This window comes from Chiloscyllium plagiosum, unplaced genomic scaffold (genome assembly GCF_037043375.1).
Source record: "Chiloscyllium plagiosum isolate Xiang-an unplaced genomic scaffold, Cpla_swu_hap1 HiC_scaffold_20, whole genome shotgun sequence".
In the NCBI taxonomy this organism is placed as follows: Eukaryota; Metazoa; Chordata; class Chondrichthyes; order Orectolobiformes; family Hemiscylliidae; genus Chiloscyllium; species Chiloscyllium plagiosum.
In genome coordinates this window covers 65034383-65106471 of record NW_028270158.1, presented here as the reverse complement: position 1 = coordinate 65106471, position 72089 = coordinate 65034383, and the positions used below count along the sequence as shown (strand labels likewise).

Below are 72089 nucleotides of genomic sequence, written 5' to 3'. Positions count from 1 at the left end.
TAACCAGTGAAGATGTGGAACTCGAAAAGAAAAAAGTGACCTTCCACCCTTGATTGTAACAATCATCTGACAGCTCATTATTGAGCCTTGGTTACAAGTAGATTGTATTTCAATTTTTCTCATCAGTGCAATGATGAGAATAAATCACAATGGACTGAACTTTGTTGGCCCTTGAACATCATGGGCAGTAACGAGTCAAAAAGGGAACAAACGTGGAGAGTGGATAAACGAGATTCTTAATTTTTGACAAGTATGAGACTCTGATTTTTCACCCAAGGCTTGAATGGCAAGTTGAGAATCTCAGTAGAGAGTGAGCAGAGGCATAATTGCATGGATTTACATGTCATTAGTTCCTAACTGGGAATTTGTGTTGCAGACGTTTCGTCCCCTGTCTAGGTGACATCCTGAGTGCTTGAGATACTCCTGTGAAGCGTTTCTGTGATCTTTCCTCCGGCATTTGTAGTGGTTTGAATCTGCCGCTTCCGGTTGTCAGTTCCAGCTGTCCGTTGCAGTGGTCGGTATATTGGGTCCAGATCGATGTGCTTATTGATTGAATCTGTGGATGACTGCCATGCGGTAAGATTCCGCAAATTCAACCCAAACTCTGGGTCAGATATGTGGATGACACCTTTGTAATCATTAAAAATACAGAAATAGAGAACACACACTGGATCATCAACGCCACACTGACAGGAATCCGATTCACGAGAGAGGAAGAAAAGGACAACCAACTCCCATCCCTAGACGTGATGGTACAGAGAACACCTAACGGAGAATTCACCACAAAGGTATACAGGAAAGCCACACACAGAGACCAAGTCCTAAACTACGAAAGCACTGAGGATGTCACCTAGACAGGGGACGAAACGTCTGCAACACAAATTCCTAGCTCAGCGAACAGAACCCGAGCACCCGAGCTACAAATCTTCTCACAAACATTAGTTCCTAACCTCACCTGATTTATAGCAATTTTCTAATCACCCACACAATAGAGAGAAACTAGATGGTGACAATTTCCAAAGGGAAAGTCTTAGTGGGTACCCATTAAACAGGGTATGCTGCTTAATCCCAACTTCTAATCTCTGCATAACTGGAGCAGGTAAACAGGGAGGTGCTGGATGCTGAACAGTTGGGAGAGCAGCAGCAGTCTCTGAGGAAGAAAATGAGGACATTGAGCAGGAGGAACACCACCTTCTGCATGAGAAAGTGCAGCAATGTCAGTCACAACAGGACGTCACTGACATCCAGTTCTCATTAGATCTGAGCTGGATTCAGTGGTCATTTGTTGTAAGTTTGTCATTGCGTGACAATCAAGCTGCCCCTATTTGTTCCCAGTTTGCTTTTTGGCCATAAGACACGAGATATAGGAGCAGAAGCAAGCCATTCAGCCTATCAAGTCCCAATGAGATTATGGCAGATCTGGTAATCCTCAATTCCACTTTCCTGCCTTCTCCCCATAACCCTTGATTTCCTTGTGATTAAAAATCTGTCTATCTCAACCTTGAATATTTTTAATGACTCAGCCTCAACAGCCATCTTCAGTAAAGAATTGCACAGCCTCAGGGAAAAGCAATTCCTCTTTCTTTTGCTTTTATTGCTGTTCTAGACTTTCAACCATGTCATGGCTCCATATTGAACAATGACAAAATATTATGTTGAGCATTGGAAAAGCCTAGCATTCCTTAGATGGTGTTCGAACCTGTAATGGCACTAAAACTTGGTCACTAGAAAGGTCACTAGATTAGATTCCCTATAGTGTGGAAACAGGGCCTTCAGCCCAACAAGTCCACACCGACCCTCCAAAGAGTAACCCACCCAGTCTCATTTTCCCTCTGGCTAATGCACCTAACGCTATAGGCAGTTTAGCAAGGCCAATTCACCTGACCTGCACACCTTTGGACTGTGGGAGGAAACTGGAGCACCCGGAGGAAACCCACGCAGACACAGAGAGAATGTGCAAACTCCACACAGACAGTCACCCACGGCTGCAAAGGAACCTGGGACCCTGGTGCTGTGAGGCAGCAGTGCTAACCACTGAGCCACCATGCCACCCATGTTAAGTCTGCTTTCTTTCCGCAAATACTGCCAGACCTGCTGAGTTTTTCCAGCAATTTCTGATTTTTAAATTTAAAAATGGGTATCTTGTGCAGTTTGATTCTTGAAACTGCAGTTACAATGATAGTTGGTCAGACAGGAGATGGTCTAAAATAGCAACATGGTTACGAATGTGCTCTCGTATTGCCAATGAAATCTCACTGTCACACCATCAGAAGCTCTTCTTTTCTGCCACCCTTGCACTCTGTATACTGTGAATAATAGTACCTGGCTGGCAGCTATTGACCTGTTGGATAGCTGGACTTTAAGTATGGTATGGTGGCTGGTGAGCACATGAAAGTGAGAGTGCGGTGCTGCAGAGTTATGGTGCCTACACAATAAGGTGAGCATTATTAAACAGTGTGAAAGAACTCACTGGATCTCATGGAGGGAAACCATCCATGAAATTCCCTGAAACTTGCATTTGGATGGTTGTCAGTAAAATTCTGCTCAATACATATGCTTCATTTGATGCAGTCTGTGCAGTCTCGATACTGCTTCCCTTGAAATTGTACTTCTACTTTCCCAGATCATATACGTCCCAATATTCACCAGAATGTGCAAACATTAAACCTCTAGGCTAGTCATACTGAATGTTCGTATCATCTATCATACACTTAACAATATAAATTTGATTTTGCAATCATATTGTCCTTTTTAGATTCAATATATATTAAAGTATACATTTATGTGAATTTTGTTCTTTCCTATGTCTAAAATATCACACATCCACCAGTAGATTAAACATTCTATTTAAACAGTACCTGTCAATATTATTTATAAGTATGAATGGTTTTCCCATTGTGTTGATCACAGAGAACTGGAGGGTGAATTGAGAAAGGTGTTGGATGGGTTAACAAGGGGAGAATACCTCATCTAGGCAGGACAATATTGGCAATAACTCGGGTGATTGTTTTCAATTATTAGGCAAAAATCTGCCAAAAGTGTTGTGTGAGCTGCTGAATTGCTTTCAGAATGCATATTGCATTAAGCATCTTGTAACTATTCACAAGAAGCAAACACCCTTACATATTCAAAGAAGGCCAAAAAATGTTAACATGAAAAGCTTCTAATAAAATCGGAGCCTACTTAATGTATTCTTATTAAATGTGCTTCAATTGTTCTCAATATTTTTCCCATCATAAAATGTCAAACTAACAAACCTATAATTCCCATGATCATTGCTTCTGTCATTTGCAAGCTTTGAATAGGATAAAGTTGCTTCCAAGTCTTCTGATCACAACCCCTATTCATTGAGCTTTGTTACATTCTTGGCACAATTCACTCACTTTTACCCTCACTGCCGTATGTGCACTTAATTGGATTCATTCCATCTGGTCCTGTTGTCTTATGAATATTCAAAAACACCAGTTCCATACTGATCATTTCATTGCTAACCTTTAATTTCTTGGAGAACGTGAATACATCTCCTGCTGTTCCAATTACAGGAATCAGACAATTTCTTTAATGAAAACTGTTATCAAATCATCATTTCATCTTTCTGTCGTACTGTTTGTCTCCCCATTATTATACTTCGCTGGTCTCAAAGTGATCATTTATTTCTACCTTCCTTTGTAACTGCTATCTCCCGTATCTCTTCCCCCACAAACTCTGCAGTTTATTTTTTAATTTTTATTCATTGTTCACTAACATGTGCCTTCACAAATGTAGTTGTATATTACTTATTTAGTTGTTATATGTTAAAAGTATTTTCCATCATTTGTAAATGAACCCAGAAACCTATTCCAGCTCCCGTACTTCTTTCAATGCTCCCCAGTGAACAAAGAACAAAGAACAAAGAAAATTACAGTACAAGAACAGGTCCTTCAGCCCTCCAAGCCTGTGCTGATCCAAATCCTCTATCTAAACCTGTTGCCTTTTTTCCAAGGATCTGTATCCCTGCCCATTCATGTGTCTGTCTAGATACATCTTAAATGACGCTATCATACCCACCCCTACCACCTCCGTTGGCAATGCATTCCGGGCACCCTCTGCGCAAAGAACTGTCTAAACATTAAACCTTTCCCCTCTGTCCTTGAACTTATAACCACTAGTAATTGACTCCCCCACTCTGGGAAAAAGCGTCTTGTCCACCCTGCCTATACCTCTTATGGTTTTGTAGACCTCAATCAGGTCTCCCCTCAACCTCCATCTTTCAAATGAAAATAATCCAAATCTACTCAACCTCACGTTTTAACTAGTGCCCTCCATACCAGGCTACATCCTGGTGAACCTCCTCTGCACCGTCTCCAAAAGCATTCACATCCTTTTGATAATGTGGCAACCAGAACTGTACACAATATTCCAAATGTAGATGATCCAAAGTCCTATACAACTGTGACCTGACCTGCGAACCCTGTACTCAAAACCCTGCCCAATAAAGGAAAACATGCTGTATGAATTTTTGACCACTCTATCCCTCTGCGTTGCCATCTTCAGGGTACAATGGACCGGAACACCCAGATCTCTCTGTACATCAATTTTCCCCAGGACTTTTCCATTTACTGTATAGTTCACTCTTGAATTGGATCTTCCAAAATGCATCAACTCCCATTTGCCCGATTGAACTCCATCGACCATTTCTCTGCCCAAGTCTCCGATCTATCTATATTCTGCTGCATTCTCTGATAGTTCCCTTCACTATCTGCTACTCCACCAATCTTTGTGTCATCTGCAAACTTGCAAAGCCCAACCACCTATACCTTCCTCCAGATCATTTATGTATATCACAAACAACAGTCCCAATATGGATCACTGTAGAACACCACTGATCACAGGTTTCCATTTTAAGAAACTTCCTTCCACTACTACTCTATGTCGTCTGCTGCCTAGCTAGTTCTCTATCCATCTAGCTAGAACACCCTGGACCCCATGTGACTTCTCCTTCTCCATCAACCTACCGTGGGGAACCTTATCAATCACCTTACTAAAGTCAATGTATATGACATCTACAGCCCTTCCCTCATCAATAAACTTTGTCACTTCCACAAAGAGTTCTATTAGGTTGGTAAGACATGATTTTCCCTGCACAATACCATGCTGCCTATCACTGGTAAGTCCATTTTCTTCCAAATGTAAATAGGTCCTACGCCTCAGTATCTTCTCCAGCAGCTTCCTTACTACTGACGTCAGGCTCACCGGTCTATAATTATCTAGATTACCCTTTCCACCCTTCTTAAACAGGAGGACAACACTAACAATTGTCCAGTCCTCCTGAACCTCACCCGTGTTCAAGGATGCTGCAAAGATATTTGTTAAGGCCCCATCTATTTCCTCTCTTGCTTCTCAAGTAACTTGGGATAGATCCCATCTGGACCTGGGGATTTAACCCCTTAATGCCTTTTAGAATAACCAACACTTCCTCCCTCCTTATGCCAACTTGACCTGGAGTAATCAAACATCTATCCCTCACCTCAATATCCATCATGTCCCTCTCCTCGGTGAAGACCGATGCAAAATACTCATAAAGAATCTTGCCCATTTTCTCTGACTCTGCACATAATTTCCCTCCTGATTGGATGGAATCTCTCTGGTTGAGTGGAACCTTGGGATATTTTTTCTTTGAAAGATTGCCATTCTCCTACAATTCAAATAATAATTAAAATCTCTAATACTTGTTCTTGATTATCATTATTTAAAATCCCATTTCATATCCTTGCTCTGAATATGTGTTTTTGTTATGATCTCAGCTGATGATAATACTGGACAAGTCAGATCGATCCCAAGCTAAAGTCTGATTTAGTAGTTTGCATGTTTCAGTTTTGTTGTTGGTTTTCATGGTAGTAAGCCATTGTTCCTGTTTATGTGAGGCTGCTAATCTTCTCTAACACATGAACAAAAATGTATTACACAAAAGAATAAAATATATTGCCATATATTATATAGTTTAGAAAGATCTTAACATAAGTAGCAAAATGAAGTTGCAAACTGTTTCCCAGCGATATCCTTTACACATATTCCATCTCAGAAAAAATATTATTATTTTAGTGCCTTTACTTCTTACTTAGTTGAATCTTTCCAATTCTTCTTCTGGGACTGCTGATAGTTTAATGACATTTTCGTGTTTTTGTGGCTTGAACATCCTTTCAGTTCTGACAACTTGAAAACTTTAATATGATCCCTCCCAGCTTAGAGATTTCACAAACTAAAGCTTATCTGCTCCAGTAACCACACCCTGAACGGAAATCTGGTTTCTTTTGCTAGTGTGAAGCTGAAACCTGATGCTGAAGTGAACTCAGCAAGATATTGGTCCTGGTTTGTTCTCTCTGCACATCATTAACATTTCACTGTAAATATTTCAGCAGTTAGCAGTGCTGGTATCTTGCTGGGGACTTGACCGTTTTGAAATGATGTATATAGGTCACTGTTCCAAATGACTTTCTTAAGAAAAAAACACCTCCATAGAGAGAGCTGTCTCTATTTGAAATATTCAAATTCCCAAATAATAATGATATACACACTTACTACAATTTTGTTTCTCTTGATATCATAGATTTACATATTTCATTACAGCAATGGTCAAAAGTAAATAATTGGCTGCAAAGCACTTTGACACATCCTGAGATTGTGGAAGTTGCTATATAAATGCATTTCATTCAATCCTATTATCAAAAATTTAAATGGCTCTACTTAAGCAAAGGCAAGCAATACTTTTGACAACTTTCACAGTTAGACTCTGCACAATCATTGTAATCATCCTTAATTCCTCTTCAAATTTCTAAGGATTTTAAATCCAGTAACTGATAAAATGCCATCCAGATGCAATATCTCTCGAGTTCGATAGGAATTTTAAAAATTCATTTATGGGATGGGGGAATCATTGGCTGGTCAACATTTATTGCCTGCCCCTCGGTATCTTTGAGAAGTTGGTGATGAGCTGCCTTCATGAACCACTGCATACTTTTTGATCAAACTTACCTCAATCGCTATTGAGTTTCAGAATTCAAAAATTATTATATAGTTGCAAACTTAACAATTGAAACCGATTCCTGAAAATTGAGGTGGACACATTCCTTGATGTACACTGGTAAAAAATTGGTGCAGGGAAATGGCTGGAATTATTCCAAACTATTCAGGAGAGCCACAGAGAAAATTGAGGGAATTAAACGTAAAAGAGAAAACATAAACCTCACAATGAACAGAAATTTGGAAATTATTTTCATTTCAAGTGAATATCAACAAACTGGTTGTAGTTAATCAATCATTTCAATTCTGAGAATGAGCAGTATTTATCTTTCAGCTTTCCCTCTCTGTTGTAACAGGCCCTTAAACAACATACCCTACTTAACACAGTAATTACACTGCAGAATGCTGTTATACGCTGAATCAGCAACATTTTACAGGAATAACACAAGCGTCAGGAACACCTGTGAATTTTAACAAGAATCTTAAAAATTTTTTAAAAGTGCATAATTAAGTCAACCCATAAAGACCATGTTAGGAAAGACTGACCCTGATTAAAAATGCAAATTGGTATTGCAACAATATTTTTAAAAAATGAAAATTTAATAAACCACCATCTCCTCTTTAACATAACCTTCTCAGTGAGAATGTCTCACTGCTTAAGGTCTCAATTTACATATTGCAAAATTTTATACCACATTAACTTTGTAAAATCAGAGCTGAATACATCAGCCACAATAAACTATGTATGTGATCCTGAAACTGATCCTTAAGCACATCATTAACTTCAGATTCTAAACTGCTGATCTGATATAATTTCTGCTATCAATTGTGTCTCTGTTGGTGGTACTACTATTTTTGAACCATGAGGTTCAAACCCATTATGGTGCAGGACTAAGAAGGTGCTGCATGATTGGTGGTGTGATCTATCAGGTAATTTCGGATATTTACAGCACAGAAGCTATTTGGCCAATTGTGTCAACAAAAATTTGACTTTTAAAAGATATTAAATGAAGTCTACCATCTCAGATCTATTTTTTTGATTCTTCATTCACAGGATGTGGGCATAGCTGTCTAGAAAAGCATCTCTAGCCCAGATGGCAGTTAAGACTCAGCCACATTGCTGTGGGTCTGGAGTCACATGCACTCCAGACCAGGTAAGGATGGCAGTTTCCTTCCCTACAGGAACTTTGTGAACCAAATGGGTTTTGCCTGACAATCAACAACAGTTTCTTGATCATCATTAGATTCATAATTCCAGATTTTTAGAACATAGAACAATAGAGCACAGTACAGGCCTTTCGGCCCACGATGTTGTGACGAGCATTTATCTTAATCTTAAATCAACCTAGCCTACACACCCTTCAATTTAGTGCCATCCATGTGCTTGTCCAGGTGTCGCTTAAATGTTCCTAATGTCTCTGACTATACTACCACCAATGGCAGTGCATTCCACGTACTCACCACTCTCTGACATCTCCCCCATACTTTCCTCCAATCAACTTAAAATTATGACCCCTCGTGATAGCCATTTCTGTCCTGGGGGAAGGTCTCTGGCTATCTACTTTATCTATGCCTCTCATTACCTTGTATACCTCTATCAAGTCACCTCTCTTCCTTCTTCTCTCCAGTGTGAAAAGCCCTAGCTCCCTGAACCTCTCTTCATAAGACAAGCCCTGAAATACAGGCAGCATCTTGGTAAATCTCCTCTGCACCATCTCAAAAGTATCTACATCCTTCCTATAATGCGGTGACCAGAACTGGATACAATATTTCAAGTGTGGTCTAACCAGGGTTTTATAGGGCTGCAGCATAACTTCACAGCTCTTAAACTCGATCCCGGTGTTAATGAAAGCCAACACACCCAACGCCTTCTTAATAACCCTATCAACTTGGGTGGCAACTTTGAGGGATCTATGTATGAGGACCCTACGATCCCGCTGTTCCTCCACACTGCCAAGAATCCTGCCTTTAACACTGTATTCTGCATTCAAATTCAACCATCCAAAATGATTCACTTCGCATTTGTCCAGGTTGTACTCCATCTGCCACTTCTCTACCCAGCTCTGCATCCTGTTAATGTCATGTTGTAGCCTGTAATCCAGATGTTGTAAATCAGAAACAAAAACAGAAATTGCTGGAAAAGCGTAGGTTCTGAGGTTCTGAGGAAGGGTCTGGATTCGAAACATTAACTCTGATTTCTCTCTACAGATGCTTTCAGACTTGCTGGGTTTTCCAGCAGATTCTATTTTTGCTTCTGATTTACAAAATTCACAGCTCTTTCAGTTTTTAAGAAGTATAAAGGTAGATTATGTTAATATTGCTGCCAGGAAAGTGTCTGTGGTCACAGATGTTAAATAACAATAATCAAGAGGAAGTTGCATTTATATAGCATGTATTTACAAGGTCATTTGGAGGTGGGGTTTGGAGATGCAGGACTTTGAAACAAGAGAAGAGGTTGTTCATATACTTGTCTCGATTTCCCTTAAATGCATTTACACTACTCACTTCACCCACTCCCCGTGCTACTGACCTCCACATACTCACTAGCTTTTCGCTCAGTGATTCTTAACCGTTTTTTGGATCCAGCTCTTCTCAGGTTCCAGGGTCCCCCTTCCAAACAGGGATACAACAGGAACAGATAGACAGAAAATCATTTATTATTGAACACGAAGAAAACTTGAACATTCCAACATTCTGGACAAAAGTTTTTTTAAAAAGACTGTATGAAACTAAACAGCTATCAGGCCTAATGCAATCCTTGAGCTTGGTGCTTTTCTGCAAGGTTCATGCCCCGGGCTCCAAGTTAGACAATGACAGTCGGAGGTCACCTCTTGTTGTGATATCAATTCTGTTCTTGTGTTTGTCAAGGAAACCACCTTGAGGAATCCACTTTCAACTAAATATGTAGAGAGAAAGGCAATAAAACAAGTTGGGCTTTTTCGCACAGTGTTGTAAATTTATTTGATCCAAAAATCTTTTTAAAACTGACTGAACTGCTGATGTGCAGTTAGATCACTTGAAGATCAATCAACCTCTCCGGACTTTCTGCCTCAACTTGGGTGGGTTGTACTTCAAATGGATTCAAAATCCAATCCGGGATATCAAGTTTTAACAGGTCATTGAATCTTTCTTGCATATCCTTGAGTATCTGCTTTAGATGTTTCACATCGACGCTAAGATCATCGTCCTTCAATGCCTCTGCGATTGTCTTCAGGTTTGAAAATTGTAAAAATTCTCGACTTACCATATTGTACTAATAGACTTCAAGTTTCTTAAGGAAAGAAACAATGGCTTACTTACAATCTAAGAGGTTGCTGTTTTTGGCCTGTAAGGTCTTGTTTAACAAATTAAGTTTCTGAAAGATATCTGCCAGATAAAATATATCAATGAGTCTTTCTCCATACTCTTTGTCAGACATGAAGGAAATTATGGTGTCCCAGAGTGTAAGAGAACGTTGAAGACAGTTTCCCTTGGAAAGCCACCTTACCTCGGTATGCAGCAGCAGTGTCCGGCCGTCTTCATCACTTTCTTCACAAAGCTGCCGGAAAAGATGATCCTGAAGGGCACGGAATTTGCTGAAGTTTACAGCCTTTCTGACAACTAAAAGTGAAAGATTGAGACATCTTTCTAAGTTTTCAGCTACTGGGTGCTCCCTGTGAATGAGGCAATGAATAGTAAAGACAGAAGGTATTACTTTTTTTAGGTGGGTGATGAATCCTCTGTATCCACCAACCATAGAAGCTGCACCATCAGTTGCACAAGCAATATTCTCCAATAGAACATTGTCCTCTCTTAAGTAACTTTTGACTTCAAAAATGCAGTACCTTAGTATCCATTTTAACCCTCCTGCAAACAACATCATTAGTTCGTTTCTATTCCAGAATCTCACATAAATCATGAGAAGAGCTTGTAAAGTAGTTTCATCTAATTTGTAAAGAGACCTTTTTGGATTGTAATGAACTGACCAATCCGACCAATCCTTCTTCAATGTCCTGTGCCACCTCATCGACGTTTCTGGCAACATTAGAATTGCTCAAAGGAATTGTCTGAATTGCTTTTTTGGCACTCAAATTCATGACATCAGATATTATTATGGACACTGAAGACAGGATAAGTGACTCACCAATGTGAGCATTTCCAGTTTTAGCAATCAGTTTACTAATATTATATGATGCTACAAGACCCGTCTCTCATTTCTACGATGTTTGAATAAGCATTTGATTCAGCCTTGGTCTTCTCTCGAAATTATCTCAAAGGTCTTTGAAGAAATCTAAGGGTTTATCCTTCTTATCTGGACGTGAAGTATCCAAATGTTTTTTCAATTAGCTTGGCCTCATGCTTTCATTAGACAATGTAGTCATGCAATTCAAAGTATCCCACTGAATACGGCCAACACTTTTATTTCGCCAAGGAATTCATGAGTAGAATTATTTCTGAAAATAACAAAAATAATCATAAGGCACTTCTTACAAGGAAAATGATGAACACATGAACGAGGATAGAAAAGGCCTAGCAAACACACTGATCTTCGGACAATGAAGGATGGCAATAATGAATGTGAGAACCCTTGATTGTTAATGTTGACCCAATGCAATCTGATTCGCGACTGACTCTGAAGTGAGACTGTGAGGGAGGAGCTGAAGCAATTAATTTACCAGGTGCGCTGAATTCAAACGGGGTGTTGGAAAGATATTATAAATAGGAGGGAAACTATTGACTCCAATGTTGGTTGGGTATTTCATTGGTTCAGTTACCAGGGCTCCCCTTCTCACAGTTTTAAGTCTGTTGCCCCCTTCAAATGTGTCCGGGCCCCTAAGGGGACCATATGCCCCCAATTGAGAACCACGGTTCCTGTAATTTCTCTATTGGATTGCTCGGTGACGATCTGTTGATGGCCTTTAATTTATTCTCTTCCCCGCAAGAGGAAACATTCTCTTTGTGTCCACTCGATCATTTTAAGAATCACAAAAAAGTCTTGTGGCAGAGTGGGCCACATCCCTGCTTTGGGCCTGAACTCTGGGTTTGAGTGCTACTCCAGGACTTAACAGCCAAGAAAGGAATGTTCATAATCCTGCTAAAAAGGTAGAGTTTCAATCTGCAAATCTTTTCAACACCAACTACTGGCAAGCGGTAAGAACATGTAAAACGTATGTCACTATAGCAACAAGGACACATAGATTAATAGTCATAAAGTCATACAGCACAGAGACAGATCCTTCAGTCCAAATCGTCTATGCCGACCGAATTGCTGGGGAGCAGCTGACTGTATAGCCGATAAGGACTAGACTGATGACAACAGCATGGGGTCTGAGCCCTGCTTTATCTGGTATGGGTTTGGAAGTTGGTTCCTTGTCCTGCCAAAGGTGGAGATTCTGATGCTGTGGGTCAGATCTGCCCTCAGGTAGAGAACTCAAGGAGATCAGGTCACCCTTCAGCCTTCTTCCTTCAAGAGAGGAGAGACCCAGTCTGCTAAACCTTTCCTGATCTGTATATCCATATTTTCCTTGTTAAGCTTCTCTGTATCCTTTCTATTACCTCTTATAACATTTTATTAACAGGCAAAAGCACAGCACTTAGTTCTCTAAATGGGCTCTAACCAAGGCTCAGAAAGGAATCTTACCCACTATTTAATTCTGGAAAGGCCTGTACTGATTTGTTAAATACAAATGAAATTGAACTGCAGGTTATAGTCCAACAGGTTTATTTGGAAGCACTAGCTTTCGGAGCGCTGCTCCTTCATCAGGTGATGAAGGAGCAGCACTCCAAAAGCTAGTGCTTCCGAATAAACCTGTTGGACTTTAACCTGGTGTTATGTGGTTTTTAACTTTGTACACCCCAGTCGAAAGCGGCATGTCCAAATCAGAAATTGAACTGGACTGAGATGCTTAATGTTGGATCAAACCACTTTGATGTTGGTGACCTGCTGGATGTGGAAATCCTAAAGATATTTGAGAAATTCCTGTGGTAGACCCGTGGCAAAGTTGAAACTCACTGAGTAATAAATACAGCAGCAACACAAATATAACATTCACGATGGGAGAGAACACAGCACAGAATTGCTTTATGAACTGGAGGCAAGTTTAAAGCAGGATTCTCAGTGTCGGCAGCAGGACTATTGTTTCTCTTGGTATATATCAATGATTGGGTGTACAAGAAATAACTTTAAAATGTCACCAAAGACATATAAAATGAGAATAATATGAATTTTGAGGAGGTGGTGAAGACCTTCAAAAGAGCCTTGGTGGAAAAGGCTTCCTGATGAAGGGCTTTTACCCGAAACGTCAATTCTCCTGCTCCTCGATGCTGCCTGACCTGCTGTGCTTTTCCAGTACCACACTCTCGGCCCTAATCTCCAGCATCTGCAGTCTTCACATTTGCCTGGTGGAAAAGGCTGGACAAGTGGCAAATGAAATTTAATGCAGAGAAGTATGAAGTGATACTTTCTGAGAAGCAGTTTGAAAGAAAACAATTTCCAGGGAATAATGGGACCCCGTCACAAATTGTTGGAAGACAGCACAACAGATTAAGAAAGTGGTTAAAAAGACAAATAGGCTGTTATTACAGTAAAAAGGCTCTGCTATGCATTTCTGAAACACTAGAGTACTTGTGTTCAACTCTGGACACCACAACTTGGGAAGGTCGTAAGGGTTCAGAGAAATTGCAGAGAAGGTTTATATGAATGGTACCAGGAATGAAAGCCTTCAGTTCTGTGGATAAGTCAGGGAAACTGAGACTTTTCTCCTTATGGAAGAGAGGTTTGATCGATATGTTCACCCTCAGAGAATTATCCTCCAGAAGGCTGTAGATGGGTGGCATTGAGAGAAACCGCTCCCATTGGCAGAGCTTTGTGGTCTATTTAGACTTGAATGTAGTAGGGTAGTTGATTAGTAAGGAAAAAGTGAGGACTGCAGATGCTGGAGATCAGAGCTGAAAATGTGTTGCTGGAAAAGCGCAGCAGGTCAGGCAGCATCCAAGGAGCAGGCGAATCGACGTTTCGGGCATGAGCCCTTCTTCAGGAATCAAGGATAGTTGATTAGTAAGTTTGCATATGATACAAATATCAGTGTGGTGGCAAATAGTGAGGAGGATAGTCTTTAGACTACAAAGGGATATAGATGGGCTGGTCAGATGAGTTCATCAGTGGCAAATGGAATTCAATCTAGGTAAGTATGAGATAATGCACTTGAACAGGACAATAAAGCAAGGGAATATATAATGAATAGTAGGATTCTGGGAGGCACTGAGCATCAGAGGAGCCTTATTGTGCATGTACACCAGTCCCTTAAGGTGTCAGGACAGGTGGATACAGTGAGTAAGAAGCCATTATTAGTTGACGCATAGGTCTAAGTTGAAACTTTATTGCTGGAACAGCACAGCAGGTCAGGCAGCATCCAGGGAACAGGAGATTTGACGTTTCGGGCACAGGCTGCCTGACCTGTGGATGCTGCCTGACCTGCTGTGCTGTTCCAGCAATAAAGTTTCAACTTTGATCTCCAGCATCTGCAGACCTCACTTTCTCCGCATAGAGTCTAAGAGCAGGGAGCTTATGCTGGAACTGCATAAAACATTAGTTAGGCCACAGCCAGCATATTGTGTGCAGTTCTGGAATTCACGTTATTGCAGGGATGTCACAACACTGCAGAAGGTGCAGAGATTTCCCAGAATGTTGCCTGGGCTGGAGAGTTTCAGTTATGAAGAGAGTTTGGACAGACTGAGATTGTTTTCCTTAGAACAGAGGAGATTGAAAGCGCATATGATTGAAATGTATAAAATTATGAGGGTGGTTGATCCCCTCGATGGAGGGATCAATGACCAAGGGACATAGATTAAAGGGAAGGTGCAGGAGGTCTACAGGAGATAAGAGGAAAATCTTTTTCACCCAGAGGACGTTGCGAATCTGGAACTCACTGCCTGTGACAGTGGTCAAGGCAGAAACCCTCATACATTTAAGACGCATTCAGATGTGCAATTGTGAAGCCAAGGCATTCAGGGCAATGGGCCGAGTGCTGGAAAATGATTTTCTTTTTATTTCACTCATGGGTGTTGCTGGCTGGGCCAGCATTTATTGCTCGTCCCTAGTTGCCTTTGAGAAGATAGTGGTGAGCTGCCTGATCAAACCGCTGCAGTCCATGTGCTGTAGGTTGATCCACATAGCTGTTTGGGAGGGAGTTCAGGAATTTGACCCAGTGACACTGAAGGAAAGACAATATGTTTCCAAGTCAGGATGATGAGTGACTTGTCAGGGAACTTGCAGACAGTGGTGTTCCCATGTATCTACTGTCCTTGCCCTTCTAGATGGAAGTGGCTGTGGGTTTGGAAGGTTGAGTCTTAGGTTCTTTGGTGCATTTCTACTATGCACCTTGTAGATAGCACACACTGCTGCTACTGAGCAGCGATGTTGGAAGGAATGAATGCTTATGGAAGTGATGCCAAACAAGTAGATTGGGACTTATTGACTATTGTTGGAGTTATACCCATCCAGGCAAGTGGAAAATATTTCATCACACACCTGACATGTGCCTATTAGAATGGTTTTGGGAGTCAGGAGGGAATTACTTGCTGCAGTATCCCTAGTCTCTGGGTCCAGTTAAGTTTCTGATCAATGCTCACCCCCAGGATGTTGATAGTGGGGGATTCAGTGATGGTAACACCATTGAATGACAAGAGTGGAGGTTTGATTGTCCCTTATTGGTGATGGTCATTGCCTGACTGTGACATGAATGGTACTTGCCACTTGTCGGTCCAAGCCTGGATATTATCCAGATCTTATTGCATGTGAACTGGGTCAGTACCTGAGGAGTTGTGAATGGTGCTGAATATTTTGCAATCATCAGTCAACATCCCCACTCTGACGTTATGATTGAGTGAAGGTCATTGATGAAGCAGCTGAAGATGATTGGTCCTAGGACACTACCCTGAGGAACTTCTGCAGAGATGTCCTGGAGCGGGGATGACTGACCTCCAACGACAATAACTATCTTCCTATGTGCCAGGTATGACTCCAACCAGTGAAGCGTTTGTCCCCGATACCCATTGATTCCAGTTTTGCTAGGGCTCCTTGATGCCACTTTCAGTCAAGTGCAGCTTTGATGACAAGGAGTGTCGCTCTCACCTCACCTCTAGAACTCAGTTCCTTCGTCCATGTTTGAACCAAGGCTATAATGAGGTCAGGAGATGAGTGGCCCTGGTGGAACTCAAACTGGGTGTCACTGAGCAGGTTATTGCTGAGCAGATGCTGCTTGATAGCACTGTGTTGTTGACACCTTCAATCACTTTACTGGTGATTGATGGACTTGAGGCTATTTTTGTTGAAGAGAAGAAGGTTGAGAGGTGTCTTAATTGAGACATATAAAATAATCAGAGGGATAGCTCAGGTGGACAGTGAGAGCCTTTTTGGGCAGTAATTGGTTGGGTTGGATTTATCCTGTGTTTTGTGCAAAGGACATACTTGGGCAATTTTCCACATTGTCAGATAAATGTCAGGGTTGTGACTGTACTGTAACAGTTTGACAAGGGGAGCAGTGAGTTCTGGAGAGCAAGTCTACAGTATTCTTCCCAGAATGTTGTCAAAGCCCAAAGCCTTTGCAGTATCCAGTGCCTCCAATACAGAACATAGAACATTATAGCGCAGTGCAGGTCTTTTGGCCCTTGATGTTGCACCACCCTGTGAAACCAGTCTGAAGCCCATCTAACCTACACTATTCCATTCTTGTCAATATGACTATCTAATTACCATTTGAATGCCCTTAAAGTTGGCAAGTCTTCTACTGTTGCAGGCAGTGCATTCCATGCCTTACTACTGTCTGAGTAAGGAAACTATCTCTGACATCCGTCCTATTTCTATCACCCATTAATTTAAAACTATCACTGTCCAACCCTCATGCTATCCATCACCAACCAAGGAAAAAGGCTCTCACTGTCCACCTGAGCTATCCCTCTGATTATTTTATATGTCTCAATTAAGACACCTCTCAACCTTCTCCTCTCCAACAAAAATAGCCTCAAGTCCATCAACCTTTCCTCGTAAGACCTTCCCTCCATACCAGGCAATATCTAGTAAACCTGCTCTGAACCTTTTGCAAAGTTTCCACATTCTTTCTATAATGTCGTGACCAGAACTGTACGCAATGCTCCATGTGCAGCCACACCAGAGCTTTGTATAACTGCAACATAACCTCGGTTCTGAAACTCGATCCCTCTACTCATAAAAGCTAATACACAATATGCCTTCTTAACAGCCCTATCAACTTGGCTGGCAACTTTGAGGCATCTATGTACATGGACACTGAGATCTCTCTGCTCATCTACACTACCAAGAATCTTACCATTCTCCCAGTACTTTGCATTCCTGTTGCTCCTTCCAAAGTAAATCACCTCACACTTTTCTGAATTAAACTCCATTTGCCACCTCTCAGCCCAGCTCTGTAGCTTATTTATGTCCCTCTGTAACTTACACTATACACAACTGTACCGACGGCACTATACACAACTGTACCGACTTTAGTGTTGTCCGCAAATTTACTAACCCATCCTTCTACACCCTCATCCAGGTCATTTATAAAAATGATGAACAGCAGTAGATCCAATACAGATCCTTGCGGTACATCACTAGTAACTGAACTCCAAATGAATATTCCCCACTAACCACCACCCTCTGTCTCCTTTCAGCTAGTCAATTTCTGATCCAAACCCTAAATCACTCTCAATCCCATGCCTCCGTGTTTACTACAATAGCCTGCGATGGGGAACCTTATCAAACACTTTACTGAAATCCATATACACCACATCAATCGCTTTACCCTCATCCACCTGTTTGGTCACTTTCTCAAAGAGCTCAAAAAGGTTTGTGAGACACAGCCTACCCTTCACAAAACCATGCTGACTATCCTGAATCAATTTATTCCTGTTGAGATGATTATAAATCCTATCTTTTGTTACCTTTTCTAACACTTTACCCATAACCGATGTAAGCATCACTGGTCTATGATTACTAGGGTTGTCTCTACTCCCCTTCTTGAACAAGGGGAACAACATTTGCTGTCCTCCAGTCTTCTGGCACTATTCTGTAGACAATGACAACATAAAGATCAAAGCTAAAGATTTGGCAATCTCCTCCCTGGCTTCCCAGAGAATCCAAGGATAAATTCCATCCAGCCCAGAGGACTTATCTATTTTCACACTTTCCAGAATTTCTAACACTTCCTGCTTGTGAACCTCAATCCCGTCTTGTCTAGTAGCCTGTATCTCAGTATCCTCCTCGACAACATGGTCTTTTCCAGTGTGAATACTGACGAAAAATGTTTGTTTAGTGCTTCCCCTATCTCCTTTGACTCTATGCACAATTTCACCCTACTGTCTTTGATTGGCCCTAATCTTACTCTAGTCATTCTTTTATCCTTTATAGACCTATAGAAAGCCTTCGGGTTTTCCCTGTTCCTATCCGCCAACAACTTCTAATGTCCCCTCCCGGCTCTTCTTAGCCCTCTCTTTAGGTCTTTTCTGGCTACCTTGTAACTCTCAATCACCCCAACTGAGCCTTCACATCTCATCCTAACATAAGCCTTCCTCTTCCTCTTGACAAGAGATTCAACTTCCTTAGAAAACCATAGGTCCTGCGCTCGACAACATCCTCCCTGCCTGACAGGTACATACTTATCAAGGACACACAATAGCTGCTCCTTGAATAAGCTCCACATTTCTATTTTGTACATTCCCTCCAGTTTCCTTCCCCATCCTATGCATCCTAAATCTTGTCCAATTGCATCGTAATTGCCTTTCCCCCAGCTGTAGCTCTTTCCCTCAGGTGTATACCTATCTCTTTCTATCGCTAAAGTAAACATAACCAAATTATGGTCACTATCACCAAAGTGCTCGCCCACCACCAAATCTAACACCTGGCTGGGTTCTTTACCCAGTATCAAATCTAATGTGGCCTCATGCCTTGTTGGCCAGTCTACATACTGTGTCAGGAAACCCTCTTGAATACATTGGACAAAAACTGACCCATCTAAATTACTTGAACTATAGTATTCCCAGTCAATATTTAGGAAGTTGAAGTCCCCCATAATAACTACCCTGTCACTCTTGCTCCTATCGAAAATCATTTTTGCTATCCTTTCCTCTAAATCTCAGGAACTATTTGGAAGCCTAGAGAAAACTCCCAACAGGGTGACCGCTCCTTTCCTGTTTCTAATCTCAGCCTATACTACCTCAGTTGATGAATCCTCAAATGTCCTTTCTGCAGCCATTATGCTGTCCTTGACTAAGAATGCCACATCCCCATCTCTTTTACCATCTTCTCTGTTCTTACTGAAACATCTAAATCTCGGAATCTGCAACAACCATTCCTGACCCTGCTCTACCCCATGTCTCTGAAATGGCCACAGCATCGAAATCCCAGGTACCAACCCATGCTACAAGTTCACCGACCCTTATTCCGGATGCTCCTGGCATTGAAATAGACACACTTCAAACCAATTTCTTGCTTGTTGGTGCCATCTTGTGACGCTGAAACTTTCTTTCGGACCTCCCTACTCCCAACCTCCTCTATACTCGCACTACAATGTAGGTTCCCATCCTCCTGCTGAATGCGTTTAAAGCCACCAGAAGAACAGTAGCAGATTTCCCCTCCAGGATATTGGTACCCCTCTGGTTCAGGTGAAGACCATCTTGTTTGTAGAGGTCTCACCTCCCCTAGAATGAGCCCCGATTATCCAGGCATCCAAAACCCTCCGTTCTGCAACATCCCTGTAGCCACGTGTTCAACTCCTCTATCTCCCTAGTCCTCGCCTCGCTAGCACGTGGCACGGGCAACAAACCAGAGATAACAACTCTGTTTGCCCTTTCTTAATATCTCATGAAGTGAATAGAATTAACTGATATCTGAGATGCTGGTAGAATTGGAAGAGGCCAAGATGAATCATCCACTCAGCGCTTCTGCCTGAAGATTACTGCGAATGCCTCATCATTTGCACTGATGTGTTGGAGCTCTTCATGGATGAGAATATCCAGAATAGGGATATTTTATGGAACCTTCTCATTTCATAAGTTGTTTTATTGTCCAACACCATTCATGACTGGATGTGGCAAGACTGCAGAGCTTAGGTCTGATCCATTGGCTGTGGGATTTAGATTAGATTAGATTACTTACAGTGTGGAAACAGGCCCTTCGCCCCAACAAGTCCACACCGACCCTCTGAAGAGCAACCCACCCAGACCCATTACCCTACATTTACCCCTTCACTAACACTACGGGCAATTTAGCATGGCCAATTCACCTAACCTGCACATTTTTTTTTGGACTGTGGGAGGAAACTGGAGCACCCGGAGGAAACCCATGCAGACACGGGGAGAATGTGCAGCCTCCACACAAACAGTTGCCTGAGGCAGGAATTGAACCTGTGTCTCTGGGGCTGTGAGGCAGTCGTGCGAACCACTGTGCCACCATGCCACCCATCACTTAGCTCTGTCTATCATTTCCTGCTCATCCTGTTCAGCATGCCAGTAGTCCTGTTTGGTAGCTTCACCAGGTTGACACTTCATTTTAAGATGTGCCTGGTGCTGCTCCTGACATGCCTTCCTATTCTCTCAATTGAACCTGGCTTGATGGTAATGGGTGAGTAGAGGATATGCCTGGCCATGGGGTTAACAGATTGTGCTGGAGAAAAAAAATCTGCCGCTGTTGATGGCCCACAGCACCTCATAGATCTTGAGTTGCTAGATCTGTTCGAAGTCTGGCCCATTTCGCATAACAACCATACAACACAATGGTTAGTATTCTCAATGTGAAGGCAGGACTTCATCTCCACAAGGACTATATGGTGGTCGGTCTGACTGATACTGTCATGGACACATGCAGATGCCGCTGACACATTGGTATGTTTCTCCCCCTTGTTTATTTGCCTTAGCACTTACTGTAGACTAAGTCTAACAGCTATGTCCTTTAGGACCAAACTAGCTCAATCAGTAGTACTGCTATCAAGCCACTCTTGGTGGTAGACATTGAAATCTCCCACCCAGAGTACATTTTGTGCCCTTACGACCTTCAATGCTTCTTCCAAATGTTGCTCAACATGGAGGAGAATCGATCCATCAGCTGAGGGAGCACAGTACATGGTACTCAGCAGGAAAGGTCCTTGCCCATGTTTAGCCTGATGCCATGAGATTTCATGGAGTCAGACTCAACTCCCTCTTGACTGTTTATGACTGTGATACACTGTCTGTTTGGTCTGTCCTGCTGGTGGGACAAGATATATCCAGCGATGGTGATGGTGGTGTCTAGGACATTGTCTGTAAAATATGATTCTGTGAGTATGACTAAGTGAGGCTGTTGCTTAAGCAGTGTGTGATACAGCTCTCCCAATTTTGGCACTAACTTCCAGATGTTAGGAAGGAGGATTAGAATAGTTAGGTGATTGTTTTGTATCAGCATGTATGTGATGGGCTGAAGAGCATTGTTCTGTACTGTAGTTCTCTCTGGCTTTACAACTCTACGATCAAAAAACCATTGGGTCCAACTGCAAAGTGATTGGAAAAGTAACCAATGACAAAATGAGGAACGTGGCTCGCATCGGGAAGGAGCTGCTGAGAGAATGCCGGAACGGAGGTCATTCATGCCACAGGAAGTCAGGTAAATATCTGAAAGAAAAATTTAGCTGTGGAAAAAGGACAGGAGAATAGAACTGACTGATCGAGCAAAGAGCTGGCATCAACGTAACAGAACTTGGGCTGCATATTACATTTTCTTTCTTTACTATGTGCGAGTTACATTGAGTTTTTTAGAGGAATTCTCACCATGATGCCTGGTGAGATTTCTCACCATATTTCCCTCCTACACTTTTCCCCAAATCTTTAGTTTCTGTGACTAGCAAGATGGATTAACTATGGTATGTCCCTTAAGTAACATATCAGGACAGCTCTGGATGAGAAGTGCGCAGACCCTTGACTGATGGCTACGCCTCTCCTCGACCATGTTAACCCTACACTCCCTGAGACAGGCTGCAATGGAGACACAGGACTGATTATGACCTGCCAGTGTGTTGAAGAGGTGCTATGATGTTTGAGAGGGATAGCGAATTTTATGATGCCAATGTTCATAGACAAGGCTGATGAGTTGAGTGACCTTGTCCTGACCTTATGTTATAAGATATGCCTGTGCAGAACCTTAGAAAGATCTGGGGGTACTTTGACAGTCACTGTAATGTTTGGCCACCATGTCCAATTGGAAGTCAGTCTATTCCTGCTGATATATGGCCTCTTTCTGCACTGTAGGGATTCTGTGATCATAACCAGGAGTTGACTGAAGTTCAGATTTAAGGAGATAGCACAACAAATTGTGGAGACAAAGTATCGTGATGAGAACAAAAGGGAGACAGAAGTGGAGAATTCACATTTTGAGTGCAACGTAATAGAGCAAGTCTGAGTGTAGGAATGTGAAAAGGAAGTCTTTGATGCTTTTGTAAAGGACACTTTTTCCTTCAATTACCACTGGAAATTTGGAGAAATGCAGTTGTATTTTGCATGCTGGTTGACTTAATGTAGTCATGGGGAGACAGGATGCCTACTTGCAGAACGCTTCAGAGAACATCTCCAGGACACAAGCACCAAACCACCCCACTGCCCTGTGGCTGGAAACCTCAACTCCCCCTCCCAACCTGCCAAGGACATACAGGTCCTCGGTCTTCTCCACCGGTAAACCCTTACCACCCAACGCCTGGAGGAGGAACATCTCATCTTCCTCCTAGGGATCCTCCAACCACACAGGATGATCAATGTAGATTCCACCAGTTTCCTCATTTCCCCTCGCCCCGACCTTATCCAAGGTCCAACTCAACACCATCCTCTTGACCTGTCTTACTTGTCCATCTTCCTTCCCACCTATCCACTCCACCCTCCTCTCCAACCTATCACCTTCACCACCAACTTCATCTACCTGTCCCATTCTCAGCTACCTTTCCCCAGTCCAATCCCCTTCCCATTTATCTCTCAGCCCCCTTGACCACACCGCCATTCCCAACGAAGAGCTAAGGCTCAAGACGTTGATTCTCCTGCTCCTCAGATGCTGCCTGATCATCTGTGCTTTTCCAGCACCACACTCTTCAACTGTAGTCATGTGCTTGAGGTACTTTTGTGTGCGTTGTGTAAAAATCATTGCATCACTTGTAACATTATAGTCAGAGGGGTACAGCAAAACTGAGTGGGTTCTCAGGGCTGTGAGTGAGACAGAGACTGAAAGAAACAGCAAGGGAGAAGGGAAAAAACTGTTTTCAAGTTTGGATTATTAGGCATGTCAAAATGGCGATGCATTTTCCACTCCATGCTGCTCTGGAAATGAAAGGAAGCATGTGACAGATCTGAAATTTTCCACTCTTTGTGACAAAACTGTAAACTAACAATGAATCTAATTTTTACAAGGTCAAAAATCACATGACAACACATATATCTGAAATCATGAGCTTTCTGAGCCTCACTCAGTCTTCGTGTGCTCTGAAAGTTAGTGTTTTCAAATAAACATGTTTCACTAGAACCTGGTGTGTGATTTTTGACCTTGTCCAACCCAGTCCAACACTGGCACCTCCACATCAGGGTCTAATTTTTACAAAATCTGTATTGTGTAAAAGTTCGTAGCTATGCTATCAGTGCTGGAGAAAGAATGTTACAGACTGCATTATGACCCAGACCTCAGAAAATCTAGTTGAACCAGATATTTCAGGCTTTGAAGGCACACTTTAAATACATTGCCATGCTTCATATGAATGGAATTTGTTCAACATCAGACCTCAAGGAGAAAGAGAGACTACTGAATACTATGTGACCAAACTAATCCATTTAACTTTGAGTATGGACAACTGGAAGATGATCTTATCAATTGATAATTGTTTTAGGCATATGGAAGCTGCAGTGAAAGTAAATCTGCTGAGGGAGGAGAAACATGCCCTGAATAAAGCTTTCAATTTGTACAGAAATATTGAGATTGCCGATCATCAGCTATGGTGTGTTAAAGGAGAACAGACAAAGCCTTGAACTATATTGAGAGACACTCCAGGTTGGATGAGAGCAACATATGGGAAAAAAGGAGGAAATATCTGCAAAAGAGCCAGCAGAAAGACAGAGGCCAGAGGACAAGATAAATATTGCTGATAACATCACACAAAAAAAGCATGTCCAGTGTGGGAAAGCAATCCTCAAACTGCAAGAGGCTGAGTTACTTTGCCCATACCTGATGAGATGAGGAGGAATTTCTTCCCTCAGAGAGTAATAAATCTGTAGAATTCTTTACCCCAGAGGGCTGTCAAGGATAAGTCATTGAGTATATACAAAACTGAGACTAATAGATTTTTAATCAGCAATGGAATCAGTAATGATTACAGGGAAGCTGGAGTGGCCTTGATCTCACCGAATGGTGGAGCTGACCCGGAGGGTCAAATGGCCTTCTGCTCCTTTGCCTTATGACCTTTTAAATAGCAATGACAATGTCAGTGCTGAGGTACAACAATATCAATGATGAAGTCACATTGCAGAGTGATACATTGAGAAGGACCTTGTAGCAATCATTATGCAGCAAGAACAATGAGTTACACTTACAACCAGAGCATAGTGTAAACTGAACAATGATATGTTCAGATTGAGAAAGAGTACCTGGCTATACTCTTTGCTTGTCAGCATTTTTATCAGTACTCTTTTGGGAGAGACAAATTGATAGAGGACTCTAACCCCCAAGGCATTTCAAATCATTTTCCGCAAACTGCTTCTACCTGCTTCAAAATATCAGCAAAGAATGTCACGTCATTGGCAAAGATGTCATCTGGATATGAAATCCAAGCGAGAAAAAAATATATACAATGCTGATATGCTGTCAACATCAGTACTCCTTATGAAGAAAGTTGAGGATGCCGTGACAGAGTGTGGTATCAGCCAGATTCAAAGAGAAGCAACAGCTCGACATGTTCTGGAAATCATCAATAAGTGTCTTGGTCAATCCAAACAAATTACACAGCAAGATGTAAGTCTCCAAGTGCCTCAGGAAGTAATGATGAAAGGATGGCCTCAAAGAGATGGAATTGAGTCAAGGTTAAGGAAGGCAGGAGAAATGCTGTACTGACTAAACATGAGCAATGAGGTTAAGGACCAAAACAACTAGTGAAAGACTTATCGCAAATACCAAGTTAAGCAAGCCAAAAGGCAAGTCACTATGTAAGACTTTCGAGACAGATCATTGAGTGAGCCTCTTCACTCTTGTAGGAACTGATGATTTTGTGACTGAAATAACTCTTCAGAGGCTGGCATCACATCACCAAACACCTTTTAATTATAACGCATAACCTTTAACAACAGCACTCCCCCTCAGCATTCCAGAGGCTGAATATCCCTGACATTCATCCCTTTATGTCAGCCAGGTCTCCCTGACTGGACCAGATTAACAGCCCATCAGAGAACACATATTCTATAAGACCCAGCTGGCTGACCTTGTTTTCATTGCTGCAGTTACTGTGAAATTCGGTTCTTTCTACTGGGAGTTAGACTAGCACAGTAATGACTATGGACGAGATTGCAGAATGCTTGATAGTACACTTGTCATTATAATGAGTGACAATAGCCAACAGTTCCTGAGCAAAGAATTCAGCCACTTCATAAAGGATTGGGAAATTCAATACCACACATCATTTCCACACTCCCTAACATCAAATAGAAAGACTGCGGTGGCAGTGAAAATTGCCAGAGGGATCATAAAGAAATCAAGCAAATCTGGCAAGGACTTATATAAGGCAATCCTTCAATGTAGAAATACAGCCACTGAAGACAAGGAAAGCAGCTCCATGCAAAGACTACTGTCATGCTGCATCCAAACTATTCTTCCAATAGCAAAAAACAACTGAAGCTAAAACAAGGCAAAACGATAGAATGCTAAATTTCACTCTGATTAAAGCACTGAGTCATTGCCAGATTACAGAGACAGTCAACGTACAAACATAAAATCTCTCAACAAAGGTTATCCTGTGTGACAACTTGAAACCTGCATTGAGCAGTTGTCACCTCAATTGTATGTGATGAACGTGAACAATTAGATATATTGTTGTAAACTGCAGACATCTACATCCAGTTAAAGATGGTTTCCCTTCACGGTGCGAGAAAGATGTGGTCTCATCACTAGCACAGTGTGCAAGGTGACCATTAGTCCCGGAGTTGCCCCATTCCCCAGAAACGGAAATAGATCAGTAACAACAGTTACACTGGCAGCAGCACCTGCCATGGGAATGTTACTCACAAGAGAAGAAACATCCTATGAATGAACACATACTAGATAAAAACTCACTGACAATGTGCTTATGAACTATTTGGGAGTCTTGTACAATTCAAAGAATATACGCACAAGAGACTGATGGACGAGGAACTGATTGGAGTTAACACATGGTTTTGCTAACGAGTGATCATTTTTGTTGTGACTATGTGTGTTGGATATTTTCTATTTGCAAATAATAGTGCATGCCATCTTTTTGTTTCTTTTGTGAAAAGTGGGAGATTTACAGAAATGCAATTGTATTTAGTTAATCAGTTGGCTTGCTGTAGTCATGAGATCCCTGCGTACTCTATTAGTGCCTTAGTGCACTGTCTGTGGGAGCCATTAAATGCACACCACATGAAGCACATCACTTTTACATTTTTGGTGACCTTTTTTCCCTCTGTGAATATTACATAATTCCACCCCTAAAAGGAAATAAGAAAGGAAGAGAAAGATAGAGAAAGAAAAATAAATGATCGGAGAAAAGGATAAACAGAAGAAAAAAGAGAGACAGAGTACGATGAAAGGAGTCAGACAGAGAGGAAAGACAAGCTTTGATGATCCTGTACATGGTCCTCTGAGCTAAGCAGTGATGTCACTGGGACCTCAGGGGTCATGCATGAGTTTTCTGCAAAGACTTTGGTCTCTGTCTGAAGTGATTGTAATGAGGTCAGCCAGCTGGACCTCATAGAATATGAGTGCCCTGACTAGGGCTGTTGTTCTGGTTTAATCTGAGAGCCCTGGCTGATGGATATAAAGAATGAGTGTCAGAGATACTGATGCTCTGGTTCCTGACTCTGAATGAGTCAAGGACTGTACGGGCATAAATAAAGGGTGACTTGGTGATGGAAGACTGGTCTCTGTGGAGTTATTTCACTGTACAATCAGGAGCATGTAGCTCCGTGTCCTTACCATCACGAACAATGCAACAAGAAACACAGATGCTGACGAAGTCTGCCCTGAGCTTACACAGCATTAGAACAGTACAGCACAGTACAGGCCTTCCTGCCCTCGATACTGTGCCGACCTTTTATTCTACTCTAAGATCAAACTAACCGATACACTGTACATTTTATTATCATCCATGTGCCTATCCAAGAGTCACTTAAATGTCCCCAATGTCTCTGACTCTGCTACCATTACTGGCAGTGCATTCCATGCACCCTCCACTCTCTGTGTAAAGAACCTACCTCTGACATCTCCCCAAAACCTTCCTCCAATTATCTTAAAATTATGCCCTTTTGTGATAGCCATTTCCACCCTGGGAAAAAGTCTTTGGCTATCCACTCTATCTATGCCTGTCATACGGCTTCACTCCAATGAGAAAAGCCCTAGCTCCCTCAATCTTTCTTCATAAGACATACCCTTTAGTCTGGGAAGCATCCTGGTAAATCCCCTCCGCACCCTCTCTAAAACTTCCACTTCCTTCCTATAATGAATCAACCAGAACAAAATATGATATTCCAAGTGTGGTCTAACCAGGGCATTATAGAGCTGCAGCATAACGTCACAGCTCTTAAACTCAATCCCCCTGCTAATGAAAGCCAACACATGTGCGTTCTTAACAACCCTTTCAACTTAGGTGGCAACTTTGAGGGATCTTTGGGCGTGGACCCCAGTGTGTTCCTCCACACTGCCTAGAATCCTGCCTTTAACCCTGTAATCTGCATTCAAATTTGATCTTCCAAAATGAATCACTTCACACTGTTCCAGGTTGAATTCCATCTGCCACTTCCCAGTCCAGCTCTGCATCCTGTCTATGTCCCGTTGTAACATACAACATCCCTCCACACTATCCACAACTCCATCAAACTTAGTGTCATTGGCAAACTTACCACTCACCCTTCCACTTCTTCATCCAAGTAATTTAAAAACAATACAAAGAGCAGAGATCCCAGAACAGATCCTTGCCGAATACCTCTGGTCACCGAGCTCCAGGCTGAATACTTTCCATCTACTACCACCCTCTGTCTTCTATGGGCCAGCCAATTCTCTATCCCATGCCTCCTTACTTTCTGAATGAGCCTACCACTGGGAATCTTATCAAACGCCTTGCTAAAATCCATGTACACCATATCTATTGCTCTACCTTCACCAATGTGTTTTGTCACATCCTCAAAGAATTCAATAAAGCTTGTGAGGCATGACCTGTCCCTCACAAAGCCGTGCTGATGATCTCTAATCAGACTATGTTTTTCCAAATAATCATAAATCCTGTCTCTCAGAATCCTTTCCAATAATTTGCTCAATACCGAGTCAGACTGATTGGTCTGTAATTCCCAGGATTATCTCTATTCACTTTCTTGAACAAGAGAATAACATTTGCTGCCCTTCAATCATCTGGTACTACTCCAGTGGACAGTGAGGATGAAAAGATCATTGCCAAAGGCGCAGCAATCTTTTCCCTCACTTTTCATAGCTTGTATCAATACTCAAAGAACAGGCATTGGAACAGGAAATCACAGAAAAAAATGACAGCTAGAAACACAAGGGCAGATTAAAAAAGAGCCTATAATCTCCTAATAGCTTAATAGATGGGACAATCATTCTTGTTAAAATTGTTTTTAGTATTCACCTATTCACTAGGAAGGTTTCCCAAATTGAATATCTTATTTGAAAGACTAATGTGTGACTTCCATGACTTTCATGTGGTTCCCTCCTTTGACAGTCTGCCCATTTGGTTAATTCTGTCTGTCTGTGCTTCTGTCTGATTGAGAACACTGATTCTGTTGCTCTACATGATTGCATTGCACGGTATAACAAAGAAACATTGAAACAAAGGGTTCTCATTACTAAAGACAGATCAAGAGCAATTTGTAAAACAAATTATTTTACAGTAATCTCTAAATGAAACTAAGCTTGTGTGCGAACATTGCGAAACAATATTATTTAGTGATGGTAGGTTTTAGTACAGAGAAAGAGTGTGGAATATTCCTTTGAAATGTGGCCTTCTACAATTTAGTTCAGAAATTCTTAATTAGTGGGGAAACAGGATCATAGATCACTGACTGGGCAAAAGTCTGGAATCCTATGTTAATACAATGTTAATAAATATGAAATCATCCATTTTGGTAGGAGTAACAGCAAAAATGGATTATTACTTGATTGGTAAAAAGTTGAAGCATGCTGCTATCCTGAGGGACCTGGGTATTCTTGTGCATGAATCACAGAGGGTTGGTCTGCAGGTACAACAAGTAATTAGCAAGGCAAATAGAATTTTGTCCTTCATTACTAAAGAGACTGAGTTTAAAAGCAGAAAGGTTTGCAGCTGTATAGGATGCTGGTGAGACCACACCTGGAGAACTGTTTTGGTCTCTTTACTTGAAAAAGGAGGTACTGGTACTAGAGGGGGTGCAGTGGAGGTTCACTAGGTTGATTCCGAACTAGAGGAGGTTGGCTTATGCAGAGAGACTGAGTAGACTGGGATTATATTCACTGGAATTTAGAAGAATGGGAGGAGGGAATCTTATACAAACATATAAAATTATGAAGGGAACAGATAGGATAGAAGTAGAGAGGATATTTCCACTGGCAACTAGGACAAGAAGGCATTGCCTCAAAATAAGGAGAGCAGATTTAGCACTGAATTTAGTGGGAACATCTTTACCCAGAGGGTTGTAAATCTATGGAATTCTTTGCCCAGTGGAGTAGTTGATGCTATATCTATGCTAGGTTTTTCTTAACAATAAAGGAAGTTAAGGGATACGGGTGAGACAGCGGGTAAGTGGAGCTGAGTTCACAAAAAGATCAGCCATGATCTTACTGAATGGCGGAGCAGGCTCAAGGGGCCAAATGACCTACTCCTGCTCCTAATTCTTATGTTCTTACGATACGTTCTTGTGCTAAATGTATAAAACAACTCTGGGGGGTAATTTAACAAGGAAGCATTGACAAATAAATAAACAGATTTTTAAAAAACATTAAATATTGGTTACCTGCAACTTGAAGTGGCAGTCCAAAGACAAACATCAGACGCCAAAACCAGGATGTCAGCACAGAAACAGACCCTTCAGTCCAACTCATCCATGTCAATCAGATCCATACCCTTATGACATTATAAACCTCTATAGGGTCACACCTCAACGCTCCAAGGAAAATAGCCTATTCAGCCTCAGTCTGTACCCTGGCAACATTCTTTTAAATGTCTTAAAGAGTATTTTCACAGGCTGTGAATGCCAAGCAGGATATTTACCAAATCCAGGGAAATTTTTTAACGACAATAACTGTGTCAGCGTGAGCGCTCCAATCAATGAAACAAGTAAAGAAGCCACATGATCCGGGGCGCTAGATGAACGAATTTGTTTACAACAGCCTACAACATTAAGACCTCTTGCAAGTCAGTCAATGTAGAAACTTGTCTTTTCCTTGTTTTTTCAACTAATTACACAGTTGACTGCAGTGGTGGCATATCATTAATTTGGGGATTTTTACTTCCTGAGCAAAATAAACCAGCCTGCTTGAACTTGTGGAATTAGTTGATTGCTATAATCGATAAGGATTGCCTGAAGGCTGAATTATGTAAGGTGATTATATTGAAATCAATTAAAGACTACATGGATGAACAGACTCAAGTGATGAATTAGAAGGTAATTTGTTTTAATGTAAATTGACTCAACCTTGAATAGTTGAAACGTTTATTAAATTATTCAGAACTGGAGGATCAGTGGCACATATATAAAGCCTACAAGACTCCTGTTCACAAAGCAAATTAATCTGGAAAGTGGTTTCTAACTCCGATTAAATTTTGCTTGTGAACAATCAATAAGGTTTTCTGATGTCTGCAATGTTAAATTGGCCACTAAGGCTTTTGTAACCTGGGATAATTCAGTTAATGCTAGTGTTCTGGGGAGTGTTGCCAAACAAAAAGACATTGGGTTGCAGATTCATAGTTCCTCGAAGGTGTAGTTGCTGATAGGTGAAGAAGGCATTTGTTATATTTGCCTTTACTGGTCAGTGCATTGAGTATACGAGTTGGGATGTGATGCTGTAGCTGTACAGATATTGGTGAGGCCACATTTGGAATACTGTGTTCAATTCCAGTCTCCCTGCTATAGCAAATATTTTGTTAAACACGACAGGGTGCAGAAGAGATTTACAAGGATATTGCCAGAAATGGAGGGTTTCAGATGTAGGAAGAGACTGAATAGGCTTGGACTTTTTCCCTGGAGCACTGGAGGTTGAGAATCATGATGGACATGGATATGGGAAAAGCCAAGGTGTTCTTCCCAGGGTAGGAGAGTCCAAAACTGAAGGGCACATATGTAAATTGAGAGGGGAAAGATATAAAAGGAGCCAACATTTTCACACAGAGGCTGGTATGTGTATGGAATGAGCTGCCAGTGGAAGTGGGAGAGTCATAGAGTCATAGAGATGTACAGCATGGAAACAGACCCTTTGGTCCAACCCGTCCATGCCGACCAGATATCCCAACCCAATCTAGCCCCACCTGCTAGTACCCAGCCCATATCCTTCCAAACCCTTCCCATTCATATACCCATCCAAATGCCTCTTAAATGTTGCAATTGTACCAGCCTCCACCACATCCTCTGGCAGCTCATTCTATACACGTACCACCCTCTGCATGAAAAAGTTACCCCTTAGGTCTCTTTTATATCTTTCCCCTCTCACCCTAAACCTATGCCCTCCAGTTCTGGACTCCCCCACCCCAGGGAAAAGACTTTGTCTATTTATCCTATCCATGCCCTTCATAATTTTGTAAAGCTCTATAAGGTCACCCGTCAGCCTCCGACGCTCCAGGGAAAGCAGCCCCAGCCTGTTCAGCCTCCCCCTATAGCTCAAATCCTCCAACCCTGGCAACATCCTTGTAAATCTTTTCTGAACCTTTTCAAGTTTCACAACATCTTTCCAATAGGAAGGAGACCATAATTGCACGTAATATTCCAACAGTGGCCTAACCAATGTCCTGTACAGCTGCAACATGACCTCCCAACTCCTGTACTCAATACTCTGACCAATAAAGGAAAGCATACCAAGCGCCTTCTTCATTATCCTATCTACCTGCGACTCCACTTTCAAGGAGCTATGATCCTGTACTCCAAGGTCTCTTTGTTCAGAAACACTCCCTAGGACCTTACCATTAAGTATATAAGTCCTGCTAAGATTTGCTTTCCCAAAATGCAGCACCTCGCATTTATCTGAATTAAACTCCACCAGCTACTTCTCAGCCCATTGGCCCATCTGGTCCAGATCTTGTTGTAATCTGAGGTAACCCTCTTCGCGGTCCACTACACCTCCAATTTTGGTGTCATCTGCAAACTTACTAACTGTACCTCTTATGTTCACCCTAATTGCAAAATTTAAATGATATCTAGATGGGTATATGAATAGTAAGGATTTAGAAGGATATGGCTAAATGCTGTCAAATGCGACTCGATTAACTTAGGATATCTGGTCAGCATAGACAAGTTGGACCGAAGGGCTTGGTTCCATGCTGTACAGCTGTATGACGCTGGTGCATGCGGGATGGTGAAGGGGTGATAGATAGAAACTTGCTCTGGTGTACAGCCCTGCCTAGTTTCAGTTTCAGTTTCACAGGCATTGAGAACTATTCAGTCACAATCTGAACCTGAACCTGGTTTCAAATGCAGCAAAGATTTAATTTGCCAAATGCAATGCTCCTAAATTTGGCCAGCCTCACTACAGTTTTAAGTGAATTAGTGTCCAAAACAAAGGGCATTTTACTATTAGCGGCTTCAGTAAGATCCCAAATATTATTTTACTGGAAAGGTGAAAACATTGCAGGGCATGTCCAGCAGATTGTTGTGAGAAAGCATCATGTTATCATTCACCTGGCATGTAATCAATACAATAGTTGAATGGGGATTGTTTGGTAAACAGAACAACCACTGCCTTTCAAGGAACACACCTGCACCTACAATATGTAACAATTCAATCTCTATTTCCATTTTGTATGAAACAGGAATACCATCACCACATTGACTCCACAAGGCTGCAAGAGCAGGTCATGTCTATCACCTTCTCAAAGATAGTAAACACTGCCTCTGTGAGTGAGATCCATATTCAAGAATGAATAAAATCTTTAGACGGGTTAAAAGTAAATCCAAAGTATTCCTTTATATCATTGAGATACATGTTGATTCATATACACAATATACTGTAAAGAATTGTATTTAAGATAATGATAAGAAACTGTTCCTAGCCCCTTATGTGTGAAGGAAAATATTTTAACAATATGTCTAATGATCAATGTGTCATCAAATTCATAATTATTTTAATAACTACTTGTTACATTTTATTTTCTTTACCTGTAAAAAGGAGTTTATTTTCTCTCCAGCTCAGCTTGCTGAATGGATATTTTAGTTATACTAGTACAAGTTGTAAATGTAAGTGTAAGGTTTCAGTCAACAATGCATATAAGCCATTGGTGTTTTTGATCTTTTGAAGTAGGTCACTGCCGTATATGGATCAACATAATCGGATCTTGTTTTGATATAATTTTTCAATAAGACTCGACAGTTCATAAACAGGTTTTTCCTTTTCATGAACACTGTAGTGTCCAAAGTCGAACTTTCCTTATCTCGATTTATTTGATATGAGCATCTCTTCATTCCTGGCTTTCACATGACAATTACCAAAAGGCTTTTTTGGTAAATTCTACTGAGGAAACATTGACATCATGCAGCACCTGCATCTTGGTGATAGAACTGAGTTCCTCAATGCGATGTTTGAACTGACAAACAGCAGTCCCATCAAGCAGGACATGAAAATATTCCTCATCAGAATAAATATCAACCTAACATACAAACAGAACAAAATAGGTGAAAATCTTGAAGCTAGGAATATTAGCTCAAATTAATTAAGATTGCAATTTGAAATATAATAACATTCACTGAATTTATCTTACAGAAGGATAGATTTTAACCCAGACTTCTGTGTGTAAATGTGATTCATTAAGATAGCAATGCCAACAGATGGGACTGCCTTCCCAATGTCTCCATCATTACTAATCTCAAAGTATCGATGAGATAGATCCCTACAGTGTGGAAACAGGCTAGCAAGTCCATACCAGCCCTCTGAAGAGCATCCCTCCCAGGCCCATCCCCCTAACCCTGCATCTCCCATGGCTAATCCACATGCTCTGCACATCCCTGGATGCTATGGGCAATTTAGCATGGCTAATTCACCTAAGCTGCACACTTTTGGACTGTGGGAAGAAACTCACACAGACACAGAGAGAACATGCAAACTCCACACAGATAGTTGCCCCTAAGTGGGATTGAACCTGGGTCCCGGGCACTGTGAGGCAGCAGTGCTAACCACTGAGCCATAATGCGGCTCTAGGATAAGGCAGGTAGAGGATATACTTTACATTCAAACATGTGATGTCAAGGATGCTGTGGCAAATCTTGAGCTCAGAATTTGGGAAAGTCCAAGGGAATGAAACTCTGATTGCCAGAGCTGATGGAAATCCCTAGAGTGCCTAAAAGGGCTAGACTAAGGTATCCAAATTTTCTGAGGATAGGTCGGGAGCAGGAATGATCTGTCAGATGCTGTGTGAAGTCTTTGCATTGCATTTGCTGGTATCCTCCTCCCCGTCCCTGCTTTTGGGTCGGGCATAGCTCTACCACATACTAATGGCTCCTGGGACTGAGGCCTGGGGCCTTCACATTTAGCTCACCATGGGGGATTTCTATCAGTTTGGCATCAAAATTGATCAACAATGCCAGGTTCTCCAACAATCTCGCCTAATGTGCCCCCATCACTGACCCCCCCCACCCCCCCAGCCTATGTTATGTGGTTCAGTTGTTTCTAGCAGATATTCTATGTGAACTTGCCAATTCTCATGAAGAATCCCTCCATGAGCTTTCACTTTCAAATGACTGCACAAAGCCACAAGAAATAGCAACAGACATAGGACATTCAATCCCGCGGGCCTGCTCCACCAGTCAACAGCATCATGGCTGATCTAACATTCCTCACGTCTACTTTCCTGTCTTCCACTCATAACCCTTGACTCCTCTGCTGATCAAGAATCTATCTAATTCAGCTTTAAATATACAAAATGACTCTAACCCCCACCCCCCACAGCTCTCAGTGGCAAGGAGTTCCAAGGACTCACAATCCTCTGAGAGAAGAAATTCCTCCTCAGCTCAGTCTTAAATTGGCACCCCTTTATTCTGAAACTATGCCTTCTGGTTCGAGACTCTCCAAGATGCTAATGGTCCTAATATGTGTTTGTAGTATTTCTGTTTGTGGGAAATAATACCTGTTTCATTTTCAATGAGGTGTTGTCATGGGTAACACAGGGAATGTTGCAGTGCATTCAACACAGTTGAAATTTGGTCTTTTTTGTTTGATAAGCTGTGGCAGAGGTTGACAAAAAACACCCTGTCTCCATTGAAGGCCTCATTTCAATAACGGTTAGATCACCCATTGTGATGATCACAGGTCATCTACAGCTTGGTTGTGATATTTAGCAATATACCCTGCCTATTTTTTGAACCTAACTTCCCTCAATGAGTGAACTAAAGTGAATGAAGTTGTCTGTAAATTGATGGATGGGGTCTTGTGGGAAAGTGAATCATGAGTCTGCCTCTGAACCAGATCCCATATTCAAGTCCCACTCCAGGACATGATGGACAAGATTGTTACATTCAGAATCTGAATAAACAGGTTGAGGATCACCCTTTAATCTTTCCAATAATGGCCAATGGCAGGCAGTAAGTGAGAGATTCCTGGTCAGCCATGTTATGGACAGATGTGTGGAGCCTCTTCATCACTATGTGCTATCACGGTGATCACAGGATCACTTCAGAACAGAAGCAGGACATTCGGCCCGTCAAGTCCACACTGATCCTCTGAAGAGACTCACACCCCTTAACCCTGCATATCACATGATTAATCCACTTAACCTACACATCCCTGGATATTATGGGCCATTTAGCATCGCCATTCCAGCAAACCTGCACATCTTTGGACTGTGGGAGGAAACCGGAGCACCTGGAGGATACCCACACAAACACGGGAGGATTATGCAAACTCTGCACAGAGAGATACCTAAGGTGGAATCAAACTCTGGTGCTGTGAGGCGGCAGTACTAACCCGTAGCCACTGTGATGCCCTTGGAAAACGCATGTTGCCACTGCAACTCCAACTCTTCCAGTGAGACCGGTTAGCTCAGCTGGCTGGATAGCCAGCATGAATCAGATTGTTGCCAACATCAGGGCATCTGATCTCTGCTCCAGTTTCACTAACTTCACTGTGGGTCTCTGAAGCCATGGGTGAGACCTGCCATTGGGTGGAGAAGCGAAGATGAAGGAGGAAGGACAAGCTTCTTACAGGGCAATTGTTGGTGCTTAAAATCACAGGCTGAATGGCTGGCTTTCATTTATCGTTCTAAATGTTTGTTGTGAATGGCTTTCACCTGCAGCAAAGTGGTACTGGTTCAATGTATATCTGTGATGTGATTGATGTTGAATAGGCAGAAGACGCTAATCCATCTCAATAATCATACTGATGACAATGATCATCTTTAATGATCACATTGTGACAATTTTAAAACATCTGAAGACAGTTACGAGCTTCTCAGTTGTTAGCAGGCTTGTTATTGTGTCAGAAGGCTATGAGTTTCACTTACTATTTAAATAAATTGACAAAAAATTAGGGCAGACTACCTAAGGGGCACTGTGATGAAATTCGAAGCATAAAGGAAACTTACAGTTTCATATCGAGCGATCATTTGTTGTTCCCTGGCCTCTTTAGGCCCCACTGCTCATGGAAGGCCTGAAGTCAGTGAACATTGCTGACACTCTGTAGGAAACAGTGGGTGGGTGGCCAGGTTGGAGACACTGGGGTGGATTCTTGATCTGTAGCACAGGGTTCCCAGAGGCAGCCTGTCAATGCAGCTGCCTGTGGGCGGATCATGCTGATGAGCTGGATCTCAGAAACCATGGTCAGGATTCAGATATAGTAAGGAGGTTTCAATGGAAAACAGGGGAACATTCTTGCCCAGTTAGCTGTGAGGCTGTGGGAAACACTAGCACAGTAGGGGTTAAAAAAGATTTATTATGCCTGGCCTGAATTTTCTCTTCACCATTAGCAAATATTTCACAGGAAAGATCATTGAAATGAACACTTACATGCTCCATTTATCAACTGGATGGGAATTTTCTCAATCTTTTCAGAAGCTGTGATGATTTGCTTGGCTGAGACACAAAGTTTATTTTTAATTTATTCTCAGACACGGACATGGTTGGAAAGGCCAACAGTTGTCCCTCTTCCAAATTGCCATCAAGCTGAATGCCTGGCAAGGCTATTACAGAGTTAAGAATTACCCAGTCCACATGGCTTTGTAGTTACATGTCGGTCACACCCAATAGCAGGCAGGCCCAAAGACTTAGAATAATATGGAGTGGGTAAGGATTTGCTTCCCTAAAGGACATGAGTAAACCAAATGGTATATCACACCAATTGTGGATGAGAAGAAGGAAGAGTAGTGCACAGACGCTACAAAATATGGCCACATGGCATACAATACATGCCCAATCTGTTCACAGTCTACCTTGTATCTGCTGGCAGTTAAGCTGCTTTAAGAACAATTGAGAGGAATCCAGTGTTTAAAGAGTGTAATTGTCCAAAGCTGCTGTTGTACATCTGTGTAAGTCTCTTGGTGAAGATTGTGAGCCCTGCTCGTACGTCAAAATCACTCTGTCAATGTGAAAGTGATTACTGCATTTAATTTATTTTTGGCACCATATATCCGTGTAAAATGCTCCAGACATTTGTCCTTCCTGTTCTGTTTCTGTTGCATTTACAGACCTTCACTGAAAAATTTATAGCCCTGTGGTGAGATGCTGCCCCCTTACAGAGCTGTACAGAGTAGCTGCTCTGTGACAATACATGGTTTGCAAAGAAATCAGGAGATTCCCTGAGGGGATAAAATGGGGAGCTGTCAGAACCGTGCTCTCTCCAGCCTCTCATTGCTCCCATCTAATGCTCAATTGCAAAATACAGTGTTCAACATCGCTGCACCATGTCTGCACTGAAGCTTGTTGCCACAGAAGTAGTCTGCTATGCATCTAGAATAGGATCATGTTAGAATCTGTGCCTGATTCTTATTGGATTTAATGGAATCAGGAAACTTGCATGTGACTTCTGATTAAGCTTTTTTCTCACAAGGAGCTTGAAGACACCAGTACAGTATTTGAAGAAGAATGGGAATTGGATTGTGGCACTGGATTTCATCCCTCAATGAACATGTAAAGCAGATGATCTCACTACCAGATTGCTGTTGGTGGGAGATTTGTTGAGATTGGCTGGCTTGTTTCCAATGTCCAAACAGTTACTACACTTCAACCTGTTATTGGTTGCAGAAGAGTTTAAGATACCTTGCACACCTGAAAGGTGCTACATAAATGCAAAAGTTTATTTTCTCTGATCACTCTGATAAAAACATCTGAATTAGGAGCAAGAGTAAGCCATTCAGCCCCTTGAGCCTGCTCTGCCTTTCAATAAGCTTCTGGCTGATGTGATTGCTCCATAATACTGCCTCCTACCCAATTTTATTACCTTTAAGTTCCCCCTTGATTATCAAGAATGCCTGAAAATTATTCACAAACTCTGCTTCTTCCACCTTTGGATGAAGATAATCGAATATTGTTGACTTTGTGGAAATTGCTGATGCCAATATTTAAGGATAGGTTCGAAGGTTGCTTGAAGGACAGGAGTAAAGGCTGATGGGAAGGGAACAGGTGCAGGAAATTAGGACATTGCTGCATGAAGGCAGTGTGGCCTGATTGGATGGAATGGTTTATGATTTCAATCTAACTCTATGAAAAGTTCAATTGATTCAACACAGACTAAGGATCAGAGTTGAGATCCCCTCACATTCATGTAGCATGTAGAGTTAATACTCAAATAACTAAATATTACACCACTTCTGAAGTAACCAATGAGATAATATGGTGCAGAGATATGTGTGCTAATGTTTAGACTTTGAGCTAAGTCTTAAACAAAAAGTCTTAACAAAAGGTATCAGTGCTTCGGCAATCTTTCTAATATGATGGAGGGTATACCTGACCCTTCCTAACCACCACAATAAAAAAATTCCTAGCTGGGCCCCACCATATTATCAGCAGAAGTGTATGCACAATGATATTCAGCCTGAGACAGTCGAACAGGATCAGTTCAGTCATCCTAGTATGACATCAGGTGCTTTGCCTCAATCTTCTATAAAAACCACCCTCCCTCCAATAAGCCAGAGCAAAGCCTAGGCTGCAAAAGTGACATTTTCTTTTAAAAATTAATAATGCATGAAACGCCAGATGATTTACCTGGAATGGCTCCTCAACCTCAAGTGGACATGAGGTGACTCGTTCCTCCTTACCCCACTTGTTAGCCAGGTAGGAATTACACACCAGTGATGACTCAGTAAAACGTGGGTTAAAATGGAATGCTATTTCTTCAGTACTGTCGCGCACAAAATTGATTTCAAACCTATCAGTGGAGAACACACAGTTAGACTGTAATTCTGTTCTTCAATTTTCACTTTAAATTGATCACCTCATTCATTAAGGACAAAACCATATCCTTCTTTCCCTTGGCAATTTTCATCCTGCTCCTGCACTTCCTTTGTCATTATTTTTCTGTCAGTGCACGTTTCCATGGGCACTGATCATTATAATTCATTTGAAACCTTTGGCTGTGAATGCTCATAAGTTATTCAACTCAGTTGGGCAGTCCCTTCAGATTGACTCAATAGCTACTAAAGTGGGATGGACAACTGTGACTCATATTCTTTTTCGCAGCTCCAAAACATTGAGGGAAACTGTGAATCTTCCCACCAATATCTCACACTGGGAATGATGGATTGACCCTCGGATTGACAAAATCTGAATGGATCAGTTGTTCACTGGATTAGTACAGTATATGACTCTGAAAGAGTCCATTTGAGCACTACCCACTATGATGCTGTCATGGATTGTGAGCAGAACAACTCAGAAGGTGGTTAGCATGTTTGCCTTAATTGTTCAGACCTTTGAGTTTGGAGTTGGGATGACATGTTGAGGTTGTGAAGGACACTGGTGAGACCTTGTCTGGAGTACAGTGTGCAGTTCTAATTGCCCTGTAATAGGAAGGATATTGTTAAACTGAAGAGGGCTCAGAAAAAAATTACCAGGATATCTCCTTATAACTCAAAGAGGCTTTGAGTTATAAGGAGATGCTGGATCTTTTGTCACTGGAGTGTAGGAGGTTTATAGAGTTCTATAAAGGCATGAATGGCATAGATAAGGTGAATGGCAAAAAATGTATAAATGACATGAGGAGCAATTCTTTTACACAAAGAACAGTTTGTGTATGGACTGAACTTCCAGAGAAAGTGGTAGATGCGGATACAGATACAACATTTCAAAGACATTTGAATAAGTACATGAATAAGAAATATTTGGAAAGATATGGGCCAAATGCAGGCAGGTGGGACTAGTTAGTGTGGGATTATGGTTGGCACGGACTGGTTGTACCGATGGGTCTATTTCAATGTTGTATGACTCTATGACTTCATGAGTGAGATCTGACATCTGGTTCATCTCAAAGTCTCTGTAACAATTATCATGACCACAGCTCCAATAAACAAACTGAACATTCATTATAACAGGCGTGTTTTTTTATTTTAAATGGCCACCAGGTCAAAGGTTGACAGCAAATGTAATTTCAGTGGCTGCCTGAAGAGAAAGCAACTGTGGACTCAGTCTAATCTGGTGAGGTCTCAAAGAAGCTTCAAAGGGGTCACATACATGTAATGTGGTGACTCAGTGAGTAGTACTGCTGCATCACAGCACCAGAGACCTGAGTTCAAGTCCACCCTCAGGTGACTATTGAGTTTACCATATCCCGCCTGTGTTAGTGTGGGTTTCTTTCCAATGTCCAATGATGTCCAGGTTAGGGTCGATTGGCCATGGGAAATGCAGGATTATAAGATAGCGGGATGGATCTGGGTAGAAGGTTGGTGCAGACTTCATGGACAAAATGGTCTCTTTCTGCACCGTGGTGATTCTCTACTGCATAAAGTGAATTTATAATCTCCTGTCAGTATTTTGTAATGTGAATGTGATGGTTTAAAAAAAGACAGGACGTATTTCTATTTTCCCTTTCCAAGATTTCAGGGGAATTATGTGTTAATGGTCTGACCTCCTATTGCATGGACTCCTATGTTATGAGGGTCAGAGCTCTGAGAAAGACAATTTAAACACCTTTACACAACAGCTAAAGGAGAAAATCAAGTCTCCCATTCTGAATGCTGCCAGTCAGCAACTGAAATGAATTCAAGCAAAAGTGGTTCAACAAATCTATGAATCCATAAATCTTGACATTGACTTTTCGAATACTGATGTCAACAGTAACACTGCAATGGCTAGGTGAATGGGCACAGCCATGTAAGCAAGTGCGAGATTATCCATGTTGAAACTAAAAAGGGGAGATAGTGTGAAGTTAAATGCAGTGAAAGTTTGAAACTATGTTCCACAAACAGCAGTGGATACTAGATCAATTGTTAATTTTAAACCTAAGACAGATACATTTTTGGTAAGCGAAGGGGTATGGGCTAAAGGCAGGTATACCGAGTTAGGTCACAGATCACCCTTAACTTCATTGAATGGTGGATCAGACACGAAGGGCTATGTTCCTACATAAATTGGGGGTTGGAAGACCCTGGTCCTCCAATGCCACCAACTCATTCTGAGGAGCCCTGCAGATGTGGCCTCTCCCCTCAGGTTAGTGCTCCTCCTCCTCCTTGGTCCCCTGCTGATGCTCCATGGCTTGTTTCTGTTCCACTATTTTACAATGATAGAATCTCTACATTCAGCCCATCAAGTCTGCACCAGCTGTCCAAAGAGCATTTAACAGAACCCCATCCTGCAATTCCCACAGCTAACTCACCTAGCCTGCAAATCCCTGTGCACTATGAGCAATTTACCATGGTCAATCCACCCATCTTTGTACTGTGGGAGGAGCACCCAAAGGAAACCCACACAGACACGGGGAAGAACATGCAAACTCTACACAGACAGTTGCCCAAAGAAAGAATTGAACCCAGGTACCATGTGTGTGTCAATTGCTGAACCACCATTCCTGGGCTGTTTCTGTTCCTGGGATGTTTATATTCTGGATTTGTTTCTGTTGCCTTTCCTGGGCCTACGAGCATACTTCACACTAACAACAAGAAGGAAATGCCAACTCAGACATTGTGCCTATCAGGAACTCATGGTCACCTGGTGGGCTTTTCCGTGCCTCACTTCCTGGGACAGTGATATCCTGCCCTGCCCTAAGCTGCTGGTCAAACAGAGGCTGGCATTCACAGTGTACCTTAGACATGAGGCTGATGACCATAGCATTGCCACAGTCCTGGGGCAGTGGGTAAGGTGGGTGACTTTCAGGAACAGACAGTGGAAACCCGGGGTTCAGAGACCACACAATGTCATGGCCTCAGTGGTCAGCTCCCCTGTCAAATATCCCACTCCACCCCACCATACACCAGATCACCCCATGACTGGGGCAGATCGAGGACATTTGCCTTCCATAGGGACTGCTACTTTCTCGCCTGTGGTTTAGGGTTAATTGGGTGAAGAGCATTAAAGTTAGGTTTAGGGTTAGGTTTAGGGTCATTTTAGGATTAGGAATAGGGCTGGGGTGAAGGTTAAGTTAGGGTTAGTTGGGATTAGAGCTAGAGCTAGGGTTAGGGTTAGAATTAGGGTCAGGTTTAGGGTTAGCATTATGGTTAGGGTTAGGAAAAAGGATGATGTTAATTTACAAGGCATTAACAAGGGGCAGCCCGTAAAGTCAAGCTTCCTGCTCAGAGGTTAGTTCTTGACATGGGAGCAAAGTACCTGATGGCCATCTTATTGATCATCACCCCTCCTCCTGCCACTTCTGTGATGAAGAGACTCCTCCCAGGCATGGTAAGCAGATAGCAGTGTTAATGTGACATAAAGCGTGGCAAACTCATTCTGCTGGGTTCACAAACTCAAAGCTGCATAGCAACCCCACAACCCGGTCCCTCCCCACCTCCATCAGAGTCACATAACTGCTGTTTATAGGCAAATTCTTGCATTGAGTACTGGAACGAATTAGAAACATGTTTTTCTAGGGGCATGTTTACACTCAGAAACCCACTGATTCCTATTCAGAACATCAGTGAATTCAAAAATATATATAAGATAGGAGAGTGCAGGCGTTCAGTAAATCGATTAGCTGTAACATTTATAAATGGGGCTCTCAGTCTCCTGGTGGTGAAGTTATTGTATTGGGTGATGCTGAGCTTTACACTGCAGACTGGTTTCAACTTCCGCTCCAGGCGAAAGGTCATCGATCGGCGATGTTAACACTCACTCCTACTCCACAGGCACTACCTGACCTGCTGAGGGTTCCAGCTTTTTTTGCCATTTCCTGAATGCTTCAGCTTCAATCTGCTGCTGCTGTTATCTTGGGCACTCTCGGCAAGGCTCTTTAATAACAACTCTTCCCAAACAACATCTGATGTCTTTGCGTAAGGTGATAAACAAGCCTTTCTACAGATTTTGAAGAATAAACAATGCTGTCAGCTTTTGGATGCAGCATCAACATGTGACTGCTATCTTTCACGGTGTCATGGTCTGTCTTTTTCAGTTTGACTCCCTTCCATACACTCACACCTTAGCACTGAGTGCTACATTTCTGTTTGCAACATTCCTGTCAATTCAAATTCAATGAATTTGTCAAATTATAAAGGTATTTCCTTCTGATTTTAACTGTTGACTGTTCTCATTTAACAACACTTTGAGCAAAAATATGTATTTTACTGTGTTTTTCCACTGCCGCTGGCAGGAAGAAGATGAATAAAAGGAAATGGAAAGAAGACAAAATTGGTAAGAAAGAAGGGAGGAAGTGGTCAGTCTGGAGTGGACAGGCCCAGTAGCCCAAATGCTGCCTGCCTTGCCAGCGCTGCCATCTTGATATTCCCTCTGACAGACAATTCCGAGGAGGTTGAACTTGACATGGGGCCAAGGCATCAGCAGTGGACTATACTGGTGCCTGGTTCCTCTCAATGTTGTGGTATTCACTTCAATTCCAACTGTCCACCCATTTAACAACCAACGGCAAAAACCGCCATCCACCCCCCCCCCCCCCCAACATTAAACTGGACAATTCCAGTTCCTCAAGGCAACTCTTCTCACCTTAGTGCACCACCTTGCACTGAATATCCCACCACCAAACCATCATCTCCCAGACCATCAATAACCTCATCACCTCAGGGGATCTCCCATCCACCGCCTCCAACCTCATAGTCCAACAACCCCGCACCGCCCGTTTCTACCTCCTGCCCAAAATCCACGAACCTGACAGCCCCGGCCGACCCATTGTCTCAGCCTGCTCCTGCCCAACCGAACTAACCTCTGCATACCTCGACACGGTCCTGTCCCCTTTAGTCCAAGAACTCCCCCCCGCCCCACGTTCGGGACACCACCCACGCCCTCCACCTCCTCCATGATTTTCGCTTCACCGGTCCCCAAAGACTTATCTTCATCATGGACATCCAGTCCCTGTACACCTCCATCCCTCATCATGATGGACTCAAAGCCCTCGTTTCTTCCTTTCCCGCCGTACCAACCAGTACCCTTCCACTGACACCCTCCTTCGACTGACTGAACTGGTCCTCACTCTGAACAACGTCTCTTTCCAATCCTCCCACTTCCTCCAAACCAAAGGAGTAGCCATGGGCACCCGCATGGGTCCCAGCTATGCCTGCCTCTTCATAGGATATGTGGAACAGTCCATCTTCCGCAGCTACACTGGCACCACCCCCCACCTTTTCCTCTACTCCATCGATGACTGTATCGATGCTGCCTCGTGCTCCCACGAGGAGGTTGAACAGTTCATCCACTTTACCAACACCTTCCACCCCGACCTCAAATTTTCCTGGACCATCTCAGACTCCTCCATCCCCTTCCTAGACCTCTCTATTTCTATCTCGGGCGACCGAATCAACACGGACATTTACTATAAACCGACCGACTCCCACAGCTACCTAGACTACACCTCCTCCCACCCTGCCCCCTGTAAAAATGCCATCCCATATTCCCAATTCCTTTGTCTCCGCCGTATCTGCTCCCAGGAGGACCAGTTCCAATACCGTACAACCCAGATGCGCTCCTTCTTCAAAGACCGCAATTTCCCACCAGACATGATCGACGATGCTCTCCACCACATCTCCTCCACTTCCCGCTCCTCTGTCCTTGAGCCCCACCCCTCCAGTCACCACCAGGAAAGAACCCCACTGGTCCTCACTTACCACCCCACCAACCTCCACATACATCGTATCATCTGTCGTCATTTCCGCCTCCTCCAAACGGACCCCACCACCAGGGATATATTTCCCTCCCCTCCCCTATCAGTGCTCTGAAAAGACCACTCCCTCCGTGACTCCCTCGTCAGGTCCACACCCCCCACCAACCCAACCTCCACTCCTGGCACCTTCCCCTGCAACCGCAAGAAATGCAAAACTTGAGCCCACACCTCCCCCCTTACTTCCCTCCAAGGCCCCAAGGGATCCTACCATATCCGCCACAAATTCACCTGCACCTCCACACACATCATTTACTGCATCCGCTGCACCCGATGTGGCCTCCTCTATATTGGGGAGACAGGCCGCCTACTTGCGGAATGTTTCAGAGAACACCTCTGGGACACCCTGACCAACCAACCCAACTTTACCCCGTGGCTCAACACTTCAACTCCCCCTCCCACTCCACCAAGGGCATGCAGGTCCTTGGACTCCTCCATCGCCAGACCACAGCAACACGACAGCTGGAGGAAGAGCGCCTCATCTTCCGCCTAAGAACCCTCCAACCACAAGGGATGAACTCAGATTTCCCCAGTTTCCTCATTTCCCCTCCCCCCACCTTGTCTCAGTCCCAACCCTCGAACTCAGCACCACCTTCCTAACCTGCAATCTTCTTCCTGACCTCTCTGCCCCACCCCCACTCCAGCCTATCACCCTCACCTTAACCTCCTTCCACCTATCGCATTTCCAACGCCTCTCCCCCAAGTCCCTCCTCCCTACCTTTTATCTTAACCTGCTTGGCACACTCTCCTCATTCCTGAAGAAGGGCTCATGCCCGAAACGTCGATTCTCCTGCTCCTTGGATGCTGCCTGACCTGCTGCGCTTTTCCAGCAACACATTTTCAGCTCTGATCTCCAGCATCTGCAGTCCTCACTTTCTCCATGAATTTGAATGGGCAAGATTAGAAGGACTTAAGTGCACCGTGGAATAAAGGGTTAATTATATCTTTGCTCCAAGAATATCTGCTGAGCATGTGCATACAGTAACTCCAGATCACACATGGATCTGGAGTTTGAGTGAGTAGAATTCTGTAGAAGGTCCCCTCTCACTACACTATCCCCCCAAGATAGTTATGTTCTTGACCACTCACCTGAGCTTAGAGTGGCCACCTGGTTGAGAGAATATTTCTCCCTTCATCCTATCTCCAAAAACCGGACTAGTATACAGTGCCTCAAGCTCTGTAGATGGCTGGAAGATGATCTTCAGGTCCCTGCTCCTTCCTTATCTCAATTGGGACAGAGAATGACAAAATATGGAGATGTTTTCAAATTGTGATTTAAGCCAATCCTGCTGCCTATACATTGAGATTCCAGTCTGGAGTATCTCAAGCTGTGGGTATCCACACATTGTCTGTCTGTGAGGGTGCTCTTATCATTAAGTAAGGTGCATAAAGTCCCTATCTACAGTAAGTTAAAAATCACACAACATCAGGTTATAGTCCAACAGGTTTAATTGGAAGCACACTAGCTTTCGGAGCGTCGCTCCTTCATCAGGTGATTGATCAGGTGATCAGACAATCACCTGATGAAGGAGTGTCGCTCCGAAAGCTAGTGTGCTTCCAATTAAACCTGTTGGACTATAACCTGATGTTGTGTGATTTTTAACTTTGTACACCCCAGTCCAACACCAGCATCTCCGAATCCTGACTATCTACAGTAACACTTCTTTATTTACACCTGTACATTGTAGGTTCTCAAATACAGCTCTCTAGTGCAGGTTCTGAGACCTCTCTCTGCAAATGCTGATTCTAGACTGGTGTCCTGTCTTCTATTGATGTCAGTATTGACATAAATCTCATGATAGTGCAAAGATGAAAAGACAAGGAGCTGAAAAGAGTGATACACACATATTGATTCCCCAACAATTTGCCTACCAACATAATAGGTCCACAGCGGATACCAAATCCCTCGCCCTGCACCTTATCCCTGGAACATCTGGACAACAAAGATACCTATGTCAGATTCCTCCTCATTGCTTACAGCTCTGCCTTCAAACCATCGCCCCCTCTCGACTGATCTCAAAATTCCATGACCTTAGTCTGCTCAGCCATCTGCAACTGGATCCCTAGCTTCCTGACCCACAGACCGCAACCAGTGAAGATAGGTAACTGCACCTCCTCCACAATAACTTCAACACTTAAGCCCCCCATCCCATCAAGGATGCATCTTCAGTTCCCTAAATTCCGAATGAACACCATCTACAAGTTCGCTGATGCACCACCATAATAGGACGGTATCAAACAATGGCAAGTCCAAATACAGAAGGGAAATAGAGGGCTTGGTGATGTGGTGCAGCAAGAACGACCTCTCTCTCAATGTCGGCAAAACTAACGAACTGGTTATTGACTTCAGAAAGAAAGGAGGAGAATACGCCCCCATTTACAGCAATGGAGCTGAGGCTGAGAGGGTGGAGAGCATCAGGTTCCTTGGAGTACCTGCAACCGGTCCTAGACTTCCCATGTAGATGCAGCAGTCGAGAAGGCGCAACAACAGCTCTTCTTTCTCAGGTGGTTCAGGAAATTTGGCATGTTCATAAGGACCCTCACCAACTTCTACAGAGGCACCATTGAAAGCATTCTGTTTAGATGCACAATGCCATGATATGGCAACTGCTCTGCCACAAGAAACTACAGGTGGTTTTGTGCACAGCCCAGACCATCACAGAAGCCAGCGTTCCATCCGTGGACTCCATTTACGGAGTCATGTTGCCATGGAAAGGCTGTCAACATCTTCAAAGGGTTTTGGGCGGCACGGTGGCACAGTGGTTAGCACTGTTGCCTCACAGCGCCAGAGACCCGGGTTCAATTCCCGCCTCAGGTGACTGACTGTGTGGAGTTTGCACATTCTCCCCGTGTCTGCGTGGGTTTCCTCCGGGTGCTCCGGTTTCCTCCCACAGTCCAAAGATGTGCAGGTCAGGTGAATTGGCCATGCTAAATTGCCCATAGTGTTAGGTAAGGGGTAAATGTAGGGGTATGGGTGGGTTGCGCTTCGGTGGGTCGGTGTGGACTTGTTGGGCCGAAGGGCCTGTTTCCACACTGTAATGTAATATAATCTAATCATTGCACTCCAGTAATGCTCTCCTGCAACCTCTTCCATCAGGTAGGAGATACAGAAACTTGAATACACACAGCAACTAGTTCAGGAACAGTTCCTTCCCAGCCATTATTAGACTGATGAATGGACTCTCTAAACTCACATAATGCCAATCTTTCTAACGTCGATCTGACCTAGCACAAGCCTTGATTTGTTTTTACAACCTTTCATCTATACATCTCCGCTTACTATAAACTGCCTGTACTGCTTGTAAATTAAGCTTTTCACTGTACTTGGGTACCCGTGGCAATAAACCAATCAATCAATAAGAACATATTTGGACAAGGAACAAGAATAGGTCACTTGGCCCTCTGAGTCTGTTGTTCCACTCAGTAAGATCACAACTGATCTCAATGTTAAATTCTAACATATCCTTAATAATCTTTCACCCCTTTCAGATGTGTGCGCCTCAATGATGGGATTCAGGGAGCAATCTCAGAGGGGTCAAGGATAAGCCAAACTTGGTCTGCTTGGGTCCACACTTACACACCTTAGAAACCCAAGCTCATCTACAGAATGGCTTCAAATTCCTGCTGATGTGTGAACAGAGTTCTTTGTCATGGTACAGATTGGGTTCCCTTCACTTCAAGGCAGCATGGGTCAATGCCAGCTATCAGAATCTATGGTGATTGTAGCAGATAGCCCTCTCTTAAGATAATAAAAAATAAGAACAGGTGTAGGCCATTTGGCCGCTTGAACCTGCTTACCATTCAATTGTTGATTTAACACGCTTTGCTTCTACTTTCCTGCATTTTCTCCATAACTCTTGATTCCTCAACTGATCAAGAATCTATCTATTTTAGCCTTAAAAAAGGGCCTGGTGTTCCTATAAGATGATGCGAGCTGTGTTTGGATCCAGCCTCACAAACAAGGACTCAGCCCTTACAGCTCTCTGTGGCAAGGAGTTCCAAATACTCACAACCTTCTGAGGGAAGAAATTCCTCCTCATCGCTGGCTTAAATTGCTACCCCTTTATTCTGAGATTATGCCCATTGGACCTAGACTTTCTGGTAAGAGGAAAGATCCTCTCAGCATTTACCCTGCTAGGCCCCTTAAGAATCCTGTACATTACATTCAGATCACCTCTCATTGTTCTAACTCCAGTAAGTAGAGTTCCAAGCTGTTTAATCTTTACTCATAAGACAATCCCTTCATGCAAGGGACCAACCTAGTGAACATTCTCTGTACTGCTTCCAATGAAATAATATCTTTCCTTAAATAAGGGGCTCAAAACTGTTCACAGTACTCCAGATGTGGCCTCACCAGCACCTTACACAATTGCGGTAACACTTCCTTTCTATTATGCCCCAACCCTCTCGAAATAAGGGCCAACATTTTATTAGTTTTTCTGATTACCTGCTGCACCCGTGTATTAGCTTTCTGTGATTGTGCACAAGTAATCCCACGTTCCTTTGTGTAGCAACCTTCTGCAGCTTTTCTCCATTTAAATAATACACTGTTCTTTTGTTCCTTGTTGCAAATTTAACAACTTCGCATCTTCCCACATTACCTTTTGGCTTCTAGACTTGGTTCACCCTTCAGAGTCACATTCCAACCAGGACACAGGCCCTCAGGACACACGGCTTCAAACTGCCAGAAACAGAACGGTTAACAACATTTAATCCAAAAAATCCATTTCCATTTAAATATGCAAATATACACACAACTCTTTCTGAAGTAAAATACCACGAATGCTCAAGGTCTGAACTGAAAACAGAAAGTGTTGAAAAAACCTCAGCATTTCAGGCAGCATCTGTAAAGAGTAGAGACAGAATTAACATTTCAAGTCCAATATGACTCTCTTTTTGAATTAAGCAGAGTTGGAAAAATGATGAGTATGAGAAAAAGGGAGGGAGGAAGAGCAAATAGAACAAATGGAGAAGGTGTTTTAAAATCCCTACATTGTGAAAGCGAACCATTTCACCCATCAAGTCCACACTGAACCTCTGAACAGCATCTCACCCAGACTCACCGTCTCCCCCCATCCCTGCATTTCCCATGGCTAACCCACCTAGCCTGCACGTCTCTGGACTGTGGGTGGAATCTGGAGCACCTGGAGGAAACCCACACAGATATGGGAAGAATGTGCAAACTTCACACCTGACTAAGCCTGAGCATGAAACTGAACCTTGGTCCCTGGTTCTGCAAACCAGTTCAGCTCATTACTGAATCACCATGCCACCCTCAAGAAAAGGGTGTAGATGAAGTAGAGGTGACTTCTCCACATTGATAAAACCAAATATGCCTCACGCGACTGCCCTGTTCTGTCTGCAGGATTGACTCCTACCTTCCAGTCACTTTCTATTTTAGAGTACCATCTTCCTCTCATGCTAACATTTCCATTGCAGGCCTACTTCAGTGTCCCAGCAAAGATCAATGTAGGCTGGAGAAACATCCCCTCATTTTCTGCTGAGGACCATACAGCCTTCAGCTCTCAGCACTGAGTTCAACAACTTCAGAGCACTAGCACTGCTCTCTGTCATGGCATTGATTTTAACAGATTAGATTTTATTAGATTAGATTACAGTGTGGAAACAGGCCCTTCAGCCCAACAAGTCCACACCGACCCGCCGAAGCTCAACCCACCCAGACCCATTCCCCTCCATTTACCCATTACCTAATACTACGGGCAATTTAGCATGGCCAATTCACCTGATCTGCACATCTTTGGATTGTGAGAGGAAACCGGAGCACCCGGAGGAAACCCACGCAGACACGGGGAGTTGTGCAAACTCCACACAGTCAGTCGCCTGAGGCGGGAATTGAACCCGGGTCTCTGGCGCTGTGAGGCAGCAGTGCTAACCACTGTGCCACCGTGCCGCTGTAACAGGCACAGGGTGGGGCCAGTGTGTGTGAACACTAGGGCACATGCGATAAACCTGGGAACTCTGGGAAGATGAAGCTCCAAGCCTCCTTGTCCTAAGGTTCCTCACTGTGCCAGGGATAGGTGGTCAGGGCAGTTTGACTGGCAGAGGTGGCAATTCAGCAGCAGGAGTGGACAACCTGTAGACAGGAGAAAGAAAGGGTTGGTGGGGGGAAATCTACTCACAATCAAGGCTCAGTGATAGCTGAGAGCAAGGCAGGCCCAGAGGAACCATCCATTTCTACATGGAGTTTTGGTGGCCCACCTGAAGGAGGGACCTGGGCCCATAGCCAGTCCACAGCAAAGCATAATTTGTAATTATAAAAGGACCGTGTACACTCCAGGGATATTGCTGGAGTCCTGGGGGCTACTTTCTTCACATGTAGCACCATCATTGCCTGATCAGCCTTAATCCTGCCAGACTTTCACTGGGTTACAAAAGGCTGGTATCAGGCTTTAATGCCCCTCTTAACGGGCCTGTACCCTTTTCTTTGAACAGGCAGCCCGCCCCACATCCAGCCATGCCATTGGTAAAGTGTCTCCATGGTAACACCACACCAGGGAGCTGATCAAACACAGCTCACAATCATCTTTTAGGAACATCAGGTCCTTCCTTCCACACTCACTTCCTGGGAATCAGCAGGAAACAATAATTCAAGTGCTACATGTGTCTGAATCGTCCAAACTTTAAAACATGTTTCTTTGTTTAAAAGTCCGATTTTATGTTCTTATATATTGTATAATGTGTAATAGTGTATACTGGAAAAGTCACCATCGTCGTATTGGATCACAGATCTGCTTTCTCAATATAAAGTGTGTATAGTGATATGTAAAGTTCAGAACTTTACTAGCTGTTCATGGATTGAAAGAATCAGCAATAACTTTCGGGAATTAACTCTTTCCTGAGATAAAGAATAAGAAATTAAAAGCATGCTATGCTAATTAATTATCCCTGGGAAATAAAAAGGAGTCAAAGCTACATAACAAACTGTTTTAACAACCATTTGATAAATGGTTGCCTTATGCCACGAAGTTAAATGATTGCCCCACAGAAGAATTTACGGAGTTAATGGCTGTGTTTGGAACAGACAGTTAACCCTGAATGTAACAAGGAACAGACAAGCTACTCCTGATGAAAAAGCAAGCTGCAAGCTTGGTGACTTCAGAAGTATCATAAATAATGACACTCCAAAAATTAACAGGACATCAAATCCTGAAAGAATTCAACTTTGGGTTTCTTCAACAGTATAACTCTAGAGAACCACACTGTACAAGAATCAAGCTTTGGATATCCCCAGAGTTGTTGGTTGGAATCATAGCTAAATTTCGCCCTTAATCAGGTAATCGCTAAGTTGGGTTGTGAGGCTTAACTTGCTTACTTGAGGGATTTTATTTTGGTTGCTACATGCAATCAAGTTTAAATAACTATTTCAGTATATGATTGCCTGAGATTTCATAATTAAAGTGTGGGTTGTAATAATTTACACACAACAGTATAATGTGTAGTATTGTATCACATCTAACAGTGTACCATGTGTAATGTTGTAGCATATATAGTATTTGACAATGCATAAGGTTACAATCTGGAAGAAATGTAATATACTGAAGAGCCTACAACCACAAGTTGTAAACAAAAACTAGATTGTTATTATCATTTACTGCAAGTCAATCAATTGAATTAATATTGATGATCCGGGTGCCACGAAACATTAAAGACATTTGCAATATTTATAGGCATTCAGTTTAGTTTTATATCCGTGCATTAACACAAGTGAATATATGTTCGATGGCACTGAATATATTACATTCTAATTTGCCTCAGGCTAAATGTTTTTGAATCTGCATTGAATGAGAAATGTTGAAGAAAATCTTGGGAAGCATTGATTTGCAGTATCATTGGGAGTAGTCAGATCAATGCCTGAGATAATATTTGAATATATTCACATCCTCAGCAGGATCCAGCTTCATTGATGTAAAATCACTGACATTGACTCTAACCTTATATCGAGCCCTGAGGGGAGCCTTGGTGTCATTCTCAGTTGAGTAGGCAGGGCTACAGAATTCGACATTGATTATTCCATTCAGGGATTTAGCTTCTGCCTCACAGCAATGCATGCTTCAATAATTTGTTACCTCCCAGAAGCCAAATGAAATTGTTCAACAATGTGGCATTTAAGCAGTTATAAATTAGCATGCAAGTTCACACTGCGTTAGGGGGTGAAATGATTCTTTTGCAGAAATTGCCATCAAAGTTTATATCCATATGTGGCTGTATATATAGAAATGTGTATGTGTGGTTATTGAAACCAGTTTCCTGACCTCCCCTCCTCCAACCTTATCCCAGATCCAACCCTCTCTTAAACTGTCCTCCCTGTCTATCTCCTTTCCCACCTATCCGCTCCAGTCTATCACCTTTACCCCCACCTTCATCTGCCTATCACATTCCCCCCACCCCCACCCTCCTATTTATCACTCATTCCCCTCCCAATCCCCAACATTCCTGATGAAGAGCTTATGTTCAAAACATCAACTCTCCTGCTCCTTGGATGCTGCTTGACCGGCTGTGCTTTTCCAGCACCACACGTCTTGACTCTGATCCCCAGCATCTGCAGTCCTCACTTTCTCCTTAGGAAATATTTAGACGTGCACTTGTGGTGCCAAAGCATACAAGGTTGTGGACCCAAGTGCTGGAAAATGGGATTAAAATAGTTCAGTGCTTGTTTTTGATTGGCACAGACTTGATGGGCTGAAGGGCCTTTTTCTGTGCTGTAGCCCCCTATGACACTTCCATTTGAGCTCTCAGAGAGGAGTCTGAGCTTCACCATCTGAAACCTTTCTCGTGAATATTTTCTGTACCTCCTCCAACATCCCATCCTTCCTGAAGTGGGAGGCCAGAGGTGGACACAATTCTCCAGCTCAGGCCAATTCAATGCCTGGGTTGAAAAATGTAGTGCTGGAAAAACACAGCAGGCCAAGCAGCATTCGAGGAGCAGGAGAATCGACGATTCGGGCATAAGCCCTTCTTCAGCCCTACTCCAGCATCTGCAGTCTTCACTTTCTCCCAATTCAATGCCTGATAGGATTCCCCTTATTTTCATGCTACATGCTGGTTGCTATTTAGAAAGGTCCCATTAATCTTTTTGACCACTTTACGACCTGGCCTTGCCAATATCTATAATTTGGTATATCCCTCAGGTCTCTTTGTTCCTATAGCCTTTTTCTTCCTCATCAAAATGTTTCAATTCACACTTCTCTACATTAAACTTCATCTGCCATCTGTCCACAAGCTTATGTCCTTTTGAAGTCTGTCACTATCCTCCTCTCAGTTCACAATACTTCCACCATTTATGTCATCTGCTTTAGGGTACTACCTGTCACTAGATAGGAACATCAAAATACCTCCAGAGATGATGCAGCAATTACATATCCTATACCAGCGAGACCAGGATAGGGCTGTGGATGAAAAATAGTGACTTATGGTATCACTTTGAATCCACCGTAATTTTCCTTAACATCCTACAGCTGCAGGTCAGAGGCTTGGACTCTTCAATGCCTGTCCACCATCTACAAGGCACAATTCAGGAGTGTGATGGAATACTCCCCATTTGCGTAAACGAATGCAGCTTCAACAATACTCAAAAAATTGACACCATTCAGGTCAAAGCATCTCATTCGGTTGGCACCACATCCACAAACATCCACTCCCTCCACCACTCACATAGTAACAACTGTGTACAGCATCTACAAGTTTTACTGCAATGCCTCACCAAGGCTCCTTAGGTAACAAGTTCTAAAGCTGTGATTTCTACCACCTAGAAATAGGAAGTTAGAAGATGCATGTGCAAACCATCCAAGACACCCCCTCCAAGCCAATCCCCACCCAGAGTTGGAAATATACAGTGTTCCATCCTGGCCACCTTCTTCAGGACAACAAATGATGACCTTATCAGAGACATCCATATCGATATGAAAGATTTTTTTAAAAGACTAAATGTCATCTACATGCTAATAGTATTTAAAGCTATAGCCTGAGTATTATGTCCTTCAGGGAGGAAAATCTGCTGTTTTTACCTGGTTTTGGTCCATACTTGATTCCAGACCCACAGCAATGTGATTAACTCCTAACTGCCCTCTTTGCAATAAATACTGGCCTAGCCTTTGACCCCTGAATAAAAAAAAACTCATCTGTAAATTCTATTTTATTTTAAGTTGAAAACTCTCACTAAACAATACAATTAAACTATTAAGTCCGCTGGTTAACTTCCCATTTTCGTATACTTATTCACCTTCCTTATTCCTTTTCAATAAATTTTGGCTTTATTTGAAACAATTACTTCCACACTGTTTTTAGCAGTAATAAAACTGCACTTTGGTACAATGAATGGAAGAAAAAGTTTCATTGTGGAATGCACCTCATATTACCCATCTAACAACTGCCTAAACAAACAAGTGCTAAGGGACCTGGTGCAGTCAATAAGTAGTTCAGCTGTGGAGCTGGAGATGTTAGAAACTTGACACTCACCTTTAAAGCCATTGTGTCTGTTCTGATCCAGCTGTACACTGAGAATCTGGTCTCACGCCGGTTCCAGCTGGGAAGCAAATATAAAGACGGATTGGTACCACGTGGGACAGGATTACTGACCTGACAAAGCAGATGCAGGGAGATGTGTGCCAAACACAGGAAAGCTGTGTTTAGTCTGTGGCTGTGAAACAGACTTAAAACCTTTTGTTGAAAGGAGAATAGATAGGAATGACTACACTGGAAACCAGTGCTTCAACCCTGCCCTCCCCCAGATCAGTCAAATGGTACCCATGGGTGGTCTTGCTGCCTGATAAGTAATTTATGAGAAAGGGCTGAAATTTACCAAAAATACACTAAGTGTCAATTTTGGAGAATTTCATCTGTTAGTGAGAAAGAATTCTCCATTGCTCATCTTACTATGCCTGACGATGCCCTGCTCGAGATATCAGGTGCTTGCCACAGCTGGGACATCTCATGATTTCCAGGACCGTATTAAAATCTCAGCTCTCCACTAGGTCAACCACTGCCAGCCCAGATCTCCCTTTCACAGTGCACATGGTGAGAGGGGAATGTAAAACAAAAGCTTCCGAAGGCACATGGTGTCTCTTCATTGGAAATACAAGCTCACTTTTTATAAATGTTTGACTGCTTTACTACATCATCCATTTGTTCAATTGTCTTTGTAACTGCAACTACAAGAATCAAGGTACACAGGCTACCTGTCCTTAGCTTCACACCATGTTAGAATACTGTCTAAGGGAGTGCTACTCTTCCTCTAGTGCTCAGGATAACATCTTCTCATTGTTCATGTGGGAGCATCACATACTGGAAAGCCTTTATTCAATTTGTTGAAAACATTAACTTTTAATGAGCAACAGCAAAAACAAAGAAAAAGAACAAATACTGCCTTTGCTTCTGGGAACAAACAGAGACCTTTTGTGTCATAACAAATTATTGCTCATGATAATAATTACTATGGTCAGCTCATATCCAACTGGAAATGAGTGTTCGTGATGTCCAGTCTGACTTGCTGTGCCTGTTGCTGTTGCAATCTCTCGTGTTGGAGGGGATGTTTCTCCTGGTCAATGCCCTCATCTTCCTCCTCAAAGACTGATGTTACTCTCCAAGCTCTTCAGCATCCACCACTGTGGTATGGTGGCTCAGTGGTTAGCATTGCTACCTCACAGAGCCAGTGACGTGGATTCAATTCTACCCTCAGGGGACTGTTTGTGTGGAACATAGAACAGTACAACACAGAAACAGGCCCTTTGGCTTGTGATGTTGTGCCGCACATGCTTCAATTTAAACTAATCCCTTCTGCCCTCCCTTGGTCCATATCCCTCCATTCCTTGCATGCCCCTAACACATCTACTTCTCCCACCTCCCCTGTCAGCGCTCTCCAAACACCTACCATCTCCGTATGAAAACAAAATCACCCTTTACATCTCTTTTGAACCTTCCTCCGCAACATTGTGAGCTGAAGGGCCCATTCTTGTGCTATACTGTTCTGTGTTCTGAAGTGGAAAAACTATTTTAAATGACTCTGAGATATCCAAGATGATGTGGTCAGGAAGATGCCAGACTTTACTGCTGGGAGGGTATGCATGCAAGTAACCACTGCTCACAGATTGTGCCTGAGGTGTTGAGGATTGCTGTCCAATAGGCCTGGTGGAGTAAGCAGTAAGCTGTAGCTTCCAAGTCCCTACTCAGGCCTTCATGCCAGGAACTGTCACCTCTAGTTTCTCTCTGCCACATGAGAAAATAACAAACTGCATGTAAACAAGACGAGAGTAGGTACAAATGAAGTGTTAATGCAAATCAGCCTCTTGCCACTCACTAGTGAGATTGTTCTCTGGACGTTCAATGTAAAATTCAGCATCTTTTCCTTGATAGTAATTCTTTATCCGATCACTTTTCTGATCTTACCCCATTTTCCCAACTACCTCGTCATTGCCTATATCATTCAAGGGCTGGGAAATTCAATACAAAATTCATTTTATTAATTCATGGTGTGTGTTTGTTACTTGCAAGACTAGCATCTATTGCCAATCTGTAATTGCCTTTGAATGAGTGGCTTACCAAGACCATGGCAGAGTGCAGGCGACAATGTTGCTGTGGGTCTGGAGTCGCATGTAGACCAGATCAAGTAAGGATGGCAGATTTCCATCCCACACTGGTATGAATGAACCACCTGAAGTTTTATCACAATTGAGGGTTTCATGGTCACCATTCAAGAGATTCCTTTCCATTCCAGACTTCTATTGTTTAAGTTTAAATCCTGCCTGCTGGACCATAGGACCATAGGCACAAAGTAAGCCATTCAGCCCATTGAGTCGCCCCACCATTCAGTACAATCATAGCTGACTGAACATGAAAAGGCATTTTATCCATTCTAATCCCCATAACCCTATAGACAATTGGTATTGGTATTGAAAACTATCTATCTCTGTCTTAAACTCAAGGACAGATTCTCCATAACCATATATGGTGCAGATTTCCAAAGGTTTACAACCCTCCGAGTTATGTAAATTTCTCCTCATCTTGAATGTAAATGGTCCCGTTATTTTAAAATTATGACTCTCGGCTTTAGATTCCCAATCAAGGGAACAATTTATCTGCATTTATGCTGCCTGTCCCTTTAAGTAATTTTGTAGGTTTCAATGTAATTACCTGTCGTTCTTTGAAAGTGGAGAATAGAGGCCCAATTTGGCCAGTCTCTCTTCATGGGACAATCCCACCATCTTGGGAACAAGTTTGGTGAACATTTGCGTTTCTCATATGGTAAGAATATCTTTCCTGAGATCAAGTTAAAAATCTGAAAGCTTGTACTTCCAAATACACCTGTTAGACTATAACCTGGTGTTATGTGATTTTTAAGTTTGTCCACCCCAGTCCAACACTGGCACCTTCACATCATGGTTTCCTGAGATAAGCAGACTAAAACAACATCCAATACTTACAGCAAGACTTCACTGCTCCTGTGATAAAGGCAGATACTCCATTAGCCTTCATTGTAGCTCGCTGCTATTGGGTTACTACCATGCTAGTGAGGCCAAGGAATAGAAAGATAGGACCGATGAACACATGGCTAAGGAGCTGGTGCAGGGAGCAGGGTTTCAGATTCTTGGATCACTGGGACGTCTCTGGAGCAGGGGTGACCTGTAAAAGAGGGACATGTTGCACTTGAACTGTAAGGGAAACAATATCCTCACAGGGAGGTTTGCTCATTTTACTTGGAAGAGTTTAAACTAGTGTGGCAGGGGGCTGAGCACCAGAGCAGCCAGGTCAGTGAGTGGAGGGATTGAGGGGAAGGTAGATGTTCGGACCAGTAAGTCAAAAAGGAAGGACAGGCAGAGACAGATAAATTAACACAATGGTTTTAATGGGCTGAAGTGTGTTTATTTCAATGCAAGGAGTATTATAGGTAAGGCAGATGAGCTCAGAGCTTGGGACAATGATGCTATCGAAGAGTGTGGTGCTGGAAAATCACAGCCAATCAGGCAGCATCTGAGCAAGAGAAGAGTCTTGGGCCACCCCTCATTCCTGATGGGCTTATCCTCGAAACGTCGACTCCCCAGCTGCTCAGATGCTGCTTGACCTTCTGTGCCTTTCCAGCACCACACTCTTCGACTCTGATCTCCAGCATCTGCTGTCCTCACTTTCGCCAACTATGATGTTGGTGGCCATTGCAGATACTTGGTTGGCAGAGGAACGGGACTGGTTGCTCAATGTTTCAGGGTTTTGTTGTTTTAGATGAGGTAGAGAGGAAGGTAAAAGAGGTGGAGGAATTTCATTACTAATCAGGGGGAATGTTCCATCTGCACTCAGAGAGGACATACTGGATAGCTCAACCCCTGAGGCAATATGAGTAGAACTCAAAAATAAGATGGGTGCAATCACTCTGATAGGATTAGACTATAGGCTCTCTAATTGCCACCAAGACATTAAGGAACAAATATGTAGGTAGATTATGGAAAGATGCAATAAAAACAGAGTTATCATAGTGGTTGACTAATTTCCCCAATCTTGACTTGGATTCCCTTAGACAAGAGGCTTAGACAGGGCAGAATTTGTTAAGTGCATTCAAGATGGTTTCTTGAAAGAGTATGTGGATAGTCCTACTAGAGGAGGGGCCTTACTGGACCTTGTACTGGCTAATCAGCCTGGCCAGGTAACTGGTCTTTCAGTGGGAAAGTATTTTGGAAACAGTGATCATAACTCCTTAAGTTTTAAAATATGTATGAATAAGGATAAGTCAGGTCCTTGTGGCAAAATACTAAATTGGGGGAGGAAATTTTATGTCAGTATTAGACAGGAGCTAGGGAGTGTTCACTGGAAGGAGCTGTTATCAGGCAAGTCCATATTTGACATGTGCGAATTGTTTAAAGACCAGCTGATGAGTACTCATGATTGGCATGTTCCAGTAAGGAGGAAGGACAAGGATGGTAAGGTAAGGAACCATTGGATAATGAGGAGGTTGTGAATTTAGTCAAAAGGAACAAAGAAGCATATGCAAGGTTTAGGAAGCTAAAATTGGACAGGGCTTGTGACAAAAATAAAGAAAGCAGGAAAGAACCCAAGCAGGGAAGGTGCCTTGAAATGACCTTGGCAAGTAGGATTAAACAAATTCCAAAGGCATTCTATGTATACATTAAAAACAAGATGATAACTAGGGAGAAGGTAGGACCACCCAAGTATAAAGGAGGGAACTTGTACTTGGAGGCAGAGGATGTGGATGAGATCCTAAATGAATACTCTGTGTCAGTATTCACCCAGGAGAAGGTATAGAGGAAAGTGAGATTTGTATGGAGCATGCTAATATGCTAGGAGATTTTGACATCAAGAAAGGAGTGGTGTTGAGCATTAAAGTGGATAAGTCTCCAGGGCCCAATGGTATCTTCCTCAGGCTATAGAGGGGCAAGAGCGGAGATTGCTGGGGCATTGACCATGATCTTCATATCCTCATTAGCTACTGGAGAGGTCCTGGAGGACTGATGAGTCGCTAATGTTTTTCCTATGTTAAAGAAGGGAAATAGGGATAATTTAGGAGGCTATAGACCAGTGAGTCTCACATCATAGTTGGGAAGCTATTGGAGAGAATTCCTCGACATAGGGTTTACGCATATTTGGAAAAGCAGTGCCTGATTAAGGCAATCAGCATGGCTCTGTGCAGGGCAGAGCAAGTCTTACTAACATGATTGAATTTTTCGAGGAGATGACAAAGGTGATCAATAAGGGTAAAACAGTGAATGTTGTCTACAGAGGAACCTCAATTATCCGGCATTTGATTATCCAAATTTCAGATTATCCGGCAAGATCTCAAGGACCCGATGCTTAGCTAAACTATTTTATCTGACGAAATACTCCCTGCCTGTGTCATTTAGATAATCAAGGTTCCTCTGTACATGGATTATGACAAGGTCACTCATGATAGGCTCATCCAAAAGATGAGGTTGCTTGGGATCCAAGGTGACCTGGCTATGTGGATTCAGAATTGGCTTGCACATAGAAGACAGAGGTAGAAACGTGTTTTTCAGGCTGCATGTCTGTGACTAGTGGTGTTCTGCAGGGATCCAGACTGGGACCTCTCCTGCTTGTGATATATATAAATGACTTAGATGAAAATGTAGATGGGTGGGTTAGTAAGCTTGCAGATGATACGAGGATCGGTGGAGTGGTGGATAGTGTAGAATATTGTCAAAAAATACAGCGGAATGTATAGGTACTTTTCCTATAGTGCCATAGTGGCATTCCAGTGAAATCGCGCTTTATAAAATTGTTTTATAGAAATACTGGAGCCTATGGGAAAAGTGGGGGTGGGGGAGGCCAGCAAAAAATATCACTCACGATTGCTTAAAAAACATCCAAATGTCTAACACAAAGTATAGCACAGCCTGCATGAAGGTTGAAATCATATTTATTAGTGAAACAAAAGTAAATTTAACACTGTACATTTAAAAAATTTAATAAAGCTGTTCTCTGTACAGTACCTCTCACAGAAACCAACTCTGTCAGCAGCTGACATCACACATGCACAGAACAGCGTGGAGACTTTGGCATGGACATCAGCACATGCACAGAACGAACTGCGCAAACTGTTCCCCACTTTGCAAACAGAGGTAAGTGTTCTCCAAAATACTGTTCCCTAATTCTTCAGTGACATTATCGCCAAATCCTGCTGCCGAAATACACATTATCCCAGAACTACCTGAAGATCAGTTGCAGATATGGGCAGAGAAATGACTGATGGACTTTAATCCGGGTAAATGCGAGGTGCTGCACTTTGAGAGAGCAAATGTTAAGAAAAGTATACAGTTAATGGCAAGACCCTGAACAGCAATGATGTACAAAGTTATCTTGAGCTTCAAGTCCGTGGCTCCCTGAAAGTGTCCACACAAGTAGATAGGGCAGTAAAAAAGGTGTTTGGCATGCTTGTCGTTACGTGTTGAGTACAGGATTCAGGATGCCATGCTGATGCTTCATAAGACTTTGGTTAAGCCACACTTAGAGTCTTGCATTCAGCTCTGGTCACCACATTACCGGAAGGATGTTGAGACTTTGGAAAGGGTCCAGAAGAGGTTTACTGCCTCGAGTTGGAGCAGCAGAAGCTGAGGGGAGGTTTGATAAAAGTCTATAAAATTATGGGATGCATAGATAGGATTGATAGTCAGAATCTTTTTCCCAGAGTTTAAATGTCTAAAACTAGGGAGCATGCATTTAAGATGAGAGGGGGAATGTTCAAAGGAGGTGTGAGGGGCAAGTTTTTTCATGGAGAATGGTAAGAGTCTGGAACACGCTGCTAGGGGTGGTGGTGGAGGCAGATACAATAGGGGTGTTTAAGGAACTTTTAGATAAGCCTATGTTCTGTGTTCTATGATGCTGCCTTGGTTGAAAATTGATTCTGCCCAGCAAAGTGAGATTTTTCCACATAATGTTCCCTCTGCCATTTTCTTTCCCATTCACCAATAGTGTCCAAATCCTCCTGAAACCATTTGCCATCTTCCTCCCAACACACATTCCCACTTACCTGTGTATCAGCCACAATATTGGAAATTATTACATTTGGTCCCCACCTCCAAATCATTGATATGTATTGAGAACAGCTGGGGCACAAGTACTGATTCCTGTGGTACCCCAAAAGTGATTCTACCAACACGAGAATGATCCATTTATTCCTCCTCTCTGTTTTCTGCCTGCTAGCCAATCATTAATTTGCACTAATGCATTACCTCCTAATGCATGTGCTTTAACCCCTCTAACCGAACTCCTGTGGGGGACTTTATCAAAAGCCTTCTGAATATCGAACTATAATGCATCCATTGGCTCTCCTATATCAATTTTGCTAGTAATATCTTCAATTAAACTCCAACACATTTGTCATGCACAATTTCCCATTCAGAAATCTATGCTGACTATGCCCAGGGTAAGGTGGGGGCATTGCACTAAAAATAAAGAAAAACATCACCGCAGTAATGAGGGAGGATGTTCTAGAAAGATCTTCAAGTCAGGCCACCTGGGTAGAGTTCAGAAATTTTAAAAAGGGTGATTGCTTTCCTGGGATCATACTACAGACCTCCCAACAGTGTGTGTGTGAGTGAGTGAGACAGCGAGAGAGAGAGAGAGAAAGAGAAGCAGATATGCAGGTAAATCAAAGAGAGGTGTGAGGGGATTAAGGTTATTGTTGTAGGGGATTTCAAGTTTCCTAATAATAACATGGATTGTCTTTGTGTGAAAGGATTAGATGGGGTAGAATTTTTAAAGTCCATCCAGGATAGTTTTTTGTGTCAGTACATAGATCGTCCAACAAGAGGTAGGCAGTGCGAGGTGTAATCGTCGGGAATAAAACCAGCCAAGTGGATGAAATTTCCATGGGTGAACAATTTGGGGATAGTGACTATAACTCTATAAGTTTCAAAGTTATTATGGAAAGGGATAACGTTGCTGTGGTTGTGTTCGCCGAGCTGGAAGTTTTTGTTGCAAACGTTTCGTCCCCTGGCTAGGCGACATCATCAGTGCTTGGGAGCCTCCTGCGAAGCGCTTCTTTGATGTTTCCTCCGGTGTTTATAGTGGTCTGTCCCTGCCGCTTCCAGTTGTCAGTTTCAGCTGTCCACTGTAGTGGTTGGTATATTGGGTCCAGGTCGATGTGTTTGTTGATGGAGTTTGTGGATGAATGCCATGCCTCTAGGAATTCCCTGGCTGTTCCGTGGATTTGTTCGTATATTGTATATCGAGAACACCGAACGGAGAATTCACTACAAGGGTATACAGGAAAGCCACACACACAGACCAAGTCCTAAACTATGAAAGTAACCACCCCAACACACACAAACGAAGCTGCATCAGGACACTATTCAAAAGGGCCACAACACACTGCAGTACACCAGGACTGTAAAAAGAAGAAGAGGAACACTTATACAAGGTATTCGCCAAAAACGGATACCCGCGCAACTTCATCAACAGATGCCTAAGAGAAAGACCACGGAACGAGGACATACCACAACCAAAAGGACTAGCCACACTACCATACATCAGGAGCATCTCGGAACTGACAGCCAGACTACTGCGACCCCTAGGACTCATAACAGCACACAAACCAACAGCCACGCTCAGACAACAACTCACCAGAACAAAGGACCCGATACCCAACATGAGCAAAATTAATGTAGTGTACAAAATCCCATGCAAGGACTGCACAAAACACTATATAGGACAAACAGGAAGACAGCTAACAATCTGCATGCATGAACATCAACTAGCCACGAAACGACACGACCAGCTATCCTTAGTAGCCACACACGCAGACAACAAGCAACATGAATTCGACTGGGACAACACTACTATCATAGGGCAAGCCAGACAGAGAACAGCCAGGGAATTCCTAGAGGCATGGCATTCATCCACAAACTCCATCAACAAACACATCGACCTGGACCCAATATACCAACCACTACAGCGGACAGCTGAAACTGACAACCGGAAGCGGCAGGGACAGACCACTATAAGCACCAGAGGAAACATCAAAGAAGCGCTTCGCAGGAGGCTCCCAAGCACTGATGATGTCGCCTAGCCAGGGGACAAAACGTTTGCAACAAAAACTTCCAGCTCGGCGAACAGAACCACAGCAACGAGCCCCCGAGCTACAAATCTTCGCACAAACTTTGAGGGATAATGATAGTGCAGAAGTGCCTAATTTAGGAGAAGGCCAATTTTGATACCTTAAGACAGGATCTGGAAAACAGAGATTGGGGGCAGCTACTTGTAGGTAAGACTTGTAGGAAAAGAGGAGTCTTTTAAAAGTAGTATAGTGAGACATCAGGGCCAGTGTGTTCCTTTAAGAATAAAAGGCAAGGACAGCTAGTCCAGGGAATATTGAGAGTTTGATCAAGACAAAGGAGGAAGCATATATTAGATCCAAAACAAGGGAGGTTCTTCAGGTGCATAGCGAGTGTAGGGGGTTGCTTAAAAGAGAAATTAGGTAGGCAAAGACCGATCATGAAATATATTTGGCAGAAAAAATCAAGGAAAACACCAAGTCATTTCACATGTAAACTGAGAGTAAGAGGATTACCTGGAAAAAGTGGGGTCTATTGAACTACCAAAGGGGCAATCTATGTGTGGGGTAGAGGACATGGATGAGCTCTTAAGTGAATATTTCTCATGTGAATATTCACAAAGGAGAAAAACATCATAGCTGGGGATTTCACTTGGGTTGGTGAGGTTCTACAGCAGAGGCAAAAGTGAGGACTGCAGATGCTGGAAATCAGAGTCTAGATTAGAGTGGTGCTGGAAAAGCAGAGCAGGTTAGGCAGCATCCGAGGAGCAGGAAAATCAACATTTCAGGCAAAAGCCCTTCATCAGGTTCTACAGCATGTTAAAATGAATAAGGAGGATGCTTTAGCAAGCATAAAAGTGCATAAGTCAGTGCATCAGTGACTGATGAGATATATCCCAGACTGCTGTGAGAGGTAAGGAAGGAGATTGTTATGGCCCTGATGGAGATATTAATATTTCACTGAACCCTGGAGAAGTACCAGATGATTGAAGGATTCCTAATGTGGTTCCTTTGTTCAAGAAGGGCAGCAGGGATAGGCCTGGTAATTACAGACCAGTTCGTCTGGCTTCAGTAGTGGGGAAATTTTGGCAAAAATTCTGAGGGAGAGGATTAATCCACACTTGGAAAAGCAGAGATTGATCAGGGATAGTCAGCATGGATTTCATATGAGGAGATTACGCCTGGCTAATTTAGTTTTTTGAAAAGTTGACTAAATATATTGTTGAGGGTAGTGCAGTTGACATGGACTTTACTGAGGCCTTTGATGAGGACCCACATGGAAGGCTTGTCCAAAATTTAAGAGCCTGTGGGATCCAAGACAAATTGGCAAACTAGATCCAAAATTGGCCTGGAAACAGGAAGCAACGAGTGATGGTGGAGAGTTGTTTTTGTGAATGGAAACCTGTGACCAATGGAACAGGGTTTGATGCTGGAACCCTTGTTATTTGTATTTGCACATTAACGGTTTGGATTTGAATGTAGAAGGTTTAATAAGTAAATTTGCTAAACAATTGGAGGTGTTATTGATAGTGAGGGGGATGAACTCAGACTACAGTGTGATATTGATCAGATGGTAAATTGGGCAGAGCAAGGCAGGTGGAATTTAACTCTGATAAATGCAAGGTGATGCATTTTGGGACATCAAATAAGGGAAGGATTTACACAATGAATGGTATGTCCCTAGGGAGTACTGAGGAACAGAGGAATCTTGGTGTACAAGTCCATATAAGTTGTCAGTACAGATAGAAAAGGTGGTGAAGAAAACATACAATATGTTTGTCTTCATTACCTGGGAAGTAAGGAAATCTTGTTGCAACTTTATAAAACATTGGTTCAGCATGAATGGAACATGCAGTTCTGGTCACCACACTGTTTGAAGGATGCGATTGTACTGGAGAGGGTACAGAGAGCGATTCATCAGGATGTTTCTAGGATGGAATAGCCTCAGTTATGAGGAGAGACTGGGGTAATAATCATATCCTAAAACTTTATATTTCAACCAGCCTCTGCTACCAATGTTACAATCCAGAAGCATATTGAAATAGAATTCAGGGCCACACTTTTATTTGAGCTTAATTTCAGTTAGCCACACTCCATAAACCTCTCACCTCATTAGTTCACATCCAATTGTCTTGCAATTAATCCTTAATGAATATGTCCATCAATTGTTCCCTTGGTCCATTAAATCTCACACATCCCTTCAGCTTAAACTAGATGATGGCAAGGGGGTGTCAGACTGTAGAAGACCAGCTAATTAACAGAGACTGGCAGCCTTTACTGCTTAGCTGCGCCATTGGGAGCCAATGGCTGGTGTCAGCGCTGTTTCCAGTCAAGACACCAAGAAATCAATCACAAGTGAGTGATTGTAAGAGAGGAATTGCAGGGAGGAGAATGCAGTGAGCAGGGGTTGGAGATGGCCATGGCTATCCCCTTGCGAATGTCTGATCCCTAAACCAGGCACTGAGTTCCTTTAAATGAGAAAAGGAGACCGTGAGGTCTGGAGATGCTGGAGATCAGAGTTGAGAGTGTGTTGCTGGAAAAGTACAGCAGGTCAGGTAGCATCCGAGGAGCAGGAAAATCGACATTTCGGGCTGGTGCCCTTTGTCAGGAACTTCCTGATGAGAAAACCCCATCCTTAAACAGGATTGGAAAGGAGAAACTCAGCAGTCTTCAATTGCAATGGGGTGAGAAATGTCATCACGATTATTGCTGGCAGTTAATAAACAGTGACAGGGGGCCTATACATTAAGTTCCCATTTCATGAAATGCCCCTCCATCTCTTAAACCAGCCATAGGATGAGGGCATTTAATTCTCCCCAGTGTGTTCCTTGTGATAGTGATTGAAAAATAAATGTTGTTTAGGACACTGGGGATAAGTCCCTGATTCTCTTTATTCTTTCAGGCACCACTGGCAAGGACACACAGCTGGAGTACTACATGCAGCTCTGGTCGCTACACTACAGGAAGGATAGAGTTAAAAATCATACAACACCAGGTTATAGTCCAACAGCTTTATTTGGAAGCACTAGCTTTCGGAGTGCTGCTCCTTCATCAGGTAGCTGTGAAGTAGGACCGCAAGATACAGAAGTTATAGCAAAAGATTACAGTGTCATGCAACTGAAATGATACGTTGAATAGGCTGCAGGTTTTGGTTCATTAATATGTAAATCCCAGAACTTCTTTTAAGTCACATTCTCGAGATAACTTAAGGTTTTTTGCAAAACAAGTGACATCTCAGCTCAAACAATGCATTAAAGGTGTGAGGTTAGAGTCTGTCTGTATCTCAATCTTGTGTCAGACTGGTTCAGATCCAGTGGTTACAGCAGCTGCATCACAGCACCAGGGACTAGGGTTTGATTCCAGCCTTGGGTGACTATATATATGGGGTTTGCATGTTCATCCTGAGCCTATGTGGGTTTCCTCTGGGTGCTCCAGTTATTACACACAGTCCATGGATGTCCAGGGTAGGTGGATTGGGCATGGACAATGTAGGGTTACAAGGATAGGGCAGGGGCATGAGCGTGGTGCTCTTCAGAGGGTTGGTGTAGACGAGGGAGGCTAAATGGCCTGCTTCCTCACTGTAGGGTTCTGTGATGATATTATAATCAAACTATCACATTTGACAGTTTGTGTTCTTATGAACAGATCAGTTCTGATTGCCAATATGTGGTCATTTGTCGCAAAGGAAAACTGATGAAAGTAGGCACTTATGTCAATTATTTACCAGAGGGGCTAGTGGAAATCTTGTGAAAGGAGTTGACAGTAAATTGACAGTGGTTCATATTTAAAGAATGCGTTCATGATTTGCAACAATTATTCATTTCTGTCTGGCACAAAGCTAAAAGAGGAAAGTTAATTCAATTATACCCTATAAAAGAAATTACATCCAAAGAGGAGACGAGATAAATTGTCAAAAAACGCCTAAGGATTGGAAATATTTTCAGAATTCAACAAAAAGGGCAAAGAGTATGTGAGTAAAATTGAACAGAGTATAGAAACTGACTATAAAGGTTTTTACAGCAATGTGAAGAGACAAAACTTAGTAAAGAGGGAAAAGATCTTATAGTCAGAAATGTAGGAAAATCATAATGGGGAAGAAAGAAATGGCAGAAGAACAAACACGTACTTTGGTCTGTCTTCACAAAATAAAAGCTACAAATAACTCCATGGAAATGGTAGGAAACTATGGGTCTAATGAGAGGGTGGAATTGAAGGAAACCAATGTGTATTAGTAAGAAAATAGTACTGGGCGAGTTAATGAGATTAAAGGCCAACAGCTTACCAGGGCAAGTCGTACTGATTGAAGGGTGGCAAATGTAACCCCACTGTTTAAAAAAGGAGGGAGAGTAAAAGAAGAAATTACAGATGAGACAGCCAAACATCATTAGCAGTAAAAATGTTTGTGATGAGATAACAGAACATTTCGAAAACATAAATGGGATTAGACAAAGCCAGCATTGGTTTAGAGTCATAGAGTTATAGAGTCCTACAGCATGGAAACAGGCCCTTCGGCTCAAACTGGTCCATACCAAGCAAAATGTCCATCAATGTTAACCTCGTTTCCCTGCACTTGGCCCACATCCTTCTAATTCTTCCCTATCCATGTATTTGTCCAAACCCTTTTAAATGTTGTTAATGTACCCACCTCAATCACTTCTACTCATATGCATGCCATCCTCTGTGTAAAAAAAGTTGCCCCTCAGGTTCCCTTTTATTCTTTCCCCTCTAACCTTAAACTGATGCTCTCTAATCTGCAATTCCCCAAACCTGAGTGCATTCACCCTCTCTATGCCTCTCATGAACTTGTACACTTCTTGTACACCCCCCAGACTCCTACACTCTAAAGAACAAAGGTCTTAACTTGTTCAACCTCTCCCTATAACTCAGACTGTCGAGTCCTGACAACATCATTGTAATTTTATCTGCACTCTTTCCAGGTAAATAACATCCTTCCTACAGGAAGGTGACCAAAACTGAACACAACACTCCATGTGTAGCCTCACCAATGTCCTGTACAACTGCAACATAACTTCCCAACTTCTACACCCAATGTCTTCATTCACTATTGAAGGCCAGTGTGCCAAAAGGCTTTTTCACTGCCCTGTCTATCTGTGATGCCTGAGGCTGGAATCAAACCTGGGTCTCTGGCGCTGTGAGGTAGCAGTTCTGCTGCAATTTCTGATAACCTTCATCACTGTTCACGATACCTCCTACTTTAGTGTCTTCTGCAAACCGACTAATCATGCCTTATACATTTTCATCTGAATCATTGATAGAGATAACAAACAGCAATGGACCCAACACTGGCCTCTGAGGCATTCTATATGTCACAGGCCTCCAGTCTGACAAGCATCCTTCCATTATTACTCTCTGCTTCCTAGCATCAAGCCAACTGTGTATCCAATTTGCCACTCCTCCTGGATTCCGTTTGATCTAACCTTCCAAGGCAGACTTTCCAAAGTGCAACCCCTCACACTTATCTGTATTGAACTACATTTGCCATTCCTCAGCCCACTTCCCCATCTGATCAAGATCCCTCTGTAATTTTTGATAACCTTCTTCACTGATCATGATACCTCCTAATTTTGTGTCATCCACAAACTTCCGAATCATACCTTGTGTATTCTCTTCCTGATCATTTATGTAAATAACAAATAACAAAGGTTATGTGGTGGATGTAATATATTGGCACGGACTGAGAATTGGTTGACACACCAGAAACACAAAATGATAACACAGGAATCTTTTTCCTTGTGGCGGGCAGGAGGAGGAGATATCAGGCCTCGAACTAAGGTGAATGTATGGCATTTATTCTGCCTGATGCAGGACAGTGAGGATTGGGTTCAGCGTTGGTTGAAAAAGTTGGATCTGGTGACAGGGTAGGGGATCAGGCCCCTGGGTGTGTCAGGTTCTCGGCATGAGGGTGTGGCCATTGAGTCCAATGGTGGGGTAGGGCAGGGATAAGTTCCAGTATTAGGGCTGTGCCACATCAGCGTGGTGGAGGAGGGATATTCGGTTTCTGGGTGGTTGTGTGTGTGAGGTAGGTTGGGGTGAGCTGAATGTTTCCTTGGGAGACAGACTCAGTTTCTAATTGTCAAGCTTTTCCTGAGTAGTTATTCACACAATTGGAGTGGAAACCTCTGACTTAAGTCTTTAATTTAGATGGAGACTTTCAGAAAGTTCCAGGAGTAGACAAATTGCCCAGTCGAATACTCAATTTCCCAGATAATTCCTTTGGAGTCTGCCTTGGAGATAATTCCTTTGAAGAGTTTGAATTCTATACATAATTCCCATCTCTGCTGGGATTCTAATTATCTGGTCTTTAAAAATCCAACCCAATGTTTTACTACTAAAGCTTGCATTGTAAACTGCATCGTGTTTCAGATTAGGATTTCCTTCTTGTTAAGACCCATTCGGTGGCAGCAAACTATCCAGCTACAAGCTGGTAGTGATTGGCATCACAGCCCATGTAACATGATAGCAGTGATGGGCTTATCGCTTTGTATCACAAGGTGGTAAGAGTGAAAATTCCAGTGGTCCCAAAAGCAAAGGACTCCCATGGCTCCAAGAGCAGGATTGGACACTTATGGCTTGAAGGTCTCCGCGGCTTTAAGAACTATTTGTACAGAGGGTCATCAGCCTCAGCAGCTGAACCATCAAACAGCTTTCAGACAATCCATGGAAAGGGAAAAACAACTCTTAACTGGTTAAAAAGATTGGGCATTGCAAGTCACTCGAGCCCATTGTTGAATCTTTAACTGAGATTGTTCAGGCCCTAATACAGTCTGGACAACGATGTGCAGATTCGAGTTTGATGTTAGGTGGTGATATAGTACAAATTTAAGAGGATTATTTCAACTCTTTGTCTTCCAAACAAGAATAGCCAGGCCCAATGATGGAGCTATACTCAAGCAGCAATCCTCAGTT

General features: G+C 42.7%; 1 protein-coding gene across 1 annotated transcript; it reads right to left on the bottom strand.

Moving 5' to 3' along the window:
* Positions 1 to 33347: 33347 nt before the first annotated feature.
* On the bottom strand, positions 33348 to 56137 carry LOC122560474 (grifin). Its single transcript, XM_043711112.2, has 4 exons — positions 56111 to 56137; positions 50236 to 50315; positions 39592 to 39754; positions 33348 to 34052 (listed from the first exon to the last, which is right to left on the bottom strand). The coding sequence occupies exons 1-4, from the start codon at positions 56120 to 56122 to the stop codon at positions 33888 to 33890; spliced, it is 420 nt and encodes a 139-aa protein (XP_043567047.1). The 5' UTR covers positions 56123 to 56137; the 3' UTR covers positions 33348 to 33887.
* Between the last annotated feature and the right edge of the window lie 15952 nt (positions 56138 to 72089).

Excerpts from the sequence above, each read along its gene's own strand:
- LOC122560474 (XM_043711112.2), bottom strand. Across the intron at positions 39,755-50,235 it reads CCAAGTCTAGAAGCCAAAAG|GTTTGAAATCAATTTTGTGC; the intron begins GTAATGTGGGAA and ends CTCCACTGATAG. Across the intron at positions 34,053-39,591 it reads AGGTTGAGGAGCCATTCCAG|GTTGATATTTATTCTGATGA; the intron begins GTAAATCATCTG and ends TTTGTATGTTAG.